At 34.8% G+C, this 72,089-nt stretch overlaps 2 protein-coding genes across 15 annotated transcripts; one reads left to right on the top strand and one right to left on the bottom strand.

Annotated features, from left to right (window-relative positions):
* Positions 1–11,821: 11,821 nt before the first annotated feature.
* LOC105223380 (NADH dehydrogenase [ubiquinone] flavoprotein 1, mitochondrial-like) lies at positions 11,822–13,861 on the bottom strand. Its single transcript, XM_049454823.1, has 2 exons — positions 13,733–13,861; positions 11,822–13,671 (listed from the first exon to the last, which is right to left on the bottom strand). Exon 2 carries the CDS (start codon positions 13,662–13,664, stop codon positions 12,165–12,167), a length of 1,500 nt encoding a protein of 499 aa, XP_049310780.1. The 5' UTR covers positions 13,665–13,671; positions 13,733–13,861; the 3' UTR covers positions 11,822–12,164.
* A 4,883-nt stretch (positions 13,862–18,744) lies between these two features.
* On the top strand, positions 18,745–71,677 carry LOC105223371 (uncharacterized). Of its 14 annotated transcripts, none has more exons than XM_049454822.1 (8): positions 18,745–18,936; positions 20,904–21,067; positions 35,336–35,692; positions 36,478–36,710; positions 62,948–63,161; positions 65,417–65,768; positions 66,365–66,489; positions 70,601–71,677. In XM_049454822.1, the coding sequence occupies exons 2-8, from the start codon at positions 20,980–20,982 to the stop codon at positions 70,747–70,749; spliced, it is 1,518 nt and encodes a 505-aa protein (XP_049310779.1). In that variant the 5' UTR covers positions 18,745–18,936; positions 20,904–20,979; the 3' UTR covers positions 70,750–71,677. The 14 variants fall into 14 exon arrangements, with proteins under 14 accessions (XP_049310779.1, XP_049310778.1, XP_049310772.1 ...); XM_049454821.1 differs by having other exon boundaries at positions 20,883–21,067; XM_049454815.1 differs by having other exon boundaries at positions 20,786–21,067.
* The last annotated feature ends 412 nt before the right edge of the window (positions 71,678–72,089 follow it).

Here is a 72,089-nt window from a genome sequence, read left to right as displayed (position 1 = left end):
CACTGCAAATTGTTTTCTGGAACCTTATTTAACATCTATGGCAATATCTGAAGCCTTCACCTTTGGATTTTTTTGTAATTCCTTAAGAACGTAGCGCTTTTCACGGTGGCTTAGTTTAGGGGGACGCCCTGAACGAAGCTTTGTGGTGGTAGAACCCATCGATTTGTACATTTCGATCACTCTTTGAATCGAGGAGTGTGCTCTGCCCACCGTCTGACCGATTTCGCGAAGAGTTTACCTTCTTTCCATAATTTTACAATTATTTCTCTTTCACCGCGGCTGGTTGGGTTTCTTTGTCTGCCCATTTTACAAAATTTTATTTTATTGTTTAAAATTTCAGGAAAATAGTTTATTTGATTTGAACAAGTCGGATGTAACTAATTTTAGTGCTACTTTTCCAGAAAAAGCTATTGGGATTCCCCTTGTTTTATTTTGTACGCAAACTTTTTCTGCGACGATGTTGACATCTTTTTAATAATTGTTAAAAAAAAAGCTTGCCACATTTTATGATGGTTTCAAATTTCAAAAATGTCTTCTATGATGTTCTAATTTTATAATGCAACCATTAAAATTAAAGTTTGTTTGTGATAAAATTCATAATGAGCCATATACATACAAATTTGCTGGAAATTTTGTACGCAAACTTTTTCTGACTAGTGTATATATATTAAACCTTTTACTATGAAAATACTAAAAAAAAAATACAACGATATAAGTACAGGGTGGGCCAAAAGAAACCAAGGGATGTAAAAGTTTAATAACTTTTTTGTTAATTAATTTTTTTTTATTTTTTCTTTCAGTTTATATAGACAACACTTGGAGAATTTATAATGGAGAGATACACAACGTCTAAATTTTGCAATTAAATTTCAAGAGTTGGCCAGAAATGAAATCAACTTTATTAAAAATTTGATTATGAGTGATGAAGCTCATTTTCATTTGAATGGCTTTGTTAATAAGCAGAACTGCAGGTTCTGGGGTTCTCAAAATCCAAGAGCCATTCATCAACGCCAATTATACCCCATCAGGTGTGGTGTGGGATCACATCTGAAAATGTCATTGGGCCTTACTTCTTCGAGAATGAAAATGGAAGTGCTGTAACCGTAAATGGAGAGCGGTATCGGTTTATAATAGAAAATTTCTTACGTTCTGCTCTTGAAAACAGACCTGGTTTCAGCAGGACGGAGCTACTGCCCGAGACACAATGGCACTTTTAAGTCAAATATTTTTTACACCCCTTGGTTTCTTTTGGCCCACCCTGTATATACACTCTTGTATTTAAACAGCATAACTTGTTCTATCATATGTATTATTTAGGCATATTCGTATAGGGATTTCCTTACACTTCGCAAACTATTCCTGCGGTATTTTCTTTACATGATATTGTAAGTGCAAATAGGAATAAAACATATCCGAAACATATCATCAGCGTTTTTCAAATAAACCTCCTTGAATTATGAGGATAATCATATAATATATTTTGTATTCAATAAAATTAGCTGCTTTCTTTACAAAATATAAAGAGCTAGTTCTGGTTAACCCTCATTAGAACTTTAATGAATCCTAGTAAGTGCATTTGTAAATTAAATTAACTGAAGTTACTGCACTGTCAAGCTATTTACAACTTTCTAACTTGCATAGAAACTCAAAAACTTTTCATCATGTAAAAATTACTTCAGACACTTTAATGGGCAGCTGTAATGGCAGAACGCAATAAACTTAACTTCCCGTCAAATTCTCATTTAACGCTGAGTGAACAAAATACTTTCAAATGATCTATGTATGTACCTATTTAGCAAAATTAGGAGACTATTGATTTTTTTGATGTTTTTCCATGAATTGAATTACTTCAGAATTTATCAAAATATTGTTGTGAAACTTGGCTTGTATGATCATTGACAGGTTTTATTTTTTAAGGAAACATCACATTTAGTTTAGATTGTGCATTTAACATTTATTATCAATTGTAAATTTGTATATCTGATTTATCCAGATGAAATTCTTTGATGATACTTCAGTAATTATTTACAATAAATTTGTTAATTAATATATATTTTTTTTATAAACGTCTTATCTTACAAGTTTGCTCGGTTACCAAAGTTCTATGAAAGTAGAATTTCGAAGGAATGAGATTTTTACTTAAAAAGATGATATAATTGCTTAGTTTCGTTTCGGCATTTTTCATATACTATGATCTGCAGTTTTTTTCATAATTTCAACATGGAAAGATATACGCAAGATCAACGTTTATAAATTATTCAATTTTATTATCAAAATAATCGTATCTAATTGCAACTTTTCGTGCACTTTTGCCATTTTGTGGTCATAATAATCCACCTGTGCTCGCTATTCGTCGAATTGTTGAAAATTTCGAATAATGAAATTAGTGCTACCTTTCAGAAAGGTGTCGCAGAAGACCGGGTTTTGGGATAGCACCCGCATAAAATTGTTCGTACTCAAGAACTGTAGCTATTGGACAATCGTAACCGTCGTGAACTTACTGATTTTGCCACATTCAACAACCGAATTATTTCGAGAAATGTTTGGAGATTTTGGTTTTAAGCAATAAACCAGACTCACTTCAAGCTTTAGAAGTCAACATTGAACAAGCTATTCATGGCATACGACTTAATTTAGTAGAAAAAGTACTTAAAAATCAAAGTTCAAAGCCATACTTCCGAATGTATGCAACATGCGTTATTCGAAGAAAACGAATGGATTACAATAAAATTTGGTATCCTATTAACTTATGTAAATTTTTGGTCGTAAAGTTACTCAGTTTCATTACTACATGCTGCTTCTGGTCCGAAATATTCATGTTGAGATCAATCTAATTCAAATGAGACATATGTGATATAAACTCACGCAAAAAAGATAAACCTACTTTATTAGGTATACGAGAAAAAATAAGAAACAAAACAAATAATCGGATATCAATTAGAGGCATGGGTTTAAACCAATTTCAATAAAATATGACATTGATCAACATAAACGGTTTAAAATTATATTATTACCGACTCAGGCCTGGCCTGATTGCATTGACGTTTCGTATTACTCACACACTGACTGAAATATTTGATATAGAGTCTTCTAGACCAACAACGCATTTTATGCAGTAAACAGAACCTGGAATTATTCGAAGGATGATTTGGTACATTTTCGGCATTAAACTAAAGTATATTCAATATTGTACGTTCACTTAACTTTGCTAATTTGTTTAGATATTAACCGATGTACCATAAAATCGGTACCGGTAAAAAGCCAACCGCAAGTTTGAAATTCCTAATCTAAGGTTTTCTTCAGTTTTCATATTACATCATACTCGCATCATTACCAAAAATAGATTATTCCTAAGCTTCGAACCTAAGATAACTCAAAAATTAATAATATATATAGGAGGTATTGCCTAGATTTTATACATTTTATTCACATGGATACACTGTTATTAGAAAGGGATTATCTGCGAAATCTCGCACTTTAATAGTTTTGAACGTACTCTTTGAATGGAAAGTGGGCATGGTTATTAACCGATTTTACCTATTCTCCAGATTATAAAAAATAATAGATATAAATTTTCCTGCTAAATTTTATTATTAAAGCGTTTCAAGATATGTACAATAAACTTTTCAGACGGTGGGACAAGCTCACTTATCCGACATTATAAAAAGGGTTCTCTCCCATCTGCGATCACTTGTAGCATGTTTTATAATTTAATTGTAGCTCTTTTTAGCTTTTTTGGGATGCAGGGCAGGTCACCTCCAAGCTGGTGCGTCCTGGGTAACGCTAAATGACCTGCGGACTTCACGGCCTAACAACTCCCTGGACGACTTTTAACTTTGGACTGGTTTTTGAGAAACTTTTGTATTGGATTTGGTAGAACCCTGGGCTGGTGGTGGCGGCATTCTGACACCTGAGTACGATGAGGTGACACTCATCTGAAATGGCTGACGGGCTAATGTCGCAACCGCCCCCGTCCTCCTAAAACCCTGGCAGGCCTCAGAGTACTAATTCGCGACACCAAATCTAAGGTAGCTCGGATACTAATAATAGAGGTGAGTCGCTTTTTGATTTAATTATTAGCGAAAGTCTTCGCATTTGTAATAGAGGAAACTCTCCTACCTTCGTGACCGCAGGTAGGGAGGAGGTTATCGACCTCACTTTAACCTCACAAGGGATTGCCCCGCTGATCTCGAACTGGAGGGTCCTCGACGATGACTCTTTTTCAGATCACAGGTACATCGAGTTTAGTTTAGTCGGAGAAGGTCACCCTAGGATATCTTTCAGAAACCCTAGGAACACGGATTGGGAAGGTTACCGCAGAAGGCTTCGGCAAACTCTCCCACGTGCACCGGGGGTAGACTCGTAGGCCACTACCGATGCGGTGGAGGAGTGGGTTGAAGTCTTCAGCTCCGCATGCAATGCTGCGCTGGAGAGGTCCTGTCCACTGAAAACACCAAAGGGCAAAAGGAGACCTCTATGCTGGACTACGAAGCTCTCAGATATCAGGGCGTCATGTAGACGTTTATTCAACAGGGCCCGCAGAAGTGGGTTATCTGATGACTGGGTTTTGTATGAAACAGGACTTTCAATATACAAGTCCGAGTTAAAAAAGGCTAAGAGGACCTCGTGGAAGAGCTTCTGTGAAAAAGTGGAAGGCTGTCACGAGTCCTCTAGATTCAGGCGTATTCTCGCAAAAACCCCAATGTCCCTGGGGTATATCAAGGACGCAAATGGGAAGTGGGCCCTCAGCAGTGAAGAAACACTTCAGATGCTTCTCGACGCTCACTTCCCGAGCAACATGTCCTCTGTGAGGGGATCTCTCGGGGTGCCGCATGACGATTGTGCGGCCTTTCTCGGCATTCTGGATGAGCGACATTTGACGTGGGCGATTAACTCGACAATTCAAGTCCCCGGGACCAGACGGCATCATGCCAGCGCAGCTGCAACAGGCTGTTAAGGTACCAGGCAGTTGGTTGGCACATATCTATGCGAACTGCATCAGATTAGGTTACATCCCGGGAGCCTGGAGACGAGTCAAGATTACGTTTATCCCGAAGGCTGGCAGGGGCTCCCATGTCACGGCAAAGGATTTCAGGCCAATCAGCCTCTCCTCCTTTCTGCTAAAGACTCTGGAGAGACTGATGGACTGGTATATAAGGAGGCGCATTTCGAGAGGCTACCTGTCAGGAGCGCAACATGCTTATCGTAAAGGCAGGTCAGTAGATACTGCCTTGCATACTATCGTGTCATGGCTCGAGGAAGCCATTGAAGCCAAGGACTTCGCTGTTGGGACCTTCCTTGATATCGAGGGAGCTTTCAACAATGTCCTGCCTGAGGCAGTAGTAACTGGTCTTGACGGGCTTGGGGTTGAATCGAACCTCAAGCAAGTGATCGAAACAGAATGAGGCAGCGCGAGTGCGAGGCGAAGTGTGAGTAGGGGAACACAACATGGTGGGGTTCTCTCTCCTCTTCTATAGAGGATCGCGGCTGTCGGGTGATTGCCTATGTAGACGATGTAGCACTTAAGGTTAAAGGAAAGTTCCGTAGCACCGTGTACGAGTTGACGCAGGGATATCTCAGCGTTGTAACAAAATGGGCGGTCGGTAGTGGACTCGCCATTAATCCAAACAAAACAGAAATGGTTTTATTCAGCCGAAAATATAAAATTCCGGTGGCACCGTTGCTGCAACCGGCGGTTATAGTTAAATATTTAGGGCTCATCCTGGATAAGAAGCTTTCATGGAAGCCGAATATCGATGAGAGAGTAAAAAAGGCATCTATTGCCTTATACTTCTGTAGAGGAGCTATTGGAAAAGGACGGGGCCTCTCACCGAAAGGGGTCCTCTGGCTCTATGACACCATAGTCAAGCCCATCTTGTTCTATGGTGTCTTCATGTGGTGGAGGGCTTTAGCGAAGGCCACACTGGCCAAGAAACTCGAAAGCGTTCAACGGGCTGCGCTAATTATCGTACTCGTATGTGGTGCATTAAGATCCACCCCAACCATGGCACTTAATGCAATTTTGAACATAACGCCGGTGGACATTGCCGGTAGGTGCAATGGATTTTTAAAGGAACGCGTATCTGGACATTCGGATTCCCTCACAATCTTTGACTGCATATCGCATCATCTGGATCATGGAGTTGCCATACCGAACTCTGGCGGCTCCCTCTTTGCCCATATAGCGACGAGGGAGGTATGGGTGGGAAGAAGCCGTTCGAGGAGAGGGGCAGCAAGCTTCTTCACGGATGGGTCAAAGCTTGGGGGGAAAGTTGGTGGAGGTCGTGGTCGTGAGCTCTCTATAAACTCCTGTTTCAGACTTCCCGACTACTGTAGTGAATTCCAGGCTGAGGTCGCAGCCATCAAAGTAGCACCAGATTTGCTGCTACGGAGTGCATCCACCGACAACACTAGCCTTGAACTCATTCACAGTGCGTTCAGGGTTGGTCGAAGAATGTCTAACGTCACTATCTCTAGCAGCTAGAGTTTTTGTGATTAGACTGGTATGGGTGCCGGGCCACAGCGGAATTGCAGGTAATTGCAAAGCTGATGAGTTAGCAAAGAAAGGCACCCTAGAATCATTATCGGTAGAAGGGGAACGAATCGGTGCTCCTGTATGTTCATGTGTTCTAATACTAGATAGCTGGGCCACGCGGATGCTAGTCCAACGCTGGGCCAACATCGGTACTTGTGCGGTTGCAAAAGCCTTCTGGCAAAGGATAGATCGCAGGAGATCTAATGATCTTTTAGCCCTCAGTAAGGCTAACTTCTCATTATTAGTGGGTCTCTTAACAGGCCACTGTCCTATTGGCTTACATGCGGTAAGAATGGGTATCTTACCGGATGCTGACTGTAGAAGCTGTTTGGAAGAGGATGCGGTAGAAACAAGCCAGCACTTCCTGCTTGACTGTCCCGCGTTTGGGAGGTCAAAACTTAGAGACTTAGGGGCGCATACCTTTGGAGATCCCACCGAACTGGCGGGTGTTGAAGTTAAGCGTCTGTGTAACTATGTTTTGGCTACAAAGCGCTTCGCCAATCTGTAAGTCCCAACACGGGATTTCTTTTTCAATGGCATCACAAAGTACTACATTATTAGTCTACGTGTGATCTTTGATAAGCCATCTGACCTAACCTAGCTTTTCCTTCAAAAAAAATTTATGGAATGGCGATAGTCCTATTTCGTTCATCTAAAAAACCATACTCCTCAAGTGTGTCAAGTAATTCGTGTACCAAAGTTCATCAAGATATCTTCATCTTACTCAAGATGTGACTTATACGGTCAGACGGACGGACTATTACTTAGTAATATATGTTAAAACCATTAAACTATTCTATGTACATGTATCAGAAATCATAACCATATTATTTAGGATACATTCACGGCATACGAGTACGACCCTAGTTATCAATTTCTCTAGAAATCACAGTAGATAAAAGAAGTTTGCAATTGGGTCCAATTCATTAAAATCACCTTGACAGGACCCCCTAAGTATAAACATACTCTACTCTACACTGCCATACATAAAATTTAAGCGTCTGCTGTCGCAACACAATTGACTTGAAGGTCTCTTTCGCGGCAGCTGCTTTTCAACTAGGTTTGAATTGCTCATTGTTTTTTATTTCACTGCAACGGTTTTGGTGCGTAAGATTGTGTACACTGCGCTTGCAAATGGAAATACAGCTACAATTTCCCTGTTGTTTGCAGCAGAATAATATTTATGCAAATCTCCCAGCAGCAGAATTACTAAATAAACTAACTTTAGTTTGAAAAATTTGCAAAAATATAAATTTGCCTTAACTTTGACAATTGGTTATTCGAAGCACATTATTCATCGTCGAAGGATTAGACATAATCATAATTAATTTAAAAACTATTAATGGAAATATAAGTATTTGCTATAGGTATTGTATAACGTTCTAAAATGTAATAACAAATTTATATTATATATTTTTTACAGATTGATTAATATGTTGAGTATTTAACAACATAACAATATTTTAAGAATTGCATACATATATAAATCGTTCATATAGAATTGCCGTAGATTTTGTAGGTCCTAATAAAAACGCTGTAGTTCGAACTTATAACGGGGCTTTCAATAAGAGCCCCACACACTTTTTTTTAATAAAACAAAAACGGTTTGGATTATAAATGGAACTCGATTTCGTTTGCATGGCCACCACAGGCACCCTTGCAGAAGTCTAGACGCTGAACTCCATTTTTTGACGGACGATATACGCACGAAGTTCATCAATAGTCACTGATTTGTTGACATAGACCATAGACTTGACGTAATCCCACAGGAAATATTTTAACGGTGTCAAATCGCACAACCGAGGCGGCCAATTGACCGAGCCACTTCGTGAGATAACACCATCACCAAACTTGGTTTTCAATAAATCGTTTGTGACATTCGCTGTGTGACTAATAGCCCCGTCCCTTTGGAATCACATATTGTCCAAGTGCATACATCCATTTCAGGCTAAAAATATTCGGTTATCATTGAGCAGTAGCACTTCCAATTCACAGTGACGTGCAGGTCTTGATCATCCCGGGAGAAGTACGGCGTAATGACACCGCCGGCACATAAACCGTAAGTTTTTCGGGATGCAATGGTGACATGGAGTATGTACGAATGTATTTTCACAGGAATAAAGAATTTCATTGATATCCCAAACCGTTTTTGTTTTATTTAAAAAAAAAAACGTGTGAAAACCCCATTCTTAAAGCGTTAGTAATCGCGGTAGTATCGGTAGTAAATTTTGACTCGCGAACCTTACTGAAGAGAAATGTCCAAAGAACGGGATAAAATTTTGCGTCGTTTGCTGTCGCATCAGTCCATTTCTGAAGGGTCCCTATTGAAAAACCCGATTCATATGTACAAGTATTTATCAAAGTGCCAAATAACCAATAAAAACTAAAATATACATCTAAGTTGGAAGAATACAATTCATTCATTGTCATTTTCATTTTCTCTGGCGCATACATTTATCTTGTTGGTTAAATAAGTTACACATGCTTACAGAAGTATATGGTATGTCGACTGGGTTTGCATTGTCCTTTGCAATGTGAGCCAGTAGCGCCTTTGAATTCACACATTGAGCTAAATAGTTGTGCACCACAGCTTTATGGCTTTGTTCGCGGTTTGAGTTGCTCTAATTGTTTGCGGCATTTCCCCATCCGCTTACAATTTTGAGATTATGAGGTAGAAGTGCAATGTTGAATCGCTTTGAATGGAATTGTTGGGTGCATAATTGCCCGTTAATTATAAAATTGTACAAAGTGTTAAACGTTTGTACTTTAACTAAAGGCATTGTGTTCGTTATATGCGTTTATAAAATCGCACTTTTTATTCGTATACATGTGTCAATTTATTGCATGTGCACTCCCAGTAGACACCAAACTATTGATATACAATTTTTACAAAACTACATGTACTCTTAGAAAAATACCGATTATACATATATTATAGATACAAAGTTTACGGTTTTCGAAATTTATGTGCAATAGAATCTTTTTTTACGACATACTATACATACATATATTAACAAAATACGTAAAGACTTCTCGACTTTTCGACTACCCAATATATTAGTTAAAGTTGAAATGGATTGAAGGTTAGCAAGAACTTTCAAAATTGTTACTAAATGTTAGTTAGAGTCTAAATAAAAATGTATAAAATGGAGCAGTAGTTAAATATTTATATACACAATGCTTGCTGCATACATTTGTGTAGGAAAGAGTATAAATATTTACATACATATATTGGGTTGTCAAAAAAGTCTTGCGTTATTTTTATTGAATCAATTCGTGTGGCACCCATACATCGAGGTTCTTAGTGACTCCAAGCTTCTTCAAATGGTTTATAACGGTTTGATGACTACTATGCCGATCCATTTCGACCAATTCAGCGATTTTATCGCAATTTTCGACGACAGGGCTTCCGGAGCGTGGCGCATCTTCGACCACCTCTACACCAGAACGAAAACGTTGAAACCATCGTTGTGCGGTAGAAATGGAAACTGTATCGGGTACATAAACTGCACAAATTTTATTGGCGGCTTGAGATGCATTTTTGCCTTTATCGTAGTAGTACTGTAAAATATGCCGTATTTTCTCCTTTGCTCCATGTTTGCGACGCTATAACTCACGAACGACTTAAAAGAAACGACAATCAATCAAATCATGTTAGCGCGTGAAATGAGCTTTCCAAAAAGATATAGCATGACCCGATGCTAGAACTACGCGCTTTCAGCACCAACTAGCGAAAATACCGCAAGACTGTTGACATTTTATTTCGAGACTGCGATGAATATTCAACAGCAAAAGAAAAAAAAAGTTTACTAAAGTTTAGCTCATTATAAAAGTGTACATATATGTTTACATTGTAAACATTTATACAAAACCGAAGGAAAATAAAGGGAAAAGTGTCAGATTCAAACTCAGAATATAACTCCTCAACACTCAAATAATTCTTAGAATATGTAAAAACGATTTAATTATCATAGATATGGTAAATATGTATTGAGTTTTAAGTTCTTTTTATTCAATTTTTTTCTAAAGTGAACCAATTAAAAACAAAACTTTAAGATTACGGTTACTGATAGAGCTTCCTCTTTAGTTATATACTAATTTTATACTAATGCTTTCAAATACATGAGAACATCAAAACGGATATTTTACTCAGCAGTTTTTCCATGTTGTGCCAGCTAAGGTATATTTACTCAAAACTTCAAAATTTTACATGAACTGATTGCATTACCTTTTGCCATGTCAGAGACATGTTTCTAGGCAATTTTATGAACGTATCTCAACCATTGCATCAAACTTTATGCTCAATACGATACGTTCACTTAATTCTGCTAAAATATCTTACATAGGAATTTACCGATATTCACTCTGTTTTTACACGGTAGATACGTTCCTCAGAAATCCGTGTAAAAAAATACGTTCCATGTCACCTGAAAACCGTGTAAAAAATGTTGAAAATTATAAAATTTCGGATATGCATATAAATTGATGTTCATATTGCATTTTATTGAGAATTAAAACTTAAAATACATAATTCATACAGGTGAAAAATTGGTAGATTAAACAAAAAACAAAAGAAATCTGTTAATCTAGAACTAAGAACAGAAAAATTTTAAAAGAAATAAGGAAAAAATATTAACATTGGTACATAATTATTCAATAATTGGTAACAAGCGCCATTATTTGTGACGAACTGGACTAAAGTCGGTATATTCGCTGAAGATATCCATTTCAGCAATGTAAATACGAGTATCATGTGAAAAAAATTTGTAGATAAGAGTTATAGAATAAGGGGATTTCCCAGTTCCTACTATGTATGTTTTATGTATGTTAATTACAAGACAATGATTTAAAAACCGTGGTAGCTTAAAAATTTTTCTCAGCTGTGTAACTTCAAATCCGTGTAAAAAGAAACCGTGTAAAAAAACAGTTGGGTGTATTTGTATACGAATTAAATTTAACTTGGAGCCAATTCTATCCATCCAAAAGGTGGTCTCTGAGTTTCATTAAGATAATTCGCATTGATATTGAAAGGTACTTCCATACGATCTGAAGTCAACAGAAAGTTCGAAAACCTTAAGATTGTATATGGGGACTAGGGAAAGTATTGAGCAGATTTTAACTATTTTGGACACAGCACACAAATAGCTTTAGATGTTTATGAAATATTATTAAACCTTTATAATTCACATAAAGTACAAATGTTACGAGGTGCACAAATTTTAGACAAGTTTTGAATGGCTGAAATACAAATTAGAATATGAACAAAATTTATTATTGTAAGTGCAATACAAAATCTTTTTATTAAATAAATACTAAAGTTAGTACATATTTTTTTTATAAATAACCCAAGACATGGAGGCTGTTCTCGTATAGACTTGTTGTGTATTTCCTGAATTGTTTTTGTTACTTCTATACACAATAATTTAAAAATGTGAAATTTTCGAAGCTTGTTATATGAAAAGTTTATAATATAGTTTGAGATAATGATCTGATAATTCTTGCAAGGCATCTGAATAGCCTATCACGATAAAATATATGTAACTTATTAAGTTAAACTATATTTCAAGCCGATATACACATACAGTCGATTACAATGAATGTAAGTTGTAAAATATGTTTCAAAAAATCATCATTGAGTACATCTTTCAGAGAAATGCTTCATTTTTGTCATCTGTTCAAACTGTTTTATTCGGGCTTCAACATCTGACCTAAAATGACGCATTAGACCCTGTACAGGCCAAACGGCTCCATCGGCTAAAGCACATATGGTGTGTCCTTCAATTTGCTTGGTTACCTCCAATATCATATTAATTTCCTCCATTTTAGCTTTGCCCTTAACAAAGCGTTGCATGATTTTGTTTATCCAAGTCAAACCTTCCCGGCAAGGAGTGCACTGTCCGCAGCTTTCATGCTTGTAAAACGCAGAAAGTCGAGCAATTGCTTTTACGACATCAGTAGATTTATCCATTACAATAATTGCCGCTGTCCCTAAAGATGTTTGTGCAGCCAAAAGACCATCAAAATCCATTATAACGGTTTCAACTACTTTCTTTGGGATAATTGGGGTAGAAGAACCTCCTGGAATAATAGCTAACAAATTATCCCATCCGCCGCGCACTCCGCCAGCATGACGATCTATGATCTCCATAAGTGGCATTGATAACTCTTCTTCGATACTACAAGGTTTATTAACATGACCAGAAATAGTAAAAAGTTTCGTACCAGAGTTACGAGTTCGACCAAAGCTAGCAAACCAATTGGCACCTCTTCGTAAAATTGTAGGCGTAACGGATATAGTTTCTACGTTATTAACAGTTGTAGGACAGCCAAATACACCCACATCTGCCGGGAATGGAGGCTTTAAGCGTGGTTTACCAGCTTTCCCTTCCAAAGACTCAATCAAGGCTGTTTCCTCACCACATACATATGCACCAGCTCCACGGTGCATATAAACGTCAAAGTCGAACCCGGATCCACAGACGTTTTTACCCAGAAAGCCGGCATTATAAGCCTCAGCAATGGCTGTTTGGGTATTACATGCTTCATTATAGAATTCACCGCGTATATAAATGAAGGCTGCTCGGGCACCAATTGCTCGCCCTGCCAAAAGACAGCCCTCCACGAGTTTGTGAGGACTATGGCGTAGAATCTCACGATCTTTACAAGTTCCTGGCTCACCCTCGTCTGCGTTAACTACAAGAAACTTTGGCCGACCATCAGGTGGTTTATTCATGAAAGACCATTTCAGACCTGTGGCAAAGCCTGCGCCACCCCGACCTCTCAAACCAGATGTTTTTATTTCATTTATTATCCATTCTGATCCCTTCAATAATATATCTTGAGTTTTATACCAATCTCCTTGTTTCAGTGCACTTTTCAATCGCCAATCATTTCGCCCATAAAGATTTGTAAAAATTCTATCTTGATCTGAGAGAGGACCAAAAGTCTTCTTAGTTTGAGGCGGTGGCATACCAGGTGGAACTGGAGGCGTTGATTTAGTTCCCTGAGGTGGTCCGGACCCTTTCGATGCTACAGAATCCACACCTTTCAAGCGGAAATGCGAAATAAATACTGTGGAACTTTTTGTCAATTTTGCCGTTGTATTTCGTAAACATAATATGCTCCTCATATCATATCTAAAAGTAAAAGTATTTGTAATCTAGATGCACATACAGGTAATTATAGTCGATTTATTACATTTGTTAGTTTAATCCACCTCAAATTAAGTTGGGACTCCTGTTGAATATACTCGAAAATATAAAATGACTTTTTTAATATTTTATTTCATATAGCTTGTATGTATATATGTAAATATTTTCAAATTATATTTGAAGTTAATTGTCAAACAGAGGAATTTTTGTACCCTCGCAACATGTACATGTAGGGAAATAGTTTTGTACACCAAAGGTGCTTCAGAACGAGGTAGATATAGCGCTATGTATGTATATGCGAAATGTTATAATATGCTATAACTACGCCAACAATTAAGGTATACAACTCAAATTAGGTATAGATAAGCATTTATATGTTTAAAAGTACAGACTTATCACACAAATCACTAAGGACTCGCTGCGTACAAGTCTTTCTAAGACTCCCAATTACAGCGTGGATGGAAACAATCCAATGATAGCCACGCTCACTCTCCTTATAACGGTAATGTTGGAAACTAATACAAATATGTCACTTTCGCTGAATAGATACATCAGAAGCAATGAAATTCGAATGCACAGAAGGGATGCATAGTACTCATTTAAAAATTGGCCAATGGGCGTAGCACAATTCCATTTAAGCTGTAATTTTACACTCGCAGATACCGTTTGATTTATCGATCAACATGAAGAAATTTTAGAAAAATCAGCTGAACGTATAACATTGGACATAGTTTAGTTAAATGCTCAAAATGTGTGAAATCCTTTACAAATTACCCTATACTACATAAGACTGGGTTTACCTTTTAGGGATAACATGATTTCCAAGTTTCGTTTCGGCAATTTTTTATTTCCCATGGTCTGTAACTTTTTCTCAGTGTATTCAGTAAGCAGTCAGCAGGAACAACGTTTACAAATTATTCAATTTTATTAACACAATAATCGTTCTCTAATTGCAACTTTTCGTGCAATTTGGCCATTTTATGGTCGTAGCAATCAAATTTTGCTCGCTATTCGTCGAATTGCGAAAATTTCGAGCATATATTTTCTTTACATAATGTTAAAGTGTCAATTAGAAAAAGAACCGCTCGAAATAATGAAAATGTCGCAGTGGTCGGTTCCAAGAAACTCTCAGGAATTGGAACCATCTCAAACCACAACCTGGCGGCTTTTGAGAAAGGATTTGATAAAAAATTATAAAATTGTTCTCACTCAAGAACTTTACTGATTTTGTCTTGAAACAACTTTAAAATCTTCTCCCATGAGGCTCACTTTCATCTGAGTGGTGCACTAAACAAACAAAATTGTCCAATCTACAGCGAAGAAAATCCACAAATTATTCATGAACAACCATTACATTTACCTAAATTGACAATTAGGTGTAGTTTCTGGTCTGGTGGAATCATCGGTCGTAGTTTTTTCCAAATGCTGTTACCATTACTGTCAATGGAGAACTCGTACAGATCGATGATAACCAACTTTTTATGGCTAAAATAGGAAGAAGTTGATATTGACAATATCTGGTTCTAAAAACGGGGGCCTTACGTGCCACACAGCACGTGCAACAATAGAATTTTTGCGAAAAAAGTTTGGAGACTCAATTATGTGAAGAAATTTTGGCAATGAATGACTTCCAAGAAGTGGTGACTTAAGACCATTGATTACTTCTTATGGGGTTATTTGAAGCTTTGAAGCAATTGATCCTTAGCAATAAACCATACTCTCTTCAAGCTTCAGCAGTCAATATTTAACTATGTATCATGACCTCAATTATGAATTAGCGGAAAAAACACTCGAATATTGGGTTCATCGAATTCTTTCGTGCAAAAGAAGTCGTGGATGCCATTTGAATGATGTTACATTCAGAACTTAATTGTATCGATTGTTCTTATGTAGTTTAGCGCAGAATTTTAATGAAAATGGTCTAGATCAAATTTCCCTAATATACATATGTATGTACAAATTTCCGATACTCTCGTTAATATTTTCTTTATATATTAATTTAATGACGCGGAGAAACAAAATGTAATAATGAAAATATGGAAAGTTAGTCTATGACCCTTAATATAATAGTTAATATGATACCAAATTTTATTGTAATCAATTCGATTTTTCAGATAATGTACACTCAGCGAAAAAAAACCCACGCACTCTACGGTGTGCTTTTATATAGCGCAAAACTTGGATTCATATCATTCTAAGATAAACATTTTTCTTTGAGGGTCAACCAGTTTTATTTACTTTATGTTTCAAGCATTTTTATATAAAAAACTGATAGTTTAACACTTGTTATAGATAAAAATGAAAAAACACACACATAACAAACCACAGAAATAAATTTTGTTATGAACAATAATGTAATTTTTAAACAAGTTATTTACATATTTTATGTTTAATATGATTTTTATTTTACATTAGAATACCTAACGAATCAAAATAACATATTTTGTATAAAAAAATTCTTAGTATTTTGTAGAACACCCCCTCCGCCTAGTAACCTCCGATATTTGTTTAAGCATTTCTTCATTCCGCATAGCTTCAACAATGTTTTCTATTTCTTTTCGACTTTTTAGACGCTTTTCCCTTATCATTTTGACCACCATTTTGCACAAATAATGCTAGCAGTTCTCAATTGGATTAAGATCTGAACTGTTTCCTGGCCACGTGAGAGACCCTATTCCATAAAAATCTTTTTGTTTTGAAACCTGTAAGTGTTTGGAATAAATTAGTGAAAAATCTATTTCAATATTTTTGTGCTTTGGTTACCGCTTTGGCTCTATGACAAGGGGCTGAAATATCCTGAAAATAAACTTTTTGGGCGTGTTCGGGCAGCTGTTCAATAGTTGGCAAAACTCCTTCTCTCAAAATTCCAATTTATATTTTGGCATTCACAGATCTTTTTAGGATAATTAGCGGCCCAAACCCAAACTTGGTTACAGCTCCCTACACCATTAAATAAGGCGAATGCTTTACGGTGGGCCAAACACAGCTTTTCAAAAAACGCCCACCTTTCCTACGACGCACTGTGGCATTTCCGTCGGGTTCCAACAAATTAAATTTCGATTCATCGGAAAAAATAACATTTCCCCAATCTGATGTAGTCCAAGTTTTGTGTAATTTTGCCCACTATAGTCGGTATTTCTTCATTCGTTAAATGAGAAGTGGCTTTTTGGCTGGACGTCGCGCTCGGAATCCAAGATTATTCAGCACATTTTGTATAGAACTTGTAGTTATTTTTACCCCAGTGGCTTCGTAAAATTTTGCATTGATTGTTCCAGCATGTTGAAAGCGATCATTAATGCTAATCCGTTTAATTTGTCGTTTTTGACGAGGTTTTACTGTTTTCCGACGTCCACTGCCATTTTTTCGAGCTATTCAATTAAAATACGTATAATTTTTAATTATAATACGCACGTTCCAATCTCTTATTCCCATTTCACGAGCTTTTTGACCTTTGGATAATTTATTTTATATAAAGCTACGATTTCTGCTTTCTTTTTTATTGACACCACCACGTTCAACTTAACTTGTTTTCACAACTCATCCAAAAGAAAAAGCTGCAAATTCTGTAATAAACACGTGCGGACGCTAACGGTTTTAAAAATAAAGGGAAAATATTGTAGTCACATGACAAAACAGTTAAATAAGACAAATAGTGAATTTTGAGCAAAGAGTGACAGTTCAAAATAGGAATATTAGACAATTTTATTGTAATCAATTCGATTTTTCAGATAATGTATATTTAATTCTGCAACATTTTTTTCTTTCGCAACAAGTTGCCACAGAATATTATAATTTAGTTCAACTAAGGGTTATTTGCAACAGAGAAAACTAAACGAGAAATGGTCGATTTGGTATGGAATACCCCATATATACTTGTATGTAAATCTATAAAACACAATGAAGATAACAGAATAAAAATTTACACAATACCACGTCCAAAAAGCCTCCGAGTATGTGGACCCCGATACCTTTGGGAGTAATATAAGGAATGTTGAATATTTACCGAACGTGAAATATATGGTATGTGTTATAGCTTAATGATGAAAATGTTTGAAAATTAAATGAAAATTTGGAAATTTGTGGTCAATATAACGCCAAGCTCATATATAATGATTTTCGTGATTCTAGCAAATTTATGCCAAATACATATGTTGGTCAGTGTGTGAGTTATATTTATAAAATTACGTGCAATCATGTTCTCGAGTAAACTTGAAAAATAGCAAAGGACACTGCAATGAGCCGAAACCATCTCCTAACCCCAATATACTCGTATAATATATAGTGATTTCATTTAAATGGGTAAATTTTCTTAAAAACTATGTCGTTTGGCGCGGAATTAGAATGGAAAGGGTCTATGCCAATAGTCTAAGCCTCATATCCCTAATATAAAGAATTTCGCTCCTATTAGAATAATTTTAGCAGACACGAACTAAAATATAGCAATGAAACTAATTTTAATTCTTTCGCAACAAACTTTAATATACATTTTTGCTATCATCTGAAGGAATTTCTCGGGCTTTGATTCTTGCAATTTGTAAGAGATTAAAAGGAACTTAGCTCCTCTATACTTGTTTAATAAAGAGCTCTACCAAACCTGAAAGTATTTTCTCACTCGGTTGAACCGTACGATTAGCAAATTATAAAATGTAATTAATGCTATTCTATGTGTTCTGAACAGTTATCGAACTTAAGCTCCTATATGTATAAAGGTAAATCAGCAAAACATCCGCACGTACTCTTAGGCTATGCATCGCTCGTATCCATTAATCAGATTCACGCATTTTGGTAGAAAACACTTATTCGTGTATTCCATAGATCTCTGCAGCTCCCGTTACAACACCTTTTTATAGCATTTGTTCTTTCACACTGTTGTAAACTTGTGATATTCATCTTTTCTCCCACAATCTGGTAAATAAAGCACTCAAGCCTTTTGTATGCTCACTCAAGGAAGACGGAAAACGAGTGGCAAAAACATGTTGAATTTGCCTTCTCCACCACAAAGGCAACACTGTGGTAAGTTTGGCTTGACTTAACTAGAATAGTGGATGCTGCATACAGATGTGGTATTGTGCCAACAGTTTGTTCCTGTTTCTGAAGATGTCCGTGCGAATTATTGCGGATAATGCTTTAGTGGACCCAAAAAAGAGCTACCCAGTGCATATATAAATGGCAGTGAAATGTGTGAAAAGCCAATGTTGCTCATAAAACGTTAATTGTCAGAAAGCGGAAGCCACTCACACCTTAAATGTTGTATGTTACATATCAAAAACACCCCATCACACAGATGGATAACCAAAGCTATTACTTCGCCTTTATGCCGGATATACAAGCTATAAAGTGATTATGTGTGTCAGTTTGAAAAAAAATATTTATTTGCCCTGAAATGTAAAGGCGTAAAACGATAGTTAGGAGAATAAAGAGAAAGCGTCGACCCAAAATGAAAAATGCATATGCTTTAGAAAATCCACATTTTTTGAATTCATATACTTATGTGAATACTTACACGCTTTTATACATACATAAATTATATTTATGTTTATGTATATGTATTATCATTATATACTATATGAATCAGTTTAAATCGTAATGGAACTGAGTTATTCGGAAATTATCGCCTAATACATAGTTGAAGATGTCAGTTCAAAGTTTTGACAAGTACATAAAGTGTTAACTAAGTGGGTTATTTCAAGAAATATTATAAATGTCAAAGAAAATTTATATTATCGTGTTTTTAATACAATCGGTATAAATTAAATAATACTTCATAGTCCATACTGCCCGAGTAGTTTCTGTGCGGTTCACTTCGTAAAGCGACACACACAAAGATGTACTGAAATCGACAAGTATAGTACTGCTATGCCTGGGAGATAAAGCATAACGTGTTCAAACTAAAAAAAAAAACATATTTTTGTAATCGCAAAAAAATATTCGATTTAAGAACATGTGTTCTGTAATCATATAAAAAATGAAATATAAAACAATTTTTAAATAAATAAACGTCTAATATTTTTCATAAAAATATATAAGTAAATGCACATATGTGCAACCTCAATATATGTATTTTCCATAATAATAAACTTAACTTACTATCAATAAACAAATATCATTCGCACTTTAAAAATACATTCTCATAGAATTTTTTCACAAAGAAAATGAATTTATCGGATTCCAGTAACTATTTTTGTTAAAAGATACTCCCAAATCAAACGCCATTAAAGCAATCTTTGTGAATAACGCTACAAATCCCCACTGACGCTTTGTACGTTTTGTGAAACATGCTGTTATCTTTCATATCAAAATAGATACTGAAATAATTTTATCGATCTTCAAGTTTTTAACTACCAATTAAAGAGAAAGTTAAATTGTTTGTCTCTTTAAGTGCAATGCATTACCTTAGTGTAACGCAAATTTAGTTATGTTTTTATATAAGTAATACATTCCACCTTTTAAAACAACAGAAGGATCATAATTATTATCATTATAACTTATTGATGGGCCCCTGACGTGGTTTTTGCACCCAAACTAATAATCACATAGTGACTACCAAAAGGTTCAAAGTCTAAACGTAAACTATATCAATACAGATATGTTTTTATGAAAGCATTTTGAGGCATACGTATGTATATTATTTTTTTATATTGCCGTAAGGACATCAAATTCTTCGGGGCATAAAAGTAATCCATTTTATTCAACATCGATCATAAGTAAGAAGTTAAGAGTTTTTCACTTACAATAACGAAATTCTAATCATATTGGAACGCATTTTAACATCGGATACCACAAGCTTCTCCAACACTTGAAGTTAAACTTTCTCTCTGCTGCGCCAATTTTCTCATATAAGTTCTTTGCCACTGGAATCAAGAATTATATGTACGAAACAATTCACCTATCCTCTACATAACGCATGTGTATTCTGATTTCCGTTCGCAAATTTAATTTTGAAGTGGATAGTTATTTAAGGATGTTAATGAATGGGTGATCCCAAAATATAATATATTATGACATCAATTTTTTAAAACAATAAATTAGTTAATAAAATATGTTTATCATCCGAAGAAATAAATACGACAGTTAGTAATAAGCAACTAAATAACTTTAGGATACAGTGACCAAAACTAAATGTACAGTAAGTGATGCTAATTGAATAACAATGGAATTACGGTGGAGATCAGGGAATAAAATATTATTTAACACAGTACAAGAGATACCTTTCGCAGGAGCAAGGACGTAAAATGAAAAGACAGTCTACAACGGTATTGTTTCCGTACATAATAAAGAAAGGAAGAAAGAAGAATGAGGCATTTATTGAATTTCTACGATTTGCGACTTATGTCTTTAATAACATTTTTGACGATCATTGCTTCGCAAAATCAAATATTACGTAAGTACCTAAAAGTGTATAATGAAATTTAAAAATATTTGTAAAATATCAAATGTAATAAATTTGTTCACTTGAATTATCACGCATATATTTATATTTTGAAATTGAAACTAAACAATTAAAAAGAAAGATCTAATTTCGACGTCTTCGATACCTCTGTATCCAATAATAAATCTTTACGTTAGAAGACAACTGAATACGTCTTCTATTATATGGCTTTAGTTCTTGCAAGAATATTAAATTACACCGAAAAATGTGATATAATTGAGGGGTTTGGTTTCAGATTAAGACAAAGTTGCTGTACATATTATGTTCATAATAAAATAGTTCAATAAAAATTTCATTGCAACACTCTTTTCACAGATATACATACGTTAAGTGTTTAATCAACGAACTTAAGTACTTGAAAACACATTTCAGTATTTTAATTCTGTTAAATCCCAGAATTTCCCTTAAGGTCATGTGAGAAGTAGTTTCGCCGCTGATGCTTAATTGCTCCAACAACCACATGAGAACTTCAAGCTTCAGGCATTTGCTTTGCGGCAATCAATTTTCAATAGCTCTGTACTCCTTTACATATATGGTACATAAACACGTATATATGTATATGTAAATGTGTAGTATATGTAGTTATAAATAAACGCATGCTTCAAATGTGTGCAGTGTACACGAACGAATCGTATCTATGAACTTACTGCAGTGAAGATTTCTGCTGTTCAGCACGTTCGTTCGCATTTCAGTAACCACTTAGCCGCAATGTCAGTGTAGTTGAATGGAATTGCAATTTGACAAGGACAGCAGAGTATATAGACGCAAGTGAAGCGTCAAAAAGCACGGTGATGGTCACGAGAAAAAGGATCTCATTATATACATACAATGCAAGAAGGTGCATGCCTTTGTTGCTTATATAATTTCCAAAACTGCACACTATGTATGTCCGGAGCCATTTAGAGGAACGCAGTAAGAGTGAATGTTCTCATTACATAAATCCTATATTATCATCAATGTCATTAATATTCTGAAAAGTTCGAAATAAAGAGATATCTTTTCGGCCTTCATTATTTTGCTTCATTTCAATTTGGCACACGCATTTCGAAGCCAAACGCATAGCAAATATATATACAGTACGTATGATGCACCAGGACATTTTTATGTGTGTATGTACCAATTCGAGCTTTTTTACTGTGACAAACCATTTTCATTTCACTGTGGTAAAGTGAAAAAGCATTTTGCTGGACACACGATTTATGTGGCCCATAATGCCAAATTCAGCTTTGACTCACATATCGTCCATGTGCCAACACTGTGGTTTACGCTGTAATACATTCACCGCTTTAACGAATAACATGTCATGTTCAAGCTGCTGACCGCCCTAAAGCTGTATGCGTATGCAGAATAGATTCCAATGCACACCAATGCAAGGATTACATTGCTACTTGGGGGAGGCACTATGAACAGGCAAGCAAGTTTTGAACGTCAAATGGGCACACGTCAGTTTTATAAGGCATTTCAGAATAACTGAAAGGTCTTTATGACAAAGGTTTTTTATCTCAGAGAAACTCTGATAGGTTTCCCAGCAGTTTCACATTTGCTATGATTTTCAAATTTTAATAACGTGTTCATTCTTAATTCCAATGAATTTATATCGAATATCTGATAAACATCAATTCTTTCGCGTATTTGTTTAATATTCTGGCATTTAAACTGTCAACAATAATAATAAAAATATGTTTTACGTAAAATTTTCCTTTCTCTTAAAGCATTCTGCACGGTCATTGACGGGGTGACCACCAGAATACAAATTTTTTTTCTTATAATTCATCCAAAACAGCTTCCGTTTTTCGCTATTTAAGAATTCACTCATAAAGATAACATGGACTATTCTTTATTATCCATTAAATATGTAAATGTAGTAAAATTTGAGAAATCTGTATGATGATATTACTGTTATATCGCAATTAATTTGTTTTTAGGGTTTTTCGCCTAAAACTAATCGAGATAAATAGGTATAACTTGATAAATATTTAGATACATGAATGATGAACCTTGGCACACGTGAGCGAAATTGGACCATTTCCACACCCACAAAACGCTTCTAAAATAAAGCGTAATAACTAAGCAGTACATATCTCCCAAACCACTTATGTTAAATTAATTAATCTTCCTCAGGACAAATCTTTTCAGCACCCTCTTCGAAAATGTAAAAATAGGTGAAATGGGATTATAACCCCGTACAGGCATAATATAACTGTTTTGTTGAAAGCTACAAATAACTCAATAACTCAATAAATGAAAGTTTTTGAGACACTAAAACTTAACGCCGAGGTGATACAAAAAAGTTTTATAGAAGCCGGTGTCAAAATTAGACAATGACGATGGCACTGGCCATATTAAGGTGAAAGCCAGTACCTCGTGACCTGCTTGACCAATTTCAATTAAACCATGATAAGTGAAATCTCACTAAACCGACCCTACTTTTCATATAAATAATATTAAATTTTGTCTGATTCTTTCATTTTCCTGTATACAATTTAAGAGCTTGAATGAATGTATCGTATAGGGATATAACTTCCAACGAATAATTTCTTTAAGGTGTACCACCCTATGACCAAAAATATTATGCCAGAAATGGGTTGAATCAATACCTAATATAAGGACTTTCGGACTATCAGTTGACCTTATACCGCATATATCGGCCAATATTTGAGCTATCTCAGTGAAATTGGGAGAACGTGTTTTTTCCAATAATAATGTACCGTTGGATAAAATCGGATGAAAACGTTCTCTAGCCCCCATATAACTAATATCAGAAATTTTAAACATTTGGATTAGTTTACTCCTTGTATGGTATATTGGTAACGGCATATGAGGTACCTTAATGAAATCGAGAGACCATATTTTTCTGTAAATAATATGTGGTAATGCCAAAAAGGGATAAAGTACGGTCAATACTATCTCTATCTTTCATATAGATATCGGTAAATATACTTGTATATGGTACCTTCAAAGCTAGCTGAACCTATCATACACTATAGTTTAATGCCGGAAATATATGTTAAATTGACCTACAACCTAACTCCCATTAAGTTCCCGAATTGAAATTATTCGGTCCCCAATATTGCTTACTCTTCCGAGAATAGTGAGGCAGGGACGCAGAGTTTCGCATCTATACGGAAGGGTCCAAACTAGATAATTGAGTGGGAAGTCGTACCTTTTCAACAAAATTAGATACCAAAATCGTCTTCCGTTTTCCAGACCAATGGAGTGACTTTCAAGCGGAGATTACAGATAGTGGAAAAATGCATTGATTTCTTCGTGGATATAACGTCATAACGTCACGATAAACTTGCTATAGTCTCCAAGGCATAATTATATACTTGGTACCTGTGAAACAGATGAACTTGGCAGAACAGGCACCACCACGCAATTAGACTCGGAAAAAGAAAGAATTTACATTTGTGTCGCCACTTGATATTTAATCGACGACTATGTAATAAATTTAACGGTGGAGTCAATCCCTAACTTGCTCAGCAAGCAGGCAAACGTGAATAAATACGAAATGGTCGCGCATGCCGACTATTAAGAATTCTAATAGGGGATAAAATATAACATAACAGGTCACTGTATAATTGGCAGGCATGCCAGCAGATTATGTGCACCATGCAATAACTGTTGTAGAAATTCTTAGAACGTAGAAGAAGAGACAGACAGTAAAATATCTTCTATGCAAGAGTCGCAACTCCCATATAACAATTTTCGTTATTCTAACAAACCATATGCCTGTCAAAATACTTGAAAGTATACAATATTCATAAAAATGCTCGAAAATATGTTATGGAATATACAATATGTACCTGAGCAATTGTTACAATCTTCCCAGACCTTTGTTTACCCTATAAAATCTGGCATTCCTCAAGTTTACGCAACAGTTTCCTCCTACACAATTTTATGAATATGACTTAGACATTAACCGACATATTCCGTACGAAGTCTGACAGAGTATCGCAAACGTTATACTCGTATGTAATGCATAGGAGCTAGTTAATTCATTAATATTAATATTAAACTACAAAATATAAAATATCCAATATCATTTGTTCACTTAATTTTGCTAAGATATAAGTCGTAACTCGATTTCACCCATATTTTATAAACAGGCGCATTGTTATAGGTTATACTATATGCTATATTGCACAAATTGAGCAATATTTTCAATAAAAGTCAGCCATGGGAACTGAGGTATATATGTATGTCGGTCTAAAAAGTAATGATTCGTTTTAAACATTTTTAAACGTGAGATAACGTACCTCAAAGTCACCATTTGTGCCGATAGCGATAACGTGAGTAAAAATTGGGAGATGTGTATTTTGAAACTCCAGGGAGGTTATTTATTTATTAGTATTTTTACGGTTTAGGCCTAGGTTACAATTCACAATTTAAGTAAATATAAAAGATGCTTTTTGCTTATATCTAAGGTTTGGAAAAATTCACAAAGACGCGTTTTAAAGTCAGCAATATCAACACAATTTTTTATTAGATATTCCGGGGCATTGCCACATCTTACATACATATGTTAAACACCATTTTCATGATATGTTAACATATGTATTATTTGTTTAATACTTATGATGTTTCATTTTAAAAGCATTTAACTAATTGTATCTATCCTTTCATTTAAAATAAATCTTAGGCATCTATTTTGTAGTGTGTGTGTGGTACTGTGAACAAAATATTTAGAAGATCTTTTCATAAATTCAATTTCTTTCGCTATCTTTTGTACAGTAAATTCTATATGTTCAACGAATTTAACAAACTTAAATTATAATGCCGATATATTTTATAGATTTTACAGGTTCTATTTTTTTATTGTCAACCGTTAGTTGAATTGTATTTCACTCGTTCGTATTTTTCCGATTTAAAAACACATACATACATAAATGCATGTTGGCAACCGAAAATTTTCCTTATATCTGAATTTTATGGCAATAGGTATTTACAATATGGAAGAAACTTCAATGGGATTGGAGTGACCTTGCTAAACCGTCGACAGTAAATTGCTTGCTGTCCTTTCAACATGACTATCTTAAAAATATAAATCAACGTTGTCGAACTTTTTTATTTTTATTTTTTAAATTAAAACTGTTATTGGCAAAATTTGTAAACAAAAATAATATTCACTTTGAAGACGTCAAACATGTCAATTTTGGATGAACCCGTGTAACTTTTATACTCTTGCAACCTTTTGCTACAGAGTAAAATAGTTTTGATCACCTAACGATTGTATGTATCACCTAACACTAAATGAGATACATAGATATTGGGTTATATGCATATATAAATTATCAGAATTACGAAAAATGTTGAAATCTGGGCGACTCAGTATGTCTGACAGTTCATCATGAATAGACTTACTAACGAGCAACGCTTGCAAATCATTGAATTTTATTACCAAAATCAGTGTTCGGTTCGAAATGTGTTTCGCGCTTTACGTCCGATTTATGGTCTACATAATCGACCAAGTGAGCAAACAATTAATGCGATTGTGACCAAGTTTCGCACTCAGTTTACTTTATTGGACATTAAACCAACCACACGAATGCGTACAGTGCGTACAGAAGAGAATATTGCGTCTGTTTCTGAGAGTGTGGCTGAACACCGTGAAATGTCGATTCGTCGCCGTTCGCAGCAATTGGGTTTGTGTTATTCGACCACATGGAAGATTTTACGCAAAGATCTTGGTGTAAAACCGTATAAAATACAGCTCGTGCAAGAACTGAAGCCGAACGATCTGCCACAACGTCGAATTTTCAGTGAATGGGCCCTAGAAAAGTTGGCAGAAAATCCGCTTTTTTATCGACAAATTTTGTTCAGCGATGAGGCTCATTTCTGGTTGAATGGCTACGTAAATAAGCAAAATTGCCGCATTTGGGGTGAAGAGCAACCAGAAGCCGTTCAAGAACTGCCCATGCATCCCGAAAAATGCACTGTTTGGTGTGGTTTGTACGCTGGTGGAATCATTGGACCGTATTTTTTTCAAAGATGCTGTTGGACGCAACGTTACGGTGAATGGCGATCGCTATCGTTCGATGCTAACAAACTTTTTGTTGCCAAAAATGGAAGAACTGAACTTGGTTGACATGTGGTTTCAACAAGATGGCGCTACATGCCACACAGCTCGCGATTCTATGGCCATTTTGAGGGAAAACTTCGGACAACAATTCATCTCAAGAAATGGACCCGTAAGTTGGCCACCAAGATCATGCGATTTAACGCCTTTAGACTATTTTTTTGTGGGGCTACGTCAAGTCTAAAGTCTACAGAAATAAGCCAGCAACTATTCCAGCTTTGGAAGACAACATTTCCGAAGAAATTCGGGCTATTCCGGCCGAAATGCTCGAAAAAGTTGCCCAAAATTGGACTTTCCGAATGGACCACCTAAGACGCAGCCGCGGTCAACATTTTTATTTTTTAAATTAAAACTGTTATTGGCAAAATTTGTAAACAAAAATAATATTCACTTTGAAGACGTCAAACATGTCAATTTTGGATGAACCCGTGTAACTTTTATACTCTTGCAACCTTTTGCTACAGAGTAAAATAGTTTTGATCACCTAACGATTGTATGTATCACCTAACACTAAATGAGATACATAGATATTGGGTTATATGCATATATAAATTATCAGAATTACGAAAAATGTTGAAATCTGGGCGACTGTCTGTCTGTCCGTCCATCCGTGTAAGCTGTAACTAGAGCAAAAATTGCGATATCTTAATAAAACTTAGTACGCGGGTTTCTTAGTACAAAAAAATTACGAGTTCGTAGATGGTCCATTAATCGGAGCACTTCCACGCCCACAAATCGTCATTAACCGAAAACCGATAAAGTGCCATAAGCACTAAATTAAGATATAAAACTGTGGGTAGCTGCGGGGAAAAATTTTTGAAAAAGTAGGCGTGACCCTGCCTTCTAATAAGTTTAATGTACATACTAATCTCCTAAACTACTAAAACTACAATAACCAATTTCGCTGAGCGCTCACTCTCCATATAACGGTAAAACTTCTTAAAGTGCGATAAATCAATTACAAAATACGCCAGAAACATTAAATTTTAGCTCCGAGATGGCATAAGAAGGGAGCCGGTGTAGAAATTGGTCGATGGGTGTGGCACCGTCCACCTTTTGGTGAAATCACATATCTCGGAACCGGAACGACAGTACAACTCAGTACCTGGTTTTTTCTCACATCCATATTTCACTGTGTGAAAATGCACTAAATCGGACTTCAACCACGCCTACTTTCCATATAACAGAATTTTAAATTCTTTGGTTCTTTCACTTTCCAATAAAGTATATCACCTTATTATCAAACATTGTTCAAATTGAAACAAAACTGTTCAAGTACCGACTATAGTCGACTTTTGACTGAAAATATCGCTCAATGTGTGAAATGTACTCGTACAAGTGAAATTCAGACGTTTTCTGACAATAATATTTCTGTACGAAAAATGAATTGAATCGGCTCAATACATTCCTGAGTCCCCATATACGGAGGGGACGGAAAAAAAACGAATTTTCCAGAACTTTTCCTGAGAAAACTTTTGAATTTTTTGTTCCACAAATTTGTACACATATTATGTTATATTTTAACTGTATTTTAAGACTTAGTATTAGTAAAAATATTTTTTTGGAAAAAATGTGTTGCTGTGACCACTATATCACTTAACTTTATCCTTAAAACACAAAACAGATTTCGTTAAAGTAATGTTAAACCTAGTAACTAATAGAAGGAATAAGCAAAATAAAATTTTTTCGGCTGCACCGAAGCTAATATACCCTTCACAGCTGCATTTTTTTAGTAACTATGTGTTCAGTTTGTATGAAAGCTATATGCCATAGTAAACAGATCTGAACAATTTCTTCGTATATTACATTATTCTCTTAGAAAATAACCTGCGCCTATTTTTGTGAAGATACATTGTTATATGTTATAGTGGTCCGAAATCGGCAGTTCCGACAAATGAGCAGCTTCTAGAAATTTCAAAACAATGGAAGGGCGGGCGGATGAATTTTGCTACATTAAGAAACTCAAATAATTTTTTTTTTCAGTGTATGGAATTCATGTTTCTTTTATTCATGCTAAAGCTCATTCAATTTTATTAAATATAGCTTAATTAGTTTTAGTTTAGTTTAGTTTCGTTGATGCATGTGCGGCATCTTACCAAAAAGTTGTTCATTACTGCTTGGAGAGTTGAAACAGGAATGGCCGCAATTGTTTCTCGAATGGATTGCCTTAGTTCAGTCAAATTTGTTGGTTTTGCTTTGTAGACTTCCTGTTTGCAATAACCCCACAAGAAAGTCAGGTGCAGTAAGATCAGGCGACCTGAGTGGCCAACGGAATGTGGAGTTTCTGGATATTTTTTATTTGGAAAATTTTCGTCGCAATTCTGTCATAACAGGTTGGGCTATGTGAGGAGCTGCACCATCTTGCTGAAGCCACACAGAGTTGAAAAAAATTCTCATTCGACGTAATTCTGGATAGAAAAACTCTCTCAAAATGCTCAAGTAACGGTCTCCAGTAACCGTAACGGTGTGACCGTTTTCTTCGAAGAAGTAGGGCCCGACAATGCAGCGTGATGAAACTGCACACCACATTGTGACACGAAGTGGAAGCAATTCCGTCTCATGGAGTATCTGTTGGTTGGAAGCACTCCATATTCGACAATTTTGTTTGTTTATGTTGCCGTTTAAATCGAAGTGGGCCTCGTCAGACATGAAAAGACAGCCCAACATGTTTCCATTCTCTTCCACCATTTGAAGCATCTTCTGGCAAAATTCCAAGCGAATCGGCAAGTCTGCAGAGTTCAGTTTGTTGGCCATTTGAATTTTATATGGGAATAAGTCCAAATTTTGTGCATAATTAACTGTAATGACTGTCTGCTTACACCCATTTGAGCAGATAAGCTTCTTGTCGAAACACGTGGATTGGTTTGTATGGCAGCAGCTACAGCAACTATTGTTTCCTCCGTTCGAACTGAAGGGTTTCGATGATAAGGTCTTCTGTTGACTGTCCCATGCTCGGCAAAATTACAAGTCTCATTATGGTCCATCTGCTCGGAGGATTGCCGTCAAACGTGCGCCTATACTCTCTTTGAACCGAAGCTACGGTCTCCAGTGCGTGATGGCGGCGGACAATCCAAATTCTTGTTTCAGAGTCCCAGTTATCCATTCTTGTTAAATGTAAAAGTCAATCTGCAAAATAAAAAAAAAAATTAACCACACTCATTAAATAGAAAAAAAGTTATTTAATTTTTTTTGGTAGCGGCTTTCATCAGCCACCCAGTATCTTAAAAACTGAGGGACTAGTTCTTATATATACAGACAGACAGACGGACGGACGGACAGACAGACAGACGGACATGGCTAAATCGACTCAGTTCGACATACTGATCATTTATATATGTACATATGTATATACTTTACAGAGCCTCCGCCCTTCCTTCTAGGTGTTACAAACATGACAAACTTAATATAGCCTGTTCAAAATATTTTTAAAAAGCTCGTGTTATTTGAGACTAATAAGTTCAACCGTTTTCGATTAATGTTGGTCACCGAATTTGAAAACACCATTTTGAGAATTTTTTTTCTGAAAAGCCTTTTTTAAATTTGCGTGGAACTTCGGAAATATTCACCAGGACGATATGAAATTTTCTGTCTATATTCGTAAGGATACATATAGTCACCGAAAATGCAAAACAACGTATCATCAAATGAACAGAAATTGAATATTTTATTCCTTACGATTCACTACATCATATTACATAAGTTATACATACATATGTAACATAAAATTTACTTGAAAATTGAAAATGAAAAAATTATATTAAATATAGTAGTCTTTACACAGTAGAATATCATGGTGGAAAATTTTCAAATCGAGTTTCTTATATCAAATCCTACTAAATTGACACACACATGAGTTAGAAATAGAATATTACAATTCTAAATTCAAATTTGCAACGGCTGCGCTGAGTATCGTTGTTTTGATTTTGTTTATAATTTGAAATGTTATATGGTGACAAATCTACAATACTTATCAATTTGTAATACATATGTGTATTCTTCTCATTTTACGGAGGCTGCTATATATATTTCTAGCCTAGGCAACACTAAGGGTTGCCAGGTCCAATCTGACATTTCCATTGGAAAGTTTGACATTTTCTAGCATAACATCACTCAGAACGTTTTGTCATTTAATCGTGAATTGTTTTATTTGCAGGGAATTAAAAAATTCATCTCGGCCAAAAAATGGAATTAACTCGAGAACATTTCCGTGCGATCATTTTTCACAACTTTCGAAGTGGATTATCACGACAAGAGTGCATCGATGAACTAAAATCTTTATATGGCTATGAAGCACCATCCTATAGCACTGTGAAAAACTGTTACAACGAATTTAATCGTGGCCGACGCTCACTCAAAGACGAATTCCGTGAAGGCAAAACCGTCATGTAACATACCTTCAGATAGAGGCATGCCTATGCATTTCTCCCACCAGCATACATTCGATATTGCATGAACACCTGGCCGTAAAAAAGGTTTGTTCTCGTTGGATCCCGCACAATTTGACAATCGCTCAAAAAAAGGCTCGTGTGGATTGGTGTAAAGAAATCCTGAAAAAATACGATCGCGGTGTTTCAAAAATCATGCGTATGAGCCCGAAACAAAACTGCAATCGACCGTGTGGGTCTTTCAAGACGAGCCAAATCCAACGAAAAAAAAAAAACAAACAAAAAATCCATTTTCGGCCAGAAATATATATAGCAGCCCTCGTATCACACAAACCACTAAAGAATGAAACAAACCACTGAAATCGGGTAACAGTTACGTTGAAAATTACTAAAAATGCGATAACTTAGTAAATAAATCCATCAGAAGTGTTAAATTTCACAACTTATATTAGGTTGTCAAATATCTCTCAACGCAACAGTTTGGGTTTCGTGAAAAACATAGCACGATTGAACAAGTAAATAGAATTACTAACGAAATAAGAAAAGCATTTGAGCACAGAGAGTACTGTTCAGCTATGTTTCTAGACGTGGCTCAGGCGTTTGATAAGGTATGGCATGAGGGCCTTTTATACAAGATAAAAAATATTCTACCTTCAAAATTATAGAATCGTATTTAAAAAATAGAAAATTTATGGTAAAAGTGGGAGATTTCATATGTGATGAAAGACAGATAAGGGCTGGTGTACCCCAGGGCAGTGTTCTAGGCCCAACACTATACATCATATATACAGCAGATCTTCCAACAGCTAACAATGTATTAACTTCTACTTTTGCGGACGACACAGCTATAGTGAGCCGTAACAAATGCCACATAATAGCATCAAGAATATTAGCCGAGCACTTAAAGTTTGTCGAAGAATGGCTAGCTAACTGGCGTATAAAGGTAAATGAACAAAAGTGTAAGCATGTTACATTTTCGCTTAGACCAAAAATGTGTCCGGCAATAAAAATTAACAATATTTTAGTACCCCAAGCGAATGAAGTAACCTATCTTGGTATTCACCTAGATAGAAGACTTACGTGGAAAAAACATATATCTAGTAAAATAACTTGCATGAAGATAAGAGCTGCAAATTTAAATTGGCTATTAAATAAAAACTCCAAACTTAGCCTAGACAACAAAGTGCTTTTATATAATGCGGTCATAAAGCCGATTTGGATGTATGGCATTCAACTGTGGGGCACGACCTGTGCAACTAATATAGACATAATACAAAGGTTCCAATCAAAAATGCTTAGATCAATTACGTGTTCACCATGGTACATGCGTAATGAGAATATCCATAAAGACCTTGGTATTTCTATGGTAAGGAAAGAAGTAGAAGACAGTAGAATTAAATATATGTATATATAAACTATGTGATCACCCAAACCCTTTGGCTAATGCTTTGGTACATTCCTGCAATCAAACACGCCTTAAAAGAAGAGATATGCCCGCGTACTGAGGAGCAATGTATCACCAAAACAGCTCAATCATTTGCTTGAGCGTGTCTAGTTTTTAAATAGGTTTAAGATTATTACTTATTGTTAGGCTTTCAAAACAAAAAGCAGATTCAATAAATAAAAAGATATTGAAAAAAAAATATCTCCCTTCTCCCTCTTTATTCAATGCTTTATAAAAAGTGTTACAGTGATCGGATTTAGTTCAAATATGCGCCATTTCGTTCGATAATCTGTTTCCATCCAGACGGCAACTTCATAATAGCCCCCTCGAACATCTACTTTCACAAGAGCGTTTGCCATGAACAGGAACAGGTGGTAATCACTTGGTGCTATGTCCGGGCTATATGGTGGATGCGACCCTCCAATCCGAGCTCCCGAAGTGTGTGGTCTTGCGTTGTCCTGGTGGATTACTACACCCTTCCTGTTGGGCAATTCTGGACGCTTCTGGTCGATCGCATGCTTCAAGCGGTCCAGTTGTTCACAGTAGATGGTAGAATTAAGCTTATAGTGGATGATTACCTTCCAATCCCACCAAACACACAGCAAAACCTTCCTGGCTGTCAATCCCTGCTTCCCCACTATTTGAGACGATTCACCGGCTTTCGACCACGACCGTTTTTGCTTGATATTGTCGTATGCGATCAATTTTTTGCCGCCAGTCACCATCCGCTTCAAAAATGGATCGAGTTCGTTTCGTTTCAGCAGCATATCGTGGGCGTTGATTCGATCCAGAAGGTTTTTTGCGTCAAATCATGCGGCACCCAAACATCAAGCTTTTTGTGTATCCAGCCTTCTTCAGATGGTTTAAAATGGTTTGGTGACTAACTCCCACCTTCTGGGCGATGTCACGAGATGCTATTCCTCCGCAGTTCGAAGTGATAGGGTACCATCACCCAAAACACCATTAATCTCACAGAACGTTTCTCTAGCGGATTTGCCTTTAACGAAGGAAAATTTTAAAATAGCGTGAATTTCGGCGTTAGTGAACTCCATGTTTACGCGTTTATAACTGTTGAACGCAATATCCAAACTAAACATGTATTGCGTCGTTTTGTAGATTATGTCAAGACCTTTCAGAGATGTATACGAGTAGTATTGTCAGATACGAGCTCTGTAGCGCTTTATACATAGTCGCGAAATTCAAAAGACAAAAAGGCGGAAGGGAGATATTTGACAACCTAATATATGTATATGATGCGCAATCAATTTCAACTTAATTTGGTTGGTAGCATTGCCTTTTATTTATATGTTATATTCTAAAGATAACCGAAATCAAACTACAACTACGCTTACTTCCCACATATCAGGATTTTAAAAATATCTAAATATATGGCCAATGGTTGGCATTTTACCGAAAATGTAGGTCGATCTGTGATATTTGCTATTAAAATTCTAGGATAATATTCTCTAGTTAATATTGTGCCCTTGTCAATAGTATACTAGGTCGGATGAATGTTTCTCCTAGTCCCTAGTATTATACTAAACTCGTACCATAATTTAATTCTAAAAATGTTCAAAATTAGTGAACGAATTACTACAGTTACCATATACAACATAAAATGATTTTGATTTGATTTTTTTGTTTTAGCATACTTCATTCCGCTTATGTCGCTCAGTCATAATTCAAGTAATGCCACAAATTAACGAAATTAGTTCGGACATTTTCCTAGCACAATTACACCCGATTGATTTCTGACTTTCTAGCTGACTTTAAGCAGTTGAGTTTTTCCTCATATTATATATCTCATTGGAGTTAAATAGGTTGATTTTAATACCAATATTTCGGATATTTAGCCAAATATAGTAATGTGACTGAGTCTATGACCTATTATATTCGTAAATAAGATACCCTTTCGTAGAATAATGAGTGTTGAACACTTTGGCATGAGTTTTATACTTTTGCAACATGTTACTACAGACTATATTAATTGTATTCACCTAACGGTTGTAGTATGTAAGATCTAAAACTAATCGAGATAGATATAGCTTTTGTTCATACATCTACATAAGTAAATGATCAGGATAATGATACAAGTTTGAAATCTGTGTCATAGCAAAGGTCAACACTGCAATATGATATAATACTGTTATTTGGTAAGACGAATAGAATTAAGTACGGTCTAGACCTTGGTATAAATCTCACATCCCTAATGTAATGAAATCCCATCTCGTTTAATATACATTCCGATCTTAGCCCTTTTTTTTTGTGGAATTCGTGGTCTAATGCTCTTGTTTTTCCTTTTATTTATATAGCAACTTTGGCTTGGCCTTTGATAAATACTAGAGTTAACATCGATTTCAACTCCACAGCTATGGAAAAAATCGGCTCAATATTATCTTTATCGTCAGCGTCTATAGGAGTAGGGATCACTGCAACAACGCCAACAACATTCACAGAATCATCGCTTTACAGCAATTCGCAAAAGATACCCATTACTAGGAGTGTAATATCAAACGGCGTGATAGATGAAGGCAAAGCTAGCACAAGTGCGATGGGCAGTACGAACTCTAATTTCTCGATTTCGTCGTCAACAACAAAATTGAATTCATTTACAAGCACCAGCAAACTACCGTTCGATTATACACTAAACAAGAAATGGACCAGCTCGGGTAAGTTCGTGAAATCAAAACGATTTTATTTCAAAATTATATGTAAATTCAAGTTTCAAACTTCAAGTTTTCGAAATATAGCTATGTTTCTACGAATAGTAATCGAATATTTCATTATAATTCCATCGGAGGACTAACAGCAATTCAATCCCAAGTTTACGTTTCTGTCGTCGTTGTTATCTTTACATAAACTATTTTGAAATTTTACGCTTAAGGAAATTATTAAACCAGAGATTTTTGCTAAATATATAGGGAACAACGCATAAACTTATAAGTTAATCCATCCGACAGTCATACATTATGAAACACAACGTCATCGCTAAAAGCGCGAAGTAAATTAATATGCAAAAAAAAATCATTTTCCTTTTCTTGTGGTCCTCGATTGTTTTATGGACCCACCGTCAGATGACACTATTGGCATCAAAATTTGCTCTTGTGAGACAATACAATAGTGAAAATTTTTGTTGTTTTTTTAGACATTTTTAAATATTTTCCATATCAGACTTTTTCATTGACAATTTAAAAATTTAAACGGTTAATATACATAAGGGGTATTCACACCAGCTTACTTCACTTAATTAATTGCGAAAAAATACATTTTCTGTCTACTACAAATTATTTATTGACAATTTTTTCAAAAGTAAGTATTCAACACAATCAGCTAAACGTATTAACAAAGTATCAACCGGATTAACAAGTTTAGTCTGAATACACCTATAATATTTCCTTTTTCTACAATTATATGATGAATTTAATTTATAATTTACATTATGTTTCCCCAACAGATGCTGTTAGCTTTCGAGCTTCATCTCCGATGGTCCCAGAAACATCGATGGCGGCTACACCGGCGGATAGATCGCGAACTTTTCGCAACAAACATCATCACGAACATCATTGGGGTCCATTTTTTGAAGAACCCATCAACTCAACAGCGTCAGGAGAAAATGTCATCTCTACTGCGCATTTATATACGGAAGCTGTGCTTAATTGCAGAGTGGGGATGCTAAAAGATAAAACAGTAAGTATCAATACAGCTGGATATTTAATTGCTTATTAATTTTAAATATAACTGAGCATCAGATGTGCATATGTATTTATTTAAGATGTTTCAAGGGTTTCTTGAACAGTTGCTACAGAGTATAGTAGTGTTTTTCACCTAACGGTTGTTTATATTGTATTACCCACAAATAATCGATTTATATAATATATATATGAAGGGACGAGTTGAAATCCGTTTGACTGTCTCTCTGTCAGCCCGTCTGTTCGTTCAAGCGATAACTTGAGATGAGTTCGTACAAGGGTGTAATCGGATCACTACCACGCCAACAAAACGCTATTAAATAAAAACTTATGAAATGACATAACTAAGCACTATATTTAGATATAGAACTGTAATTTCTCCCAAGGGACCGCAAGAGACACCTTTGGGCTGAAATGTTTTAAAAAGTGTGCGTGGCTTAAATCACTTAATTCGCTCAGGATAAATCCTATAGTAACCCCTACCAACAGTTTAAAAATGGATGTATCGGATCATTACCCTGTTCACTTCTCATATAAAGGTACTGGTAAAAACTACTAAACGCGCGATAAACTAATATGCCAGAGGCATTAAATTTTACACTTGGGATGTTGCAGAAGGACTTTATAAGAGCCGGGGACAAAAATGGAAGATTGTCGTGGCACTGCACACTTTTCGTTGATAACCCATATCTCAGAACCTATGTAGTCATGACATTCCTATGTTCCAACGTGAAAACAAACCAAATCGGACTGTCTCCACGTCTACTTCCCATATAACCCATATTAAATTCTATCTGATTCTTTCACTTTCCAGAATTCAATTGAAGCACCAATAAATGTATCGAGATAAAAATTTGTTCGAATAATAGGCCGCTTCAAGTAGACCACTTCATGACCAAAGAGTATCCCAATCGGACGAAAATTATTGAAGTCCCGAGATACCAAATATGTGGATCAAAGTTCATATTCATATCATGTCCATATAACAACACACACTCAAAATTATTCCTTCCTTACTTGTTTACAATATTATTTCTTATTAAAAATTAAATATTTAAAGATTTTGTGAAAATTTCAAAATAAAATATTCAAAACGCGGCCATTACGACATAGTTTCCTACAGTCCCTCGAAAAAAGGTGCCATCGCGTCAGCAGAACTTCTTACATGATCTTCAAAAGTGAAAAGAAACAAGTAAGGACAGGCTAAGTTCGGGAGTAATCGAACATCTCATACTCTTGCAACTTGTTAGGATCAAAGTCAGAGAAATACCTTCAGGTAAAACTTTATTTTACAAATGTAGCGAAAGAATACAACATTCATGGTTCAACGAAATCGTGAATGGACTTAGATCACGAAATAGCGTCGATCGGTTTGGGTAATTCGTGGACAATTTTCATATAAAAATATATGAATAAATCATATCATATAAATATATATGAATATTTAAACTATAGTCCTGTTTCTTGAAAAGTTATAGTCCGGCATTGTTTTTTTCGAATTTCTCCCATTTTCATACTGCAATATTATGCCACACCCATTTTTTTAAATATTTAGATCACACGGAACTCTTGCTCCTACAATCCCCTGTACAAAATTAAAATTACTATTATTATTAATTAACTTAATTTAGTGCTTAGTTCTAACATTTTATAAATTTTAGATTAATTAGGTTTTTGTGATCGTTCAATTCTCCTTATCAATTATATATGTATATTATATATATAAATTTTAGATTAGTTAGGTTTTTGTGATCGTTCAATTCTCCTTATCAATTATATATGTATATTGTATATATCGTCACCTGAAGTGCAAAATAACGTATCATCAAAAAATTCAAAATTGAGTTTTTTACTGATTACGATTCACCACATCATATTACATATGTGTCACAAATTTTAAGCTTCTGAGATCAAAAATACCCAAGCTATATTAAAAATTCAAAAAAACGTATTATCAAGTGCTTGATTTCGTTAAACAAAATAACGTATCATCACTCATGTATGTAAATATAACAGAGTGTTTGTTTTTTTATATCGAAGTTAGCCTTCATTTATTGTTTATGTTTATTTTTAGTGATTAAGCTGGAATCGTCGCTCTGCTATCTGAGTCGATGGTCACTTCTCTGAAGGAGGCTACACTCCGGAGTAGTAAATCTACTAGAGTTGATAGAGAGCTCCTGACAGCAGACCCCTCCACCTTTGACCCAGCCGTGAAGAAGTTCACTGTCCCTTTTCTCCAACGGCTTCTTCCCACCCACAACTCCCTCGATATATGGGTAGAGAAGGAGCCGCCAGAGTTCGGTTTAGCGACTCCATGATCCAAGTGATCAGACCCGTGCTTTTTTAGGAATTCAGCATTCTATGCTTTTACAAAGTTTAACAATAACCAAGAAGAAATGGCAACGTCTGCAGGACCTAGAAGCTTTAATTCCAGCAGACTGTTATTACTTTTATGATAATATACCTTTTGAATAATTAGTTATTTAATAAATAATAATTAAACATTATCCTCATATTTTAGCTTGAAATATTTAAATTTTTTCTAGTATCTACTTATGTACATATTAATAATAAAAATAACATGAAATATGAAAATCTTAAAACTGTTTTTATTTAAAATTAAAAAAAGGATTAATATTCAAATTTTTAATTTTAATACAAATTTAGATTGATCATACGTTATTTTGTTTCATAAATGAAAATTCAAAATAACGTAAGACGCCTACTACAAAATTGCTTAATTTTTTCTTTATTTTTTTTTCTAAAATATACTTATAGTTTCATGTTAATTTTGAATATTTTGTTTCAATATCTCAAGTGGTTTTCTTTTTATACGGTTTTTTGCTTCTCCTGTAAACCTACGAAAAGTGATGTTACGTTATTTTGCATTTGTAGTTTGTAGTTATCTCTCTACTAGGTATATGGGAGCTACGAGGTTTGTACAAATGGATATTCATTACAGACATTAACACTGTCTTAAGAAATTCAGAATTCGCAATACCTTTTGAGCAAACCTCGTATTGATTGAATCCAAGCCATTTTTGACATACAGGATACTAATATCATAAAAGGATTTTCTACGAATTTCTTAAATACTATATCCCGCAGATTCACCGATATTTCAAATAAAAAGTTCACAATAGGAACTGCGATATATTCGATATCTGGAGGCTTGAATAATTTGGGCCCATTTGGGCATCTTTTACTCATGAGGTGCCCTTCTTGAAGCGCACTATTCCGGGAAAAGATTTATCTCTATAGAATACATTCATTGGTGCTTGACTTGCATATTGGAATGTGAAGAAATCAATTGAAATTTTAAATTGTGTTATATGCCCATTTTTTCAGCAATGTACCGCAGTTGGTTGAAATTGTTGAGTGGGGCCACACCTATCAGGAGTAAAATTTTAAGTTTCTGACGCATGGATGATGGATTTATCGCATTTTTGGTAGTTTTTAACAAAAGCGTCATATCGGGAGTGGGCGGGGTAGTAATCCGAATTCACCCATTTTCTCAGGTTGGATAGGGAAGACAAAAAGATTTGCCCCGAGTAAATTTTGTTTTATAGCTCGAATGGTTTATGAGATATGTACATTAAACTCTTTAGAGGACGACACCACGCCCATTAAAAATCCTTCGTTCAAGACCTTGCAAATTATATCATATATATAACCAATCAGTTGTACAGTGTGCGAAATAATTATTGGGCCAAACGTTTATCGCTAATTTTAAGGAATGCAATTTTTTTCAAGATATACTTAATATTTTGGAATCCACGTTACGGATGAAAGAATGGTTTAAATTTGTTTATTTATTTTTAACTATTAATTAAAATTAATTTTGTTTCAGTTTAATAATATATAGCAAGTTTTTGAAATTTAAATACGATTTTAGTAACCAATATGACCTATCTTGTGTTTTATTATGGAAAATATACGAAATTACACCGACTTATTATTCATTTCTTTTGAAATGTTTTTTTCAATTCCAATGTTTGGTATTGAGCCCCATTGGCATATACTTTCTTGTACAGTATACTCCAGTGATTTTCGATGGGTCTTAGGTCCAAACTTACTACCGGCCAATTCAATACATCAGTGTTGCCAAGAATCGTTGAGTAGACGCAACTGTTGGAATTCGTGCGTTATGTATTGGAAAGTCCACGTTTTTTACCCAAAATTGATAACCAAACTCCACTAAAACATTATCTAGCTCTATGTAATTTTTTACTCTTGCAACCTGTTGCTACAGAGTATTATAGTGCGGATTTCTAAATACAAAAAAAAGTTACGAGTTCGTAATCAAATTGCCATCAACCGAAAATCCATAAAATGTCATAACTAAGTGTTATTTGGCACAGGGGATCGTAAAAGCAAGGAGAACCTGTTAACTGAAAATTTTGAAGAAATAGGCGTGGCCCCGCCCTCTAGTAGGGTTAATTTACCTCTACAGCTACAATAGCCACATTTGCTTAGTACAATTCACCAGAACTATTACCAACAGTGCGAAAATGACTGATAACTTCGCCCCCTCTCCAACGGCAACTATGCCAGAGACATTAAATTTTACCTCCGAGATGGTATGAGAGGACTTTAAACGATTCTGAATAAAAATTGGACAATGGGAGCGGTACCGCTCACTTTTAGATAAAATCACACACATCAAGTGGTCCATGAAAATTTCAAAAAATCTCCGATTTTGAAAATTAGCAGTACATTAGCAAGGGGACCAGACGCATACCCCATGGTATAAATATTTCGTCAAAATTCTTTTTTTTGTAAAAGTTATGAATGGGTGACGATGAAAATTTGTGATGTCAAAGCACAATTTACGTGCTATATTATACATTTTTTTCATGGTCCTTTTGTTTAAATATTAATATTTTACATAATTTTTTTATTAAACAATTGACATTTTTCAAGTGTTCTTCACGTTAAAAAATTTCTTAGAAGCTGCTGGACCGATTTCACCCAATTTTGTACTAACATTCTTATTTTACAGTCGAAATAGGACTCCAACATATAACACACATACATATGTATGTATAACACAATTTTAAATTTCATTTAAATATTTCCTGTCGAGTTTACAAATCAAGTAGGAATTAATATAAAGGGATAAAACTTTACATGAATATTCCATTTAGAGTATTTCATCATATGATCAAAAATTGTCCAAATCCAAATAAAACTGTTCAAGACCCTAGGTACCGAGTATTTTGACCCCAGTACCTATGTTAACTTGTTGCCGAAAATATTGGTCAATATGTCAATGGTATCAATCTTTTCCTGACAATGGTATGTCTGTGTGCCAAAAATTGGTTACCTCCCATATACGATTTTTAAAATTTACTCCATATGATAGGTGACTGTACCTTAATGAATCTCGGGGAACATTTATTAGTATGTGGCATATGAATAGAAGGTAGTTTTGGCAAAAATCGACAAAACCGGTCGATACTACCCTCGACTTCCATAAATATACTACATATCGTCACATGAAATGCAAAATAACGTATCATCAAAAAAATCGAAATTGAGTGTCTTATTGATTACGTTTCACTACTTCAAATTATATACATAATATTACATATGTTCAACATTTTCTAGTTCTGCGGTCATATATAAACCAGTCTTAACCAATATTAATATTTTGTTTCACTCATGTTCGTTTTTATTTCGTGTTTCATTCATGCCACTGTAAATTTCTGGAAATGTTGTTACGTTATTTGCATTTCAGGTGACGATATGTACGTATAATAATTTTCCTTTTTCTAACAAAACTTTTGATGAATATGTCGGTCAGTGTATGCGTAATATACTCGTATATACACTTGTATGTTAAATATTATTATTATACATATGTTTGTACATATCGCTCATTTGCTGCAAAATCAGCATAAATCAAAAAACGTGATTTTTGAGTTAATGCTGCAGAATTGTTCGTTATATCATACTTCATGTTGAGGGAAAAATTCATATGAATACTTCTTATATGATCCGCTTGAGAAGAGGTGTAAGGTTGGAGTCACCGTGTAAGGTTGTAGTCAGTTGAAAACTTTAAACGCGTTTTTTGGAGAATTTATTTTTTTGACTTATGCCGGTCTTGCAGCAAATGAGCGATATATACAGTTGAACTTCCATAACTCAAATTCTTGAATTGGCAATAGAACTCAATTTTTTACAAATTTCCTTCTATAGCTAGAAGCCTCTCTAACTCGAAGTTTGTTTGTGGATTATGGTAATTTGAGTTACGTAAGTTCAACTGTATTTATAATTGCTTGGATTCCTATCCTTTGGTTGTTGGTTTGCACTTTAAAGTATTGGTTTTGATTCTTTCACGTTGCAAGAGTGTAAAATGTTCGGTTGTACTCGAACTTAGCCCATCCTTACCTACTTCAAAACATAATTGAAAAAATAAAAAAAATATTTGGGTTTATGTGATTTCTTTGGAATATGTGTGGATTTTTTAATAAAATGACCTTAATAATTTTCATAAGTTATAAACTTGGTTGTTAAGGTAAAATAGTCTTAGAAGGGACACAAAATTTTGCATTTGCTTAAGGCGTAAATAGTCTCGACTACGAGGCTAGAAGCATAAACCTCAATTACTTAATAAGCTACATACCATACACTAAATTTTATTTATCTTCAATTTCAAACCTTTTTAAGTGACGTTCAAAAATTTTATGCACCGAATTTGGCTAAAATTAGTGCAATGGCTTTAGAGAGTTTAAATTGGTTCAGTAAGCTTAAGCGGTTATACTATATACATTTATATACACTTATTTTCTGAAAAAAAAATTTTTTTTTTTGCAAAGACGGGATTTTTTTTTAAATACTTTTAGCACTTGAAGTTGTTAAATTTAAATTTTCACTGAAAAATGTGCGCATTTGTTGCAGCTGTTGTGCCGATACACTTTTTTACTTACACGCTTTGTGGTAAGCATGATAAGTAGGTGATGGCTCATCTTCAATCAAATAAAACAACAGTTTCTTTAATTTATGTATATCATAAAAGATCCTTCCTTCAAATATGAGATATTTTAGTTTTCAAGGAGCCAGTAAAAAATTAGAACGATAGGCCTTGCTCACCGCAAAGGTATTTTTTAAAAAACATCATTTTGAGATAATCGCGAACGAGCGGTCGGCTTGTTGTAGCTGTATATAAACCCTTAATATACTACTTACACTATTAAAAGTACAGAATTAGCTAGGTTATTTCGTGATATGTTAAACGAATACATTTACATATCACATTCACCTAAGCAGGGAAACATACCTTTACACATGCTAGGCATTTTCTTGATATCTTTGGTTCTACACTCTGTACAATATATTGTGAAAGGATACACATATTCTTTAATTGCATCTTCCTGTTCAAAAATGGTAGATTCGTTAGTGTATACCATACAAACTTTTACCCAAGTGAGTATGTATGTATATGGTATACAAAGGCATTTGTAAAGGGTGATTTTTTAAGAGCTTGATAAAAAACGCATAAAATTTGCAAAATCTCATCGGTTCTTTATTTGAAACGTTAGATTGGTTCATGACATTTACTTTTTGAAGATAATTTCATTTAAATGTTGACCGCGGCTGCGTCTTAGGTGGTCCATTCGGAAAGTCCAATTTTGGGCAACTTTTTCGAGCATTTCGGCCGGAATAGCCCGAATTTCTTCGGAAATGTTGTCTTCCAAAGCTGGAATAGTTGCTGGCTTATTTCTGTAGACTTTAGACTTGACGTAGCCCCACAAAAAATAGTCTAAAGGCGTTAAATCGCATGATCTTGGTGGCCAACTTACGGGTCCATTTCTTGAGATGAATTGTTGTCCGAAGTTTTCCCTCAAAATGGCCATAGAATCGCGAGCTGTGTGGCATGTAGCGCCATCTTGTTGAAACCACATGTCAACCCAGTTCAGTTCTTCCATTTTTGGCAACAAAAAGTTTGTTAGCATCGAACGATAGCGATCGCCATTCACCGTAACGTTGCGTCCAACAGCATCTTTGAAAAAATACGGTCCAATGATTCCACCAGCGTACAAACCACACCAAACAGTGCATTTTTCGGGATGCATGGGCAGTTCTTGAACGGCTTCTGGTTGCTCTTCACCCCAAATGCGGCAATTTTGCTTATTTACGTAGCCATTCAACCAGAAATGAGCCTCATCGCTGAACAAAACACGCGCGCGAAACACATTTCGAACCGAACACTGATTTTGGTAATAAAAATTTGATTTGCAAGCGTTGCTCGTTAGTAAGTCTATTCATGATGAAATGTCAAAGCATACACATCCCACGTGATCTGTCAAATACTAATGCATGAAAATCCTAACCTCAAAAAAATCACCCGTTACATACTCAATCATACACGCGTTTTTGCGTTCAAAAGGTCTGCATAAGAAACTATTTAATTTAGCTGAAAGCATGAGCATCGCTCACTTGAAACACTTCAAAAAGCTGGGTAACTTTAATTGGAAGCAACAGAGTTGGCAGTAGTTTAAGCACTGAGATGTGCACACACTCCGTAAAAGGATGCGCCTGACCCAAATCAGGTGCTCGCAATACAACTCTGGCCACTAACATAGACTTCAACGGGGAGCTCAGACGGCCGGTCGAAGTACTTTCCTTTGTTTAATTATTTCTCATACGCACCAGTTTTACTCCAAAGTGAATGCGCCAAAATTTTACAACATTTCCAACAAATCATCTGATAATATGGCCTTTGAGAAGATAGAAAGAATTTGTTTACAGAACTTGTGAAACTTTGCCTATCTTCCGAGAGCGCTCGCAGTGACACAGATAAATTCATAAATACATTTGCATCTTCTCGGGAAAAGCTGCATACTCTATTTGCAAAAATATACCTTTGTGTCCAATACTTGAGTTGTAATTAAATGTTTTTCAATTTCTATTAATATCTTTCAAATGAATGTTTTCACTTACTATAAGTACTAAACTATCTCAATGTGCATCAGTTCTACCGTTATGTTTAACGCTGAACATGAATGGAGTTGACGTAGACGTTGGTCTTACCGTGCGATTCTGTAACGTGAGACAGTCTCAAGTCTCTAAATTTGAGATTTTGCGTTAGAGACAATTTTTGAGACTTGAGATAATTTTGCTATTCTGTAAGTGACAGTCACAAAATCTATTACATTTCATTATTCAGAGATGTTTTTAAACTTGAATGAAAATGAATATGCCCATAACAAATATTAAATTTTCTATAACATTGTCAAAAAACATAATTATCAATAAAAATAATAAAATATGTTGACTTTGGTTTATAATATTTACGAAATTTATGTAAAATTGATTTATTTTTAACCTTTTCGTGTTTGAGTTTCTTGCAAAATATAAAAAAAACGGCAATCGATTAATATCTATGATGATCTCTATTCAGTACATTCAAAATAGCAGACAAGAGTTCTTTTTGGTTTTGTGACCTGCTAACTACCAGGTCTCACATTTAGGGCAATATTTTGAGACTAACGCTAGAGACTGTTTAGTGAATAGTAACTAGTCTCAAATTGAGACTTTACCTCAAAATGTCTCAAATAGAGACTAGAGACTGGTTACAGAATCCCGCTATTAATCTCATATTCTAATATCTTTAATTCTGATTTTCTGGTTAACATTTAGCATTTGAAATCCATAAACATATTAAATTAAGCTTCTCCTTGCAACATGTTGCTACAGAATATAATAGTTTTGTTCACCTAACGGTTGTATGTATCATCTAAAATTTATTTTCTGTCTGTCCGTCCGTTCGTGGAAGCTGTACCTTGAGTAAAAATTGAAAAATATGTATTGATGAAGAAAATTACGAGTTCGTAGATGGGCGTAATCGGACTACTGCCGCGCCCACAAAACAGAATTAACCGAAAACTTATAAAGTTCCATAAATTAATATATGTATGTACATATATGTAGAACTGTAAATATCGGTAAATGTATGACAATAGTATGTCTGTATGTCAAAAATGGGTTGAATCCCAATACTTCCCTTAGCCTCCATATATATACCTATTATGATTATTTATACATCCATAAAACATCCGGCTGACATTGTACCGCATATATCACCCAATAACGTGACGAAATTAAAGTTCTGACTGTTCAATATCCGCAGATGTTAATTCGGTCCATTAAATTTTTCATAGACAATTCATGTGTTACCCAAACATCGAGCTTCTTTTTTCAGCCAGGCTTTTTTAAATTGTTCAAAACCGTTTGATGATGAATGTTAAGTTCAGTTAACGATTTTGTCATGGGCTGTTATTTGACGGTCCTGGTTCAAATCTTTCCATAATTTCAACCGACTTTTATTTTTGCGTCGTTCCAGAGCGAGGTTGCATCGAAATTTCCAGAACAGAAGCAAGCGAACCAGTACACGTACTGATGTAGCATCGTCTCCGTAAACTTCATAAAATTCATTGATGGCTTGCGTAGCATTCCCATTGGCAGCCAAAGAAGAGTGAAATAATCCTGGAACAGTTAATTATGAAAAGATAGAATTATTTCTTATTATTAGACATTTCATCTCTCTATCTCTAACCTTCAGGATTTAGACATTTCTGATGTTACTTTCGTGAACAACTCTCCCCCTTTTGTGTAATAATGGTAGTGTGTTTGTTTTATTTCACAATTTATTTTTTTATATCGTGGTAAAAATGTAGTATCTTTATCTATTTACGAATACTTGTCTGCCATCTGGGTGTTAAGATTTTTTCGTGCTGTGCTTCTTACGGTTTATAAGATCAGTGCTATTTTCTGTCTTCAGTTTTTATATGTTCTCTCTGCCTTTTGTATTGCCCAGGATCTGCCGTCACGTTTCTAAAGAAAGTAGTGCACGTTTGTTTTGCTATAGAATGTACCATATTTTTAGACATCTCTATCCAATAGTTCGTCAAAAATCCGATGTACGAGTAGACCTTCTATGTTTTTAAACTCATTAATTTCAAAAAAAAAGTTCAACCTGTCACTTACAGAAACTCTTGTAGGTGGCAGGGCGTTAAAAAAACATTTATAAAGAGTGATTTTTTTAAGAGCTTGATAACTTTTTTTAAAAAAAAAAACGCATAAACATTTGCAAAATCCATCATCGGTTCTTTATTGAAACGTTTAGATTGGTTCATGACATTTACGTTTGAAGATAATTCATTTAAATGTTGACCGCGGCTGGCGTCTTAGGTGGTCCATTCGGAAAGTCAATTTTAGGGCAACTTTTTCGAGCATTTCGGCCGGGAATAGCCCGAATTCTCACGGAAATGTGTCTTCCAAAGCTGGAATAGTTGCTGGCTTATTTCTGTAGGACTTTAGACTTGACGCTAGCCCCAAAAAAAAATAGTCTAAAGGCGTTTAAATCGGCATGATCTTGGTGGCCAACTTACGGTCAGTACCATTTCTGCGAGATGAATTGTTGTGTCCGAAGTTTTCCCTCAAAAGTTGGTTAGCCATAGAAATTCGCGGATAGCTGTACGTTGTGCAGCATGTAGCGCCATTTCCACTTGTTGAAACCACATGTCAACCACAAGTTCAGTTCTTCAATTTTTGGCCAACAAAAAGTTTGTTAGCATCGAACGCGATAGCGATCGCCAACTTCTAACGCGTATCACGTTGCGTCCAACAGCATCTTGTGAAAAACCTACGGTCCAATGATTCCACCAGCAGCGTACAAACACACACCAAACAGTGCATTTTTCGGGACGAATCGACATGGGCAGTTCTTGAACGGGCTTCTGGTTGCTCTTCAACCCTCAAATGCGGCACCGATTTTGTTTATTTACGTAGCCATTCAACAAGAAATGAAGCCTCATCGACTGAACAAAATTTGTCGAATAAACAAACATTTCGAACCGAAACACTGATTTTGGTAATAAAAATTCAATGATTTGCAAGCGTTGCTCGTTAGTAAGTCTATTCATGATGAAATGTCAAAGCATACTGAGCATCTTTCTCTTTGACCCCATGTCTGAAATCCCACGTGATCTGTCAAATACTAATGCATGAAAATCCTAACCTCAAAAAAATCACCCGGTACCTATTTTCATCATGAAAGTAATAGTTATTTGCAGAATTAGAGACTTCTCGTTATCTACTATAACGCTCTTGAGTACTCCATAATAATATAATACATTGTGACAAAAAAGTACCCGTAAGTAATTGTAAATAAAACGCAAAATATTTAAATATTCATCAGTATTTATTTATTTTGTCGCCTTCAAAGTATTCCCCACGAGATGTAATATACCTATGCCAACAATTTTTCCAGTCCTGGAAACACTTTTTATAAACACTTTTTGGAATGACCTTCAGCCCCATCAGTGAAGTTTGTTTTACTTCTATCGACTGAAAACGAGTTCCTCGCAGCGGTCATTTCAGTCTGGGGAACAAGAAAAAATCTCACGAAGCCAATATGGTGAATGCGGATGACCAATGGTGTTCATTACGTTTTTTTTTGGCTTTAAATTCGGTCACAATCGTACTCTTTTTGAAAAAAATTCACCTTTCGAGCTCTCTTGCCTTCTCTGCTACAATTGCCTAACGATTTTCAAGCAACGCACCCTTCACTTTTTTAATATTTTTTTGGGAAGTTAATTACAATTCTGGTCGCTTTTTGTCTCTCAATGTAAAAGGGTGGTCGGGCCATCCACACATTTTTTAAATTTGAATTATCTATATTTCGACATTGGAAACGTCAAATACCATGGGAGTGTGACAGATATTCAGTAAAAAAGTCTAAACATTAAGAAATGGGTCGTTATTCAACATTTCTACAGTTCGCAGATTGGGCAGAGATCGTTTGGCGAGTGATGGTCAAGATTTTACCCACGAAAAATCATCTTTTCGGACGAGGCTCATTTCCACCTCGATGGTTACGTTAACAAGCAGAATTATCGCATTTGGGGCACAGAAAACATGCACGTAATCGTCGAGAAGCCAAGCACCCAGCACGAATCACTGTATGCTGCGGATTTTGGTCTGGTGGAATCATCGGCCCATTCTTCTTCGAAAATGAAGAAGGAACCGCAACCATCAATGGCAAGCGATATCGTGCAATGTTAACCGAAATTTCTTCAAGCAAATTGAAGAGGAAGACTTGGACTACATTTGGTTCGAACAGGACGGCGCTACGTGCCATACAGCAAACGCTACACTCAATCTTTTACGCCCTATCTTCGAAATTTAAAATTTTATATGGCCAACCCTGTACATACATATGTCATTCAAATATTTTTTTTATATCTTCTATTGACTTTGATCGGATAACGTAGTTATTGTAAATTCTTTGTTGAAGTCAAGGTATTGTAGTACTACAGTCAGATGTTAACGCATTTTTATAGCCTGAATAGGGTATATTAAGTTCGTCATGAAGTTTGTAACACCCAGAAGGAAGCGTCGGAACCCTATAAAGTATATATATAGATGATCAGTATGTTGAGCTGAGTCGACTGAACACCTAGTTACTAAAAGAAATGCACCTGTGAAGGGTATATTAGCTTTGGTGCAGCCGAAGTTGACGTTTTTTCTTGTTTAGTTGTTCAAATGTTTCTGGTCCTCATTATCTAGATTATTATTTTCCTAGCAGATGATCTCTTTGATATTCGTCCGTTTTCTCTCTTAAGTAATGCCGTGGGTGGTTTGCTAAATAAATCTTCGATAACAACCGGGTAGTCCAATAAAGAATCTAAATTCTTTGAAGGTTCATCGTATTTTGTCGGGTTCGTTTCGATACCCACGGTTGAAATAATAAATTCTAACAACTCTACCTTAGTTTTAAGTAATTCGCATTTGTCTAACTGACATATTATGCTTGCTGTGTTCAAGGTTCTGAAATCAGGATCTTTACAGTGGGATTATACGTCTTGGCTATATACAATCATTATATCATTGATAGTAATGTAGTATGTGATCACTAAGGGCAAGTATGAATATTGAAGGCGCATTTTTTAATCCAAAGGAGAGTCTAGTGAATTCGAACTTTCCGTCATTCACAGTTTTCTCTATACCACTGTCTTTTAAGAGAATCTGGTGGAACCCACTCTAAAAAGGATATAGTATATGATTGTTGCTTAACTGTATTAACGAATTACTTAATATCTGGTGTGGTGTATATGTATGTATATCCGCTATTGTAAAACTGTTCAGTTTTTTTAATCAATGACGCATCTAATTTTGTGGGGACAATCCACACCGGTGAACTGTAGAGTGATCGAGACGGACGTATTATATTGGTGCCTAAAATTTCTTGAATTTGTTTGTTAACCTCTTTTTTCAAAGACCTTGGATATTGGTAAAACTGGTGTGTCTGTGTTCCTACTTATTTCTGCCTTAACATTTGTGACGTGGTTCAGTTTGTCAGTGGGTTCTGCAAAGCGATTTGGGTATTTTTTTAGCAAACGGTTCAAGTTTTTTCATAAAATGACCTATTCTGGGTATGATAACGTTTGCTGATTAAAACTTTTTTTATTTTATGAGAAAACTTTTGTATCAAAGAAAAAATATACCTTTTTCAGTGTTAAAATTAGCCATTTTGTAATAAGTTATTTTTATTTTACCTATACTGCATGAATTGGGGTTTCATTATGTAGTTGATTTTTTCCAAGTTTTGGCTAAATATAATTTCTATTAGAACCGGTGTTAATTAAAGCATTTGGCCGCTTCTCAACTTGCATTCGAAATATGGAAGTAAGGAGTCAGTTATTTCAAAAAATTAATAGAATCGTATTGTTATGTTCGTTCGCTATTTTAAATATGTAAATTCGCTATAGCGTTTCATCGTAATCTGTCTATTCTTCTTGTTCTGAAATTGTTTGTTGATAATCAGGAATAGTTGGTAGTGGTTCTGTTTGTTGGTAAGGTTTGTCAATGTCCATCGGTTCTATCGGTCTATCCACATAATCCACGAATAAAGTGAACTTCTCATGGGAAAAACCTCCAATATTCGAAAATTTTCCCTAATCGTGATCGAGTTTTTTCACGCGATTCTATGAAATTTGTTCACAAAATTGTTAGCTGGGACCAACTTTCAATAAAATATTAGCGTACTTTATTAGCTATTTATTTGATTTTAAAGTTTTTTGTTGTGAACTTAGGCTTATTAACAAAATATATTTGACTTTTTGGTCCGCATTAAGCCCGAAAATCCTGATCAAGGAAAGAAAAAAAACAACGAGAAAGTGTTTGTAGTTTGAATTAAGTTACTTGATTCCTCCAATAGCAAGAGGCCAACATCGAAATTGATTACGGAATGAAAAAAGGTAACCATCGATTTTCAAGTTGCTACCTAATGTGAGTGCATTTAATGCGAAAATTGTTATCTGTAAATTTATGCAGCTAATACCGACTCGATCAAGAAAATACATATGTAAAAAAAAGCACTAAAAAATCGCATAATTGGCTTTATAAGTTTTTTCAAAGCCACTTAATCAAATCAAAACCATAGTGACAGCTTGCCGAAGTTCACAATAGTATAATTCGAACATTTCACACGAAATTCGCGATACGAATTTTTCATTCGTATCAAAATAAAAATACATGGGAATGATTTATTCACGCGAAGTTTACGATAAGGCTGATTGTATCAATTATTTGAACTTTATTTAATATTCCTTTTCACGATGGATTGGGTTAAATTATAGTGCGTACAATATTTCGTTAAATAAGTTTTTGCACAAGTAGTGGTTATATTTATTATCGCATCACGCCCTTATTAAAATAATATATTTTTGATTATTTGCACTTTCACTTAGGCTCTATATTTACATAACGGATTTTGATGAAAATTTAACTTTCACTTATGCTTAATATTTTTATTTTTTAGTCTGGTATGGTTTTGTTTTTAATAATCAGATATAATTTTCAGTTTCATGCTAAAAAAAGCGCAGAGGCACCAATAAGATTCGAGCAAACTGCACATATTTTCTAAGTATTTTATATTACAACGACATCAAATTTATCCATGCGTGCGTTACAGCAGCAGATTTTGCTGTAAATAATAACCACACCCAGATCCTTGAGATACAAATAAGCTTTGTTCCTTTTTGAATGCTAATACCAGATCCACATATACTTAGCGAGAGCATAAATATCTATGTGCAAGCATATGTACGTCCAGGGAGCTGGTCTCAGTAATAATACTAACAAGAATAACAAAGTCAGTCTTTTTCACGGATTCAAGAAATAAAGTGTCTTAAAAAGAAAACAAATAAACCGCTTGCAATTAATAGTTAAAAAAAAAAAAAATATTAAAAAAAACTTGTAATTATCTGAACTACAGAGAGAAATGTTTAATTTGGTTGTGTGAAATTAGAAACGTACATTATACCGAAAGTAGTAAAATGTGCATTTATGATAAGTATACGCAAAATTGACGCTTTATTCATAATCAAATTTTTATACAAACAAAAATATAATAAAAGTGGAGCAAACATTTAAAATATATGTACGATATTAAACGGCTACACTCCAACAACAACAGCAGCAGTAACAGCAACACCAACAGGAAAAAAAAATAACAGCAGTTGTGCGTGGAGAGATTACAGATTCGGTGTAAACCTTTATAAGGCTATACGAAGTACAAATTTTATTAATACTTTTACGAGAGGTTTAAAATACGAATTATTGAACGTACTAGAGGACTCATTAACGTTTTACTGTAGCTGATACATAGATAGTACTACTAATACCATTTATATGATTTCTATTAGTTAGATTATAACTAATAGTTAAGTTATTATAACATTTTTGGTGAAGCAACTTGTGTTAGCTTACAAGCAAATTAATCAAAAAGCATTTCGTGTGTTAATAAATCATTGCTTTTTGGAGGAAAAATACTGTTGAATTTGGGCTGTGCACCAGTGAAATCAACCGAGTCCAATCGACAGTTAGCCTAGTGGACTGCATATCAAATATCTCAAATTACCTTTTTATCAACACTCCAATTATTGCGCTATATTTTTATGCCAGATATTGCATTTGGTTTGTTATAAATGCATATGCGTACTTCGCCCATAATCTAACAAAGTATCCGCAATGCCCTGACGTCGAAAATGTCATTGCCATTTTTTGTTGTGATATTAAATACATATATTTGACGGGTTCGTCCTAAAAAAACTGTTTTGTTCAGGAGCAAAATTACTATAACCTACATATATACTAAACATGTACGGATATGAAAATTTTAACTTACATACATACATATAGTATGTATTTCTTTCTGTTTTTGAATTACTAAAATTTTCAAATGAAAATATAATTTTTATATTTATGAATTGTATTGAATTTTAACATAAAGAGATAAAAAGTGATCTATGTCCTTACCCTGGTTCTATGCTACCTCCCCACCAATTTTCAGCCAAATCAGTTCAGCCGTTCTTGAGTTATAAATGCTGTAACTAACACTACTTTCTTTTTTATATATAGATATTCTAGTCTATCTATAAAAAGGTCTGTGAAGATGCCTCAAAATATATCACATGGTTTAGTCGCCACAACACAATTATTGCAACAAAAAGCCCAAAAGCAAAATATAACATTTAGGCAGAGAATAGAAAAAGACCTCAAACATTTGACTCCTTTTAAGGGGTTAGGGGTAGTCAGAAGCACGAACAAATGAGAATTTTCAGTATTTTTTTTTACTATTAAATCCTGTTATTTTACAAAATTAGTAATATGGCATTATTATAGAATGTGAAAATTAAAAAAAAAAAAGATTTATTTCCAAAGTTATAGTTGTTTGTGTTGACCCAGTTCCAAAAAAAGGTACTTGCGGTGACAACCATAAGTCAACCATAAATCAATCGGACAACAAAAATTAGTTTTATAAATAGATAATCTTGGGCCTGATCGAATTATTTCTATTTTTCCAAATTAACAAAATGGCAGCCTCAGGAAATTTTTGTCTAAATTTTTGGGAAAAAATTAACGGTTAATTGGTCTTAAAAATAGAAATTTTTGAAATATACTCCTTCGATCAGGCCCGAATTTATTATGTATTCTAAAAGCTGTATAAATTTCATTAAAATCTACTGAGCGGTTTTCGAGTTACAGTTGTCACCAGTTCAAAACGCGTTTAAAGTTTCACACTAGCGCTTTGAGGTGTCCGAGCTCTCTTTGTTATTTGTCGAATAACTCAAAAACTAATTATGGGATCAACGTGAAATTTTCAGAGAATATTTCTAAGATATTACACTTAACGAAAATGCAAAAAAAATAATTTTTTGAAAATTCTGACTACCCCCTTAAAAGAACTGTCGACAGAGTTATCAACGATTATTAAGGGCAGGGAAATCCCGAAAGCTGGGAAGTATGTAAAATTAAATTAAAACAGCATTTTCGTTCAAAAAAGAAGCAAATGAAATTTCCACTATTAGAGTAGGAAGTATTCAATACTTGAACACGAGATCATTAAAAAAATAGATAAAATAAAATTGAAATTACGATAAGAGAAATAATACTATCGGAAATGTTTATATAAATAATAATAAACTAATTATTAGAAGGCACCTTTGCACATACAATTAGAAATGTTGTTACCTGGCCGGAAATGGCGAGTTCAATTTATATCTTCATTATATTGGATCATCGGAATCTTAACCCAATGTTTAAAAAAATATAAAGTTTTAATCCAAGGCACATATCAGGACGAAATAATTATAGTCAAAGAAAATAATAGTGCAGTCAAAACAGAGAAGGAACAAATAATCAAAATAGGCATAGTACGAGTACTAAATAAAGTGCTCAGCGACAAGAAAATATTAATCGTCACGTTAAACCTTTTCAACAAGCAAACAATCAGTATGAAAACGAATCAGGTCGGTACAGTAATATATGTAAATAGGCAGAATGTGTCTCAGCAGATAAGACGTTCAAGTAGATCTCAGCATAAGGACGTTGATACTACAAGCCAACCGGAGGATGGAAACACTAACGAGGGGTTCTTTATAAACCAGCCTAGGACAATCCAAATAAAATTTTAATAATTCTAACCTTGTTCCACAAAAAATGGTTAACGTTGGTATACCCTGGATCCACTATAAGTTTCATGAAAAATATAACTTACCGGTTATAGAAAAAATAATTAGGGGACTCACAACTTGTCATAACGCATCGTAAAATCATAAAATTATAAATTTTTACACTTGCTTAAAAAATTGTTACATTACAATTCTCAACGCCATGCTTTCTTTGCGTTATAATTTACAGTTTCATGAGACTAAAAAGTGTAAATGAAAGGACCATAACCATTAGTATTTAAATATGCTTATACAAAGTAAACAGGACTTAAACAAAAAAGCAGAACAAATAGTTTTTTCAGCAAAATTAATTTATTTTATTCAAAATATTCTCCTTCTGCTTCAATGCATCTTCTTGCGCAAGTGGCGGATTTACCAGCAGGCTGAGTAGGCTGGAGCCTAGAGCGGCAGATTTTAGGGGGCGGCAAATTTGGCCCAAACATTTTATTTTGTCTTACAGAAATGAAATAAAATTGTATACCTACACAAAGAGATTTGACCCATTTATTAAATTAAATACGTATTTATATTTAACGTGTAATATGTTTCAAAATTTAAATATTTACTACTAGGTATGAGTGTTTTTGCGTACTTAGTCGTTTTTGCGTTACTGCGCGGGAACAAATGGCATGACTGTTCGCTAAGAGTGTCTGGCTGGCTGAACGAATTGACTGACAGCACGAACCACAAGCGAGCGCGCTCGGTTCGCGTCGCGATCGGGTTTCCGCGTGCGGGAGACGATGTAGACGGCGGCAGCGGCATAGGCATTGAGTTCGAGATCGAGAGAGATAGATATAGAGCGGCAATACAAACGGGGAGTCCCTAGGATTTTCTTCAAAATCAAATCAAAAGTCACATTGGTCGATTGCGTCCTGCAATTTCTAATAACTTCTTACGTATTAATATTCGTTATTCACCGGCACATTTTTCTGTGGTTGTGTGCTTTAATTTTTCAGACTGTTTAGTGGATTGTATGAATAGATAATTTTTATAACATCACATCACCGGTGCATACAATACATACCTATAGTAAGGTAAGAAATTCTAATGTATTACAATAAATCATCAGCAACGAATCAGTAATTCAACTTGATTAAGTTTTGGAAGGTTTGCATGGAATCTCACATTATTTGTTTTATTATACTTAAATTTCGACGATAGCAGTGTTTGGTACTTAACCGTCGATATACCTATTTCCTTTGCTTATAATATTAGGTAAGTAGTCGTGGTCTGAAGTCCGAACAAAGGACTTTACTTACGCACGAGAAATAAAACTACCAATGTATTTTTTTTTTTTGTTTCAGTTCTTGAATAAAACATTGTTAGAATAAGTGATGGGAGAAAGCGCCTTAGTGGAGCTGAGTATAAAAAAAGGCCAAAATGAAAAAAAAGAACATGAACAGATTATCCGTAAAACCATAAAATTTGACAGGATTCTTACAAGTGACAGTAAAAGCAGTATTGTTAGACCAGGAAATTCAACCACATGCATTGATACAATCCAATCTGAAAAAAATGAAACGGATTTGAGCTCTGTGGTCCAACAACAACTGTCGCCTGTTGAACAATCTGCTTTGAAAAAACGGATTATTATGTTTTTGATAAGGAGGCGGTAGATGAATCATCAATAAGTATTACAGTTGAAGATGCGTCCCCAAATCAGACGTCAAGTACAAGAAATGACCAAGTTCTAACAACGGTAAATATAAACAAGGATCCAACTTTAGGGGAAATTAACGATACCTTAAGGGAGAATATCGCAAGGTCCGGCTTCGATCAAAACATATCTTGTGACTTCTCTAAAAGTGAAAAAATATATGCCGATCAGCGTCGTTTCTTGCCAGAGGGTATCTTTCAAAAAAAAATTAAAAATAATGAAGTGAAAGACCGAAATTGACTGGTTTATTCTGAAACTAAAAGGTCTGTATATTGCGGACCCATGTTTAGCATTCGGTCCATTGGAGTATAAGACTCAGTTCGAGAACGGAGATTTAATGACTGGAAAAATGCAGAACACCGAGTAGCTCAGCATGAAAACTCTACAAACTCTGAAAATTTTAAAACTCTAATTTCTTCCCACCATATACATACTTAAATACACGCATTATGAAAATGATTTTTTAGTTACTACTGATAAAGATTTCGCAGCTATAATTTATGCTGTTATTTATTTTAGACCCTACATAAATAATTAACATAAAGGGAAAGAATTTTCCCAACGTCACCAAACATGGCTTTTAAAATTGCAGGGTATAACTACGAAATCGATAGTGATGATGAAGAAACGAACTTAGAATGTCCGCTCCAATGAACAGCAAAAATCACTTTGGCTGAGAGACTCCCCTTTTGATGAAGCCCATGACAAACGAATTAACGATTACGATTTGAGGCATGCACCTGGAATGTCCGGCTCCTTAATTGGAATGGTGCCGCTGCCCAGCTGGATGATGTCCTCGTTAGAGTGTAGGCTGACATCACCGCCATACCAGAAATGCGCTGGACGGGAGTGAGGCGAGTAGGTCCTTGCGGCATTTACCACAGTGGCCATATAAAGGACTACAAGTTAGGTGTGGGATTCGTGATGGAAGAGAGACTCTGTCGCCGAGTACTGTCATTCACTCCGGTGGACGCCTGGCCACAATACGCATCAAAGTTCTTCAACATATCACTGATTTGCACCCTCGCGGAAGAGATGGATGATGTGACACAAAATGCGGTAAGGAACCGATGCATCAGCATTTTTGTAGAATATGGTCGAACGAAAGCATGCCCAACTATTGGAATTTAATTGTGATCTGCCCAATTTACAAAAAAAGACCCCACAATTTGCGCCAACTTCCGTGGGATAAGCCTCCTTAGTATCGCGTGTAAAGTTCTGTCAACAAACTGATAGGACCTTATCAGTGTGTCTTTAAACCTGGCAATCAACAACCGACCATATATTCACCATGCGCAAATCTTCGAAAAAACCCGTGAAAGGAGTATCGACATCGATGACAACATTTGAGGTGTCGACGTTACGAGTTTTCGAGTGAAAGATTCTACGGATGATTTATGGTCCTTTGCGCATTGGCCACGATGAATATCGCATTCGATAGAACGATGAGCTGTACGAGCGGCTTCGCTGGCTAGGTCATGTCATCCGAATGGACGAAAACACTCCAGCTCTGAAAGTATTCAACGAGGAAGACCTCCACTCCGTTGGAGCCACCAATTGGAGAAGCACCTGGTTTCGCTTGGAGTCTCCAATTGGCGCTACCTTGCGAAAAGAAGAAATTCGGCTATAACCACGTAAGCGATTTTCTTGCAACAGCAAAGTGAAATTCATAAAATGTACAAAAAGAGCAACAGAAATTATACTAGGAGAAGAACTACACAAACAAATTACATTACATCACTGTACTGAATCAATGCATAGTACCATTAATAAAACATAAACACATTAAAAGATAAATTATTTTACCCTAAATTCAGAGAACTCATTTAACTATAAATAATTGCGACAAATGCAAATGAATTAAGTATGTTAGGAAGCCGATAAAGCCGGAGTTTAAACTAATAGAGACATATACAGATAAAAATTAAACAAATATATTATTTAGACATTTTTCATTTTCAAAAGGAGTCATTTGTCAACGTTATTGACAAACTAACAAAATTTGCAACAGCGTGCAATATAGCTGATAGTAATTGGAGAGCAAAGAAGCCCATCATAATTGAACATTTCACGTAACTCGGAAAACCAAAAAAATTATTATGGATAACGAGCTTAGGGCGGAACAATTGATACAGTTCTTAAATAAAGAAGTAGTGGTACATTTAACAAAACCAAATTCGAAAAGTAGTAAAAGAGAACTGATGAATTAGTAGGAAAATCTTACAACTGGCTGTCTGAGTTAATGGATAATCACAACAGGTAAGAAATTTTGAGCTGTTTAAAAATTTAACAAAAGAATAATCATTGTTTAGGCCAGTGCCTAATTTCTTTTTACCAACCCTAGCGGGAGTTTTTAACATTTTTCAAAATGTAAAAATTGAAATAAATAAGCAATTCAATGATAACATAAACTTACTTAAAAATACAATAGGAGAAGATAAAGGAAAAATTAAGAAACTTATAATAGCCGTGCTTTATTTGGCCATCATTAGCTAATAGCTAAATCATGGACAAACAAAACGTACTTGGCTTATTTCATATGTTCGCTTAAAAATTAATTGTGTTGGCAATGCGAACAAGAACTATCTGTTGATATTCAATTTATATAGTTTGAAATTTTAAATTTGTGAACGGAATATTAATACACTATACAATATATACATATTGTATTATTCATTTGAGGTCTAGAATACAAAAAACTTGTTCATATTTGTCTTAATTTTAACTGAATACTCATACAAAAATCTGTAAATTTTGTTTGTTTACATTTTCATCTGTCGCTTTGCCAACTACTTTTTTTTGGAAAAAACTTTGCTATTGTAATTAAAAAAAGTGATAAACTGGCAATGCCTCTAGTTCAATATACAAGCTTATGATAGCTTGGAACAAGCCAACATAATTATGTTGGCTAAGTCTGCCATACAAAATAAGCTTAAATTGCTGGTCAAATAAAACACGCTTAATGACAATTAGCAAACAAAATGAAGATATTATAAATACTCGTAAACTCTTGTATAATGATATGATGAATAAATTAAAATAAATAGAAGGTAAAATTAATGATATACAAACTAACATAGTATCAGATATTGTAAATATAATTTAATTTATCAAGCAATTTTCACAAAGGAAGAAATTAAGTTTTTCAACACAATTTTTTATAAATTAGCATTATCCAAAATAGGAGTGTTATCCTATAAAAATTCTAAAAAATTATATAGCAACAGATTTTAAACTTATAATTCTAGTGCCAAATGAAAAAACAACTAAAGGTATATATGGAAATCGAACTAGTTGAAACAATTGACAATAAAAATTACAAATATGAAACAGAAACGATATTAAAAGATTTAGATTTAAGTCCGAGTTGTATTTTTTAAAACAATTGTGAATTAAAATTTAATATTATAAAAAAACTTAACATTTTTTAAGATGATAAGAGAAAAACAAGTAAGAGAGGGCTAAGTTCGGGTACAATCGAACATTAAATACCTTAAGATGTAAAACGTCAATCAGATATTCTGAAACTTAGCAATTTTATATACATATATGTACATATACTCAATATAACTCATACACTGGCCGACATATTCAGCATAAGGTGTGTTAGAAAAACGAAAATCAATAAATGTGATTTATTAGAGTTGAGACAGTACCGGCCCGATATTATCTATTAATTATTATCATGTCACATACCAAAAAATGTTCCCTGGATTTCATTAACCCTCTCATGCCCGAATTAAAATGGGCGGAGCTAAAAATCTTTTTAGGACAGATATACATATGTATGTTAGTCTTAACTCGAGTATTAAGTGATAAAAATTTCAAAGTCCTTAGTGTCCTGGTTCGTTAGTTACAGGATGTTGCCTATAGGCAACAACACTTTTACAATATTATTGTAAACAATCTAAACACTTTTCCATTGACTTATTTTTATTCTTAATAACTATCTTACCTTTATTTATTTATGTTGTTCTCTTGGTTTTACAATAAAACAGCTATTTTAATTTTTCAAACACTTTTTTAAACGCCTACTCAATGATCCCTTGAATAGCTTACAATAGAACAATTCACTGTAAGCTTACACAATACACCAGACTATATAATGCAAAAAACCGCGCGTCGAAAAAATTTAAATAACGGGACTTAGAATCATATATGTACAATGTTACCTATAGGCAACATCGGGCATTAGGGGGTTAAAGTACCTTTCATACAATCTCAAATCATGTAGAGTAAAGTCAGTCGGACGTTCGAATATCCTGATATACTGTAAGTTATGGGGCTAGGTCAAATAATCGCCCAATTATATCTATATTAAGCACAAAGCACACTGTTTTGAGTAAAAAATTCTCTGTAATTCTCATAGATATAACTCAAATATTGTGGAATATACTTATATGCTGTATAAAGTCATCCAGAAGTTGCAAAATCTTTATATTACGTATATGGGAGCTCAGAGAAGTATTGACCCGATTTCACCCATTTTTGATACATAGAGTTACTATTATCAGGAAAGTATTCTCTCTGAGTTTACACCGATATTTTCGGTCATGTAAGGTTCTCTCTTACCACCTCGAGGATAAGACTTATTGCTTTTAGTAGTTTTTAGCAGTACCGTTATATGGGAACTGGTTATTATTTCATTTTTAAACTGTCGGTAGGAACTTTTATAGTTTTATGCTGGGCGAATTCGGTTATTGTAACTTTGGTGGATTAGGAGATATGCACATGAAGGCGAGGCTACACTCACGAGGCCACACTCACTTTTTCAAAAAATTTTGCCTACAGAGTCCCTTACTATTTTGATCCCTTTACAGTCGCCCGGATTTCTGCTTTTATCGTCATCCTGATCATTTATATATATGTATATAACCCTTTATCTTCTTCGCTTTGTTTTAGGTGACACGCACAAGCGTTAGGTGCACAAACCTTTTATACTCTGTAGCAACATGTTGTTTCTGAAAGTAAAATGACTAATCAGCCATTTAACCCTTTGGGCGGAAGTTAGTTTCTCCCATTATCCCCTCTGAATACGTCATTGGCCATGTGTGTATAGATTAGAGAATTTGGTTTGGCTTCGTTCTATAGATCCTGCAGCTTACACAAATGTAGATGGTGTCTTGCAAGCTTACCTAATTCCGTAAGTTGGAAGCGATGTTTATTTTAACAAATTTCATTTTGTTGCTGAACTTTAATAATGTTGTAATTAATTCTGATACATTGTTGCTATGTTAAGATAAACATTTTTTGTGATAACTTATATACCAGTTAGTGAAGTGGAATTTCTATAAAATAATAAGCTGAAAATTGCAAAATTATAAATGACTAAAATCGAGTCATATATTTCCTTATTCACATGGTATACAGTACGTAATTATACTTTAAAGTCACTGGTTATTATCAAATAACAAAATGATGATTGACATCTATTTTCAAAATCTTTTGTGTAAATCAAAATTAACGAAGACCAATTCCGAATACACCTAATCTTAATTATGTAAGCACTTACTGGTTGCTAATATATATGCACGTTCATTCATCTCCTCTTTTCAGGTAATGTGGGTCAGACGAACAACAGAAAAGGTCTCCTTACTAACTGTTGGCAATATAACGTATAGCGGAGACCCAAGAATTCGCGTCAAGTTTCAGTATCCAAACAATTGGCGGCTGCTCATTAATCCTACACAAAGAGAGGATGCCGGCGTTTATATGTGTCAAGTGTCCACGCATCCACCGCGAGTCTTCACAACAAATCTAACCATATTAGGTAAGTACACCCGCCCACACTTACAACCCCTCTTACGAGAAAACAGCTGTAACTAAATATTCTTCGGAAATGCTAGCAATGCCAAACCAATTGCACAGTACTACAAAAGTCAAAGTTATGGGTGTGTATTGTTTGCGTGTTTACTTATACTTACATACAAGTGAGAGCTTAATCCACACCTTTGTATCCATTATATGCCCCGTTTGCTTTACATACATACAGTTTTTTGTTTGGTTTCCGTCGTTTTTATACACTTGAAACATTTTTCTACAGCTCCTTTGGAAAAAGTTTTTTTCACGTATGAATCTGTGTTTATACTCCTTGTGGCAAAATATCATTATTTTCTTAAGGGGTTTGTATCCCTTATTTCGTCCAAGAATGGCATTAAGCTTTTCAAAATAAGCTTTACGAGTATATCGAGATTCGTACTTCTTGGACAAGGCAAGTAGATTCTTGAATTTATATACCTCGGGTTTCGAAGCGTACAATAAAATTTGTAAGGCTAGAAAAGTTCTGCTTTATATAAATTAAAAGTTCTAAAAATTTCATCTTCAATATTTCATCAACGTATTGCCTTTAAAAATACGGGTGTCATAACTGTTAACAGTAGAAAATAGTGTTTGCACAAACTCCGCCATGCGAAAGAAAAGTGAAATGCATCATCATCATCATCATCTTAGGATACATAACTTGAGAAGCATTGACAGCAGTCAGCATAAGTACATTTGTATATGATACTTCATCCACAACAATAAGTAGGACTTTGATATACTGAATACCTGATAGTAAAAAATATATGTGTCAACTGAATTAAAGAAAATCGATTCTGTATAAACAAAATAAGGATTTTTCTTTTTATTTATGTTCTCAAGGGATTTAATCCCAAAAATTGTCGAAATAGGAATACAACTTTTGCCCCTAAATGTATTTCTCTGATTTGTCGGGTTACTCTCAAACTTAGCCGTTCCTTACATGTTTTTTATTTGTTTGTTAATTGAGAAATGCATACATAAATGTACATAGAGTACATATAGTATATATTTATATGTGTTAGATATACACATGTTATACTATATGTATATACATTTATGTATGCATTTCTCAATTATATTATATATACATATATACTTAGATATATGTGTTTACAATGACTCCATTAACTGTGCATTAGCAGCACAAAACCTCAGTGGGGTAATTATTTCATTAGTCATCTCTATCTTGTAAAGCTGTAAAGTTTCATACTGATAATCACATACCATTATTATTATCTTATAGTAGGTGCGCAACTAAGTTCTCGCTTCTTTTTTAAAGATATTTCAATTTTTCAGAAGGTTACAAATGAATTATTCGAAGCATTGCCCATCGCTTGTCACAACTTTTTCCCATCTTTCTGGAAAAGCTCGAATACCATTACGGAAAAGCTGACGAATCAAACAATTTTTCGATGCCATCATTTGAGTGGAACTGCTTCTAAGCCAGAGCAGGAGCCAGCGAAGGGAACAAATAATAATCGGACGGTGTAATATCTAGGGAATATAGAGGGTGGTGTAGGACTTCCCATATAAGTGTTTCCAGGTCGGTTTTAACGGAACGGTTTGGAAAGTGAGGCCAAGCGATAACATGCAGCAGAATGACTTCTTCGTGCCGTTTCTGGTATTGAGGACATAAGGAACCCCAGTTCCTTGATTCTCTGAATCATTCCCAACGCATGTTGTCGCTTTGAAATGGCTTGACTCCCAATGCTGATACAAGCTCTTCTTACGTTTGACACGATTTCTCATCGGACACCATCTCCAATTAATCGTCTTCGAAGGTTATTAGCCTTTGAAGCAACGAAACCAAAAACTTGGGGTAGCACTTCCGTAAACTTTTTGGTGTTCTCGATGTGCTTCCGCCTCGATATCTTTGACTAAAAGGAAAAAACAAACACCTACCGCAAATTTTGGCAAAAAGTCGCACATATTTGCACAACCAAACGTACATATATGACACATAAACCAAATCACTAATGAGGAAACGCAGTTTCTTTTTCATATGTCCAGGTTAAGTTTATCATGTTTTGGTTATATCAACATCGGTCACCACTAACTTCTGGAACCTAACAGTGAGAACTTGGTTGCGCATCAATATGTTATGACCGTAACCAACATATATTTATTGTATTTTAGTCTTTATTTGACATGGTGACTATTTAACATGTATTTACTTACTTCTTCAGTTTTAAAAATCATGCTGACTTTAATAAAATCTTTCAGAACCTCCCTTACGTTTAATAGATGAACAGGAACGAGAAGTAAGTGACCGGTATTACAAAGCCGGGAGCACCATCGACCTTTACTGCCAAGTATCGCGAAGTTTTCTAATAAAGGAGAATATAAAAATTGCAAAATCTTTACAACCATTCGAGCAAAATCAAACAAAAGGAACCCCAAATAAAAGTCAAATAGGAGCCAATCGCTTGGGTTCCGGATACAATGAGTTAGTATCGACGAGCAATCACAGTAATGCCAAGATTTCGGGCCTCGCTTTGGAAAAACAATTTAGTAACATGATTTTTTGGACGAAAGATGATGAAATATTACCATTTATCGCTATTAAACGATCAAGGTAAAATTAAAATTTATTTGGCCAAATAATCTAGTAAATAAGGCTTAACTTTGAAATAAGCAAAGATTTCAATATTTAATAGAAAGTATAGACAAATATTCTTTATTAGTCACCTTGTAGTTAAGGGAACATACTCCATTCACTTATCTACCAATAACTAATATATTTATATACATATGATCATATTGAGAATAGTATTCAAAATATTATTAGGTATGTTGGAACTAGGGAAAGATTATACTATATTCCCCCATTTTCCGGAAGATGCAACATAAGTGAAAGTGAAAGATTTTTAAAAAATTTAGGAACAACTTTCCCATTGCTCTGTTTTGGCACTAAAATCATTACAACAAAGAAAGTTAAATTAAAATAAACAATCTATGGATTTGTTAGCTTTATCCTAACTTGATTTTAAAACGGGATCGTTGACGTTGACGTCTTTTGCCTATTCCAAAACACGGCAAAGTATATTAGATCAAATGGTTATTATAAGTATTTGCGAGATAACTCGTCGTAAGGTATATAGAATATTAAGAGAACTTATATAAAATATTGTTTTGCTATATTTATACCGCTCATCATTCTCTTAATTTCAGCACCTCGGAAAAATGGCTTATTAGTCGAGTTTCCATACCAGATGCCAAGCTTATTGATAGTGGAAACTATTCATGTTCTATTGGTAAGGTCTTCACTGCAATAGTTCAGGTTCAAGTGCTGACAGGTAATGAAATTTTCCGTAAAACTCTGTAATTTATGTATCTTTAGCCGTTAGTAGGAATGGCAATTTAGTTTCCGTAATGTTTAGTTTGGATTGGTTTTAAAATTTTTGTATTCTATATGGTTTTTTAATTTAATTTGATATACAAATTAGTCTCATTTAAAAACTCTTCATTGAAATCTTTATTATTTTTTACAGAATTTAGTAGAACTGTCTTCTGTCCAATATTTAAAGTTGCAAAATTATGCAAAACTATATCAGCAAATTATAAAGCTTATTTTATCCATAAAATTTTACATAATTTAAATTATGTAGGTTGAGATATTGGTAGCCACAAATTATCCCACTTAGACAGCTACTTAGAAACGTCAGTTCGCTGTGTTCAAAACACTGTCACTTTTCAACAAAGCACCTTCAGGTTGAATAAATTAGTTGAAGCGACTAATATCAACTCCAGACGATTTGCCTAGTTCGTACAACCAAGTTGCTTCTAAAAAAACATGGAGAGTGGCAAATATACCGCTTGAGACTTAATACTGTTAGAATCTCACACTAATAAACCTCTTACGTTACACTTTGTTCTAGAAAAATATCACTGTTCACAGGTGTTTATTGTTAATAAGAGCTTACTGAGTTCACTTAATACCCTCAGAGCTAACACAAGGCCCTGTGAACCAATAAAAAATGCATAATTCCAGCAAAGCACCGACCCATTATGATTAGATTATGCCCTCTGTTGTGAGCTCAATTACAGGTGGTTACCAGTTTCCAGTGATTCCGCTATGACCAAGCACCCAAACCAGCCTGCAAACAAATACTTTACGAAATCAGATCAAAAAATTATTTGTGGAACAGGCAAATTCGATTTTCATACCGAATCACTTTTCGTTACGAGTATTTTTACTTTTGTACTTGAAATATTTTCCTCACAACTTAAGTTTTCAAGGTCGGTGTCAATCGTAACTTCATAACTACTACTCCAACCATTTTCAAATTTGGTTCACTTTACATAATACGAGGTAACTCAGGAGACACAGCAGTACAGTAATCGAACCGCTACTTTCAAAACCACAAATTAAACAAGTAAGTGCATCCAAACTCTATACTCTAACAACTTGCAAGAATCAAAGCCAGGGAAATTAAGTACAACGTAAAATTTTAACCAGAGGATCGGATCTAAGCAGTTAACGAAAATCATTATACAAAGTATATGTTGGGAGTTGGGATAGTATTAACCCGATTTTATCTATTAACTATTATCATTCCACATGCCTAAAAAATGTTCCCTGGGTTTCATTAAGGTGCCTTACATACAATCACCGATCTTATAGAGCAGAGTCAGCCGAATGTTAGAACATTCTGGTAATATTTATTTAGGGGAGTAGGTCAAGTCTTGCCCAATTTTAGGGACAAAGATATACTGTTATGAGTAAAACAAGCTTTCTCATTATTAGCCGATATATCCAGTATACAGTCACCTGAAAGTTCGTAAGTTTTTAAATTAGGTATATATGGAGGCTCATTGGGAGGTATTGACCCGATTCGACCCATTTGCTTTTGTCAGGAAAGGAATCTGTCTGGATTTCAATTGTATACATGAGCGGTATTTGCGATCAAAAGTCAATTATAGATACCGATCATATTTCGGTTTCATTCATTTTCACACTGTCAGTAGGAATTCGTATAATATTGTTGACCAAATTTAGTTGTTGTCATTTTAGTAGTTTAGGAGATATGTACATCAAACTAATTAGAGGGCGAGGACATGCTCACTTTTTCTAAACTTTTTTTGCCTACAGGTGACACTTGCTACTGCGATCCTCTGTGCTAAATTACAGTTTTATATATTAACTTAGTGGTTAGATATGGCACATTATTGGTTTCTGGTTAATGGCGTTTTGTGGGGTTGGCAGTGGTCCCATCTACGAACTCGTAATTTTTTTTTGTTCTAAGGAACACACATACCAAGTTGCATAAAGATATCTCAATTACTACTCAAGTTACAGCTTGCACGGACGGACGGATGTACAGACAGACAGTGTCCAGGATTTTAACTTTTCTCGTCGTCCTGCTCATTTATATAAAGGGTGGCCATATAAAATTTTAAATTTAAAAAGTCAATAAAAAAAACGGCTTGATATTTTTCAAAGGTCTAACATTTATTTAAAAGGTTATGTAAGAAATTATGGAAAACAATTTCGGACAAATGACCACCACGGCTGAGTTTACAGTATGTTATCCGATCCACCCAATTTTGGAGTACTTTCTCGATGGTTTCAGGCCTTATGGCAGCTACAGCAGCTTGAATCTCATACTTTAGATCTTGAATTGTTTTTGGATGATTGGCGTAACATTTATCTTCAGCAGCTCCCCACAGAAAATAGTCGAACGGAGTTAAATCGCAGCTTCTGGGAGGCCAATTCACATCACCTGTTTTGCTGATTATACGATTTTCGAAGATAGGGCGTAAAAGATTGAGTGTAGCGATTGCTGTATGGCACGTAGCGCCGTCCTACTGTTGTCCACGATGATTCCACCAGACCAAAATCCGCACCATACAGTGATTCGTGCTGGGTACATTGGCTTCTCGACGATTACGTGGGGGTTTTCTGTGCCCAAAATGCGACAATTCTGCTTGTTAACGTAACCATCGAGGTGGAAATGAGCCTCGTCCGAAAAGATGATTTTTCGGTAAAATTGACCATCCTCGGTCAAACGATCTTCTGCCCAATCTGCGAACTGTAGACGGCTCGGGTGGTCAAGTGGCTTCAGCTGTTGCACCAATTGAACTTTATATGGCTTCATAGCGAGGTCTTTTTTCAAAATTCGTCGCAAAGTTGTTCGCGGAATGTTTAATTCTTGCGATCGACGGCGAGTTGAGGTGGATGGATTCTCACTAACATTTTCAGCCACAGTCGCAATATTTTCGGTTGAACGCGCGGGAAATGAACGTTGACGTTTTGGTTTATCCACCAACGAGCCAGTTTCACGCACACGCTTGACAAATTGTTGCACAAATTGAACTGATGGCACTTTTTGTCTGTCCATTTTTTTGCCAAATTTCTCACAGTTTGTGTTGAAGACTCACCTCTTTGGAAAAAAGTTTTCAATATTTCCCAGTTTTCTTCTAGTGAATAGCGACCCATTTCGTAAATTTTAAACTTTTTACTGAATAACTGATACTTTCCGAATGGTATTTGACGTTTCCAATGTCGAAATATAGATAATTCAAATTTATAACGTTAGGTGGCCCACCCTGTATGTACAACCCTATATTTATCTCGCTTAGTTTTAGGTGATACATACCACCATTAGGTGAACAAACCTATTATACTCTGTAGGAACAGGTTGCAGGAAAATAACAATAAGAAATAGACACATATTTTTAATTCTTTGTGTGCTTTCCACTTGTTCTAATTATGACTTGTAAGCGACGCGGCATTGAATTGAGAAGATTTTCTGTTACTTCCGGTAAAGTCTTTTGCCATTTTTGCATGTCCTTCTGTTGATTGCCCCTTTTTCTAATTTGTATGTCCAGGTGCTCCTCTATATGATCGTTGAGGTTGAACACCGTAGATGCGGGGTGATCCAATTGGTTCTCTTATAAATAGATGTAACTAGTATTGCAGTGAAAAAAATGGAAAATTGGAAAATCGTTCCAAATCTGGTAAACTTAATCCATCAAATTGTTTTGAGACAAGATCTAAGAAAATCATCCCGAAAGTGATTAAAATTAGCAGAACATATTTCGATAGCATCAGGTGAGGCAGTAAATGCTATCACAATCCATCGGGCACCATTCGAACGGTCTTTTCAGTTTCCTGTTCATAACGTTTTTTGTTGTAAGAATTTTGGTTTTGTTTTTCCATAAACTTGAAGCGTAAATACTATTTTAAAGAACTATAAATTCATACACATATCATTTACAGACACTTAAACAAAACAATTTAATATTTATTTTTAACTTATTAGTTATTTATAATTTATATTTTGCGCACTCAAAATATTTAGTATAATTCATATGTGTTTATATATAATATTTTGAAAATTTATTAAGAAGTGAAGTCTTAATCAACACTTCAATATTTAACTATTTGAATTTTTATATTTTTAGGGGAGTTGCCAGCTGCCGTACAGCATAACGCCGCTCCGAAATTATTGCGCTCAGTGACCGCCCTTTCAAATTGGCTATGCTGTATATTATTATTGTTGCCTTCAATATTACTTCGCGAAACAAATCGCCTTCCTCTTGAAATGGCTTAAAAAGCACATATTAACTTGCACTCACGTATACACATATGTACATATGTAGATATGCAGATATATAGGTTGAATTGTTTCAAGATGCGTTAAAATTTATTATAATACAACTTAGATACGATTTTTAATATCTTTCGACTTGCGATAACTTTATACATATAGTACATACATATTTGTTGTTAAGTAAATAAAATTTGTTAATGTGTACATGGATATGATTAAACGATTAAATACAAGTCTTAACTGAATCAAAATAATGGAAATGTAAATGGCTGTTAGCTCCTTTTGAATGCAACCAATCTAAGGCCAAAATAAATATAATAAGCCTTTGTCAGCACATACTCACGGTAATTGTACATATATTTGTTCATATGAAAGCGCATTTATGCAAAGTAATTTAGTAATATTTTGAAATTTATTTAGTAATCTAAGCTACATACATGCATATATGAATTGTACGAATACAAATGTATCTATTTACATATAAGAAGTAATCTTTATGGTAAGAGATTGTACAATATTATAATAAAACCGTCGCACAGTAATTCGCATCCATAAATTAGACTTTGAAGTCAAAAAGGTTTAACCACATTGAAGTGCAATATATTGATGAAATATGCTTCAATTTATTGCATTTTCCTCGGTTTTTTGTGGGACGAATTACTCTTCGTCGAAAAAATGAAAAATGAATAAAAACTATCTATAACAATGAATTTTCGTACGAAATTTACATGCTTAACTACATACAAACATGGTAGGCTTGCTTTTCCAATAATAATGGGTAAAAATGGACCTATATACAGAAAAAATAATAATCCTAATTTTTACCGTTCGATCGGTATGTGTAGGCATGCGGTTTACTCGTGTATGGGTTGGTTCGCGTACCGATCCATGTTCGCGAAAATATTTGATTTTTTACGATCGGTGCGCGAACATGTGTGTCGTTTTTTTTTTTTTGTTTTCATTAGCTCGCTGTTTGCGGCCCTAGCTTCGTATGGCGTTGTCTGCGCACAAAATCTCATTTCTCTCATGTCGCCGAACAGTGAAAAATTGCGGACGTGTTAAGAGGAGAGCCTGCTTTAGAGGCTTCAAAAAATCGATTTCTTGAGGATTTTTTTGGGAGGAAGAGAAATAATTGATTCAAGCGAAATTTCTAGGCTTTATAGTTATATATTTGAACATCTTTCACAAATTTTTTTTTATACGAAATCTATGATATTCTGCCTTTGGGAAGCAATTGCCCGATGCGTATCGCATGTGCATTTTTCGGACTGCGGGCAGGATGCAGGTCGCAATTTCTTTCGGAAACAAAAAATTCAAAGAGATTAATATTTTGTAATAAT

This window comes from Bactrocera dorsalis, chromosome 4 (genome assembly GCF_023373825.1).
Source record: "Bactrocera dorsalis isolate Fly_Bdor chromosome 4, ASM2337382v1, whole genome shotgun sequence".
Classification (NCBI taxonomy): domain Eukaryota; kingdom Metazoa; phylum Arthropoda; class Insecta; order Diptera; family Tephritidae; genus Bactrocera; species Bactrocera dorsalis.
The sequence above is the reverse complement of the archived record's forward strand: the minus strand, read 5'-3'. Positions and strand labels throughout refer to the sequence as shown.

Coding starts and splice junctions, on each gene's coding strand:
- LOC105223380 (XM_049454823.1), bottom strand. CDS start 13,664: ATGAGGAGCATATTATGTTTACGAAATACAACGGCAAAATTGACAAAA.
- LOC105223371 (XM_049454822.1), top strand. CDS start 20,980: ATGAGGCATTTATTGAATTTCTACGATTTGCGACTTATGTCTTTAATA. Junction 21,068..35,335: donor TTCGCAAAATCAAATATTAC/GTAAGTACCTAA, acceptor TTATTTATATAG/CAACTTTGGCTTGGCCTTTG. Junction 63,162..65,416: donor AACAAATCTAACCATATTAG/GTAAGTACACCC, acceptor AAAATCTTTCAG/AACCTCCCTTACGTTTAATA.